Below are 72,089 nucleotides of genomic sequence, written 5' to 3'. Positions count from 1 at the left end.
GAACGTTATCACAGCCCACTCGCTGGTGGAGTGATAAAAAACGGGGGCTGGACCCCATACTGGTGGCCCATCCAATCGAACGCCATTAAGTCGTTATCGTATGCCGTGCACGACGTGTCCGACATATGTACAATAGCGTCCACGGGACGACCTCAAGAATCAAAGTATTCTCCCCAGAAACAGGGTGGGTCTGGACACACGTCTATGAAGACGGCTACCCAATGTTGTCCTGGGTGGAGGCACGCGTCTGTGTTGATGACGCAAGCCCAGGATGTGTTGGTCACTTGGTGAGGGAGGTGGTCTCGAGCGTACACATCCGCCAGCACGGCGCGGGTAAACACGTCCGCCTGTAGCACACGTCGCAATTGCACCGTGTCCATGTTGTTTTGTTTTTCAACTGGCGAAAAGTCACAGAGCACGTTTCGGCTTTTGTCTATTTCTATGATATTGTTGAATTTGGCGTAGCACTCCACATTAATGGTTTCCGTCAGTGGCCTGGCAAACTGCATCTCCAGGCTCAAATCACCTTTCTGGGCCAGGTTCAGTTGGTGATCGTCGTAGAGGTTGGGGGTCAAGTCGAAACTAAACGAACCTGGGGCCAATTTCATAAAGCTGCGTACGCAAAATTAACACCGTAAATTTTGCGTACTGTAAAATGTACACCAGCATCCGTTTTCAGAAAATTCTTACGTATCCATTATGCGTAAATTTTCGTGTAAAACTACAGCACCTTCTACTTAAAGCTTAATAAAGACGAACCATTCGAAGAGAACGTGTTTTTCTTACACACCCTCTGGATGTTTTAAATGACGACGATGTCGTCGCTCGGTACAGACTTGGCAGGCGGTCAATTTTGCAAGTTGTGGACTTCTTAACACCGGCTTTGGAGAGACCTACTAACCGGAACCATGCAGTTCCTGTCGTCCTGCAAGTCCTCACAGCTCTGAGATACTATGCCTCAGGGTCTTTCCAACGTTTAGTGAGCGATCTTCATGGGATAAGTGTTCCAAGCACGTCCAGAATAGTCAGAAGTGTCACTACCGCCATCGTTAATTTAAATACATATCCCCTTTCAATTTCATTCCCCTCAAATCCGAGGGAGATTGCAGAGGCCCAGCAGGCCTTCTACGAGATTGCAAATTTCCCACACGTAGTCAGGTGCATAGATGGCACGCAGATTGCCATAAAGTCCCCAATAAAAGATGAACATGTGTTTGTGTGTCGCAAAAACTACCATTCACTCAACGTGCAGGCCACAACAGATGCGAGACTTCGGTGGGTATTAGGTCATTCGCCGACATCAACACCTTCTACAACTAGGTCAAAATTTCAAGGGGAATAACTTCTAAAGGTTATCCCAGAGCAAACGCCTGCATAAATCACATAGTTATTAGACCATTGAACCTTTTCTTGTACAAAGCAGTATTGAATCATTCGGGAGATATTAGGTTTTTAAATTTAAAACCTTTAATTATTACAGCAAATGTTGTGTGACGTCATACTGTCCCAATTTGATACATTTTTGTGTGCATTTTGTTAAATATTAAGTGGATTGATTACAGAAAGCTGTCAAATACGTGCATGCTGAATTTCAACATATTTAGTGATTTCCTGTATTCTAATTGGTGGATGGTTTTAGGGCTACAATTAACTGTTTCAGACAGTGTCCACATTATTTTGATCAAATTAGTATAGATACATTATGTAGCACCTCATAGTCTTTCAAGTTCTAAAACTAGTTTGGTTCTCGCGTAAGTTTTGCATAGGTTAATAGCATGCATGGGACAACGGTATTCTCTGAATTTGCCTGTTGATATTGGCCGTGGCCCTGCTTGCTTTCTTGTTATTTCCCGCATATTCACCACTGTAGTATCTAGGTATCCAGGGTCAGCACATGACAGTTTCACAATGAAGCAAAGCGGCATTTGGAGGAAGTGCCAGAATGGTGATTTTGATGGTACCATTATCCTTGGGGACAGTGGTTATCCTCTGAAACCATGGTTAATGGTACCCTTCATACAGACACATAATGATGCACAGGTCAAGTACAACAAGAGCCACAAAACTACAAGGTGCACTATTGAGAGGGCTTTAGGAGTAGCTAAGTCGAGATTTAGGTACGAATAACGTCTGCTTTAGTTGTGATGACTTCAATCTGCGTCACAAGTTGCTAGTTCAAAAACTAGTTTGTCAAGGATACTCCATCAAACGCCTTCATTCTAAGTTTCTCAAATTTTACAATGAGTATAACACTCTCGTTGGCAGGTATGGACAGAGCGTTCAGAATCTCTGGCGATTTGCATTGTAATCAACCACATAGACGGCGCTGGTATCCCTATGTACATATCTATCACGTACATGGTATTTAACAACATAGATGGCGCTGGTTGCCCAGTGTAACCGTCATGTGACTTGTATGTCATGTGTAACATCATAGATGGCGCCTCTTGTGGCATGAGATCTTTACATATTAACGGGAGAGACGTAATTGTCCGTTACTTTTGAATCACAATCTGATCGGTTAGGGTCTGTAACGCTCTTCATTTTCAAACTGTATCTAATACCGCTTAACCTGGGGCTAGGGCCGTAAAGGTAGCCATGGTAATTGCATCAGCATGATGCCTTTATGAACAGTTGCAATTAAAGCGCCACTGAGATACTTGTTTAATTGTTATCTGACATGGAACTCATTCAGGGACTACGAATTTGAACTTTGATATGGAATTCATGCCTGGAATATCCATTGTCTGCCTGGCATCATTGAAAACTGATGACCGTTTCTCTCTTGTGTGTTACCGGCATTATTTCTTATTTGTATAATTTCTTACATACCTTTGCCTTCGGGAGTTAGTGTTAAACGTTGTTGTGGAAATGGATCTTGCGATTATCGACTTGGAACGCCCTTTACGGACTACGAATGGTATAGGAATGTCGGATTTGACGCTTATATTTATCATGATTTACACAGATTAAATAAAGCTTCTGCCCATAATACATTTCATACATATATAGATATGGGTCTACACGATGGTCCGTCACCAAAACTAGGTAAATCAAAGAAAAGGACAAACTGAAATAGTGTTCACAAATGTTCATTTATTTATTTTATTGCTGTTTTACACGCTACTCAAGGGTATTACCCCCATTCGACGGCAACCAACGTTATGATGGAAGGAAGCCAGGCTTAGCCCAGGGGAAACCCATGACCATCCGCAGGATGCTGACAGACCTTTGCAAGGACGGCCGGAGAGGAAGCCGCATTCACACATGATATAAATATGTGAATTAAAATAAAAACTCAGTTTCCAAAGGTGAATCCTGATTTAGCAATTCACTTAACCAAAACATCTATATCAGAAGTTCTTATTTTAGAAATAATAACAGATATGTATTGTAGATAGTTTTTACTTCTGCCAGGGCAGGAAATACCATGCCAGATGTAAAAACAACATTTTTAAAACAATCTTGTATCTCTTAGAATTTATCCGGTTTATTAATGTTGCTTTCACATGACACTGTGTGGATGTGAGTAGCCTTCAGTTTAAAAGGACAAAAGAGGACAGACAATCTTTTTCAATTCCAAAGCACACTAAGAATGGGATATCATAATTATTTACTTCCTTTTTCTGCCTATTTTTGCCCGCATAAATCCACGTTTAGGTCAAAATTAGGAATGACAGCACCAAGGTACTGATATGTTTGAAGATTCTGAGTGAACACAGATTAAGCTAGGGAAACTTCACAACAATGAAACTGCCCATATTTGGGCCTAAGGTACCTTTGGTATATCTCATTCCAAGCCCTGTTTTTCTCAGATCTGGTCACATTTTACCAAACGTTGCCTGGTCGCCCTGGGGTCCCAATTAGGCTTCTTTGCCTTCTTTACAACATTCAATGCCATGATGATTGACGTAACAAACGACAGCTGTCAATGTCAATTTCCCATAATTCATAGCAACCAGTTAATCAGCTGATTTATTATCATGTCACAAGGCAATGTAAAGCATGTTCTTGTGCCCCCCCCCCCAAGCATAAAGATAAAAATCTGATATGACATTGCACGACTAATTGAGAACCTTTTCGTTTTCCATCTGAAGTCTTGCGTAACCGGTTTACCCTGAGGAAATAAACATGTGTCAGTTCATAAAATACACGGATACAAGCAGTAACTTACCTCGACGATCTGTTTTACCTAATCCAGTTGTAAATAATACCTTATATTCCTCCATATCTGAGTATTTCTAACTTCTTGGTTATCAGTTTGTGTTGTCAACTCCGGACCGCCATTTTCTTCCCGCCTGACGTCACACCGGAGTATGTTATCTATCAGCTGCACTACAAAAAGTCACTAAACTTCCAGCGCTATCACATTAAACTTCATCAAAACCAGCTGGGCTGTAAACTGAAAGTACGAAAGTAATGATTTGAAATGAATATTCCAATAGGTGACAATGAAATTAAGTCGGCGTACCTCTGGCATATAAGCACCTTGTACAAGCAGCGGCGGGATTTACCCGTCTGCATAAGCACTCACTCATTTCTGATCGTTGTAACACGTCTATCCATAACGACATCCAAAAATGGACCTTCTTTTACGGAAAAAAGTAGGGAGAAATTTACGCTAAATTATACGGAGAGGCCCCTGGTGTGAAGGATGGAGTTCCCCTCGTCGTGAAAGACTTTTTCCGTGTTGATAAAGAAGTTCATGTACGATCTGATGAAATTCCCGGTCTCAAAGTCGGGTGTCAGGGGGCTTGGCAGGAATTTGGCGTTCGCTGACATCCAAGGCGACGAAGTTTGTGTACAAGTGGTGGAAATGGAACGGGTTTTTAGCGTAGCTCCCGTCTAAAGCCGTGATGCTCACGCATCCCACCACTGGACGTGTCGGTAAGCTGCCCAGAAATAAGTTTTGTTCGTTGATGAGGATGTGTCCTTTGGGCACGGAGAAATACTTGTTCAGCACGCGGCGGATAGGCTACTTGGCAGGGGCTTTGGCTTTCCAATGCTCCAGTTAATAACCGGTCGTAAGCTGCAGCCGTTTGTCAAACTCCATGTTGGTCTCATCCGTCCTGTCAAACCTCCCCGGGGTGTCCGTGTACCAGTTTTTCCGATAGCTCGCGCAGCAGGCTTTGACAAGGGCTGCGTCATTTTGACCTCGCTGTACAATTGCACACCAAAACACAGGTAACGCACCTCCGCCGGCTTGCTTGGTGTAATAGTCGATGTAGGATCGTTACATGACGTGGTTGTCTACGACGCTCATTGCAAAGGTCATGCGCGCCGCTTTCGAAAGTGAAGTGTCAGCACCACTTTACCGCGTTCAAATGCAACGGGTTGGCCCGTATCGTCCCTATTATCAATTTACACCCTTGAGAAATGCTTGCGCCGCACGCGGATGTATTCCACGTGTTGGAAGTTCTTGGAGATGTGTTGCCCCTAATTTTCTTTTGCGGAGACCAGCCGCAGCAGCGGCGCCAGCGTGTCTCCCATCACAAACGGTTCGACAATGTCCATACATACGTAAAGCGTGGGTGTGGTGGCATGTAAATCCTCGCCTCCGATATGCATCAGATTGTTTCTGATTATTTCTGAACCGCTGCCGATCATTGAAACCGAGCGTCAAGTCACCGCCGTGAGCCTTGAGTAAAGGGATGTTTGTGTGGATCAACAAGGCGATCGGGCCCTTGGCGAGGTCTTTGGGTAAAGGGTAATCGCTCGGTGTCGCCCCAGAGCAGCCTTTTGCCGTAAAGCGACGAGGACGCTCTCTAAAATCTCCCCCTCGCTCAAACGTCCGAGAGGCTTAGCGGTGGGCTGATTCGTCGTCGGGCTTGGCTGCTGCGCGGCTTGGTTTTGATCTTGAAACGCACGGTACCGTTGAAGGGTGTGATGATACCGCTGTATTTTCTCATCGTCCGAGAGAGTCGTGTCGTGGAGGATCGATGCCATCTGATGGTCGAGCGCGTTGAGGGCTTTAACAGTACTGGGCACTGGGTACGCGGAGACGAGGTACGAGGGTGATGGTCGCGTGAGCATGTCTAAGAGCCGCGGGTCGACCAAGGTCATTTTCTTGGCGTACTGCATTACTTCCCAGGAGGGGCTGCAATGAGACCACCCCGTTGAACAATCGGTCCTTTCTTATGCAGGGGAACACTTTTCTCGACCAAGGTGCGAAGACCCATCCTGTGCCGCTGTAACTTCCCTTCTGAACCCGCGAGAGTGGAATGCTTCCATTTAACACATTTTTGGCACATTCACACAAACCCCGAATAAACCCGGGTCATTGCCGGTCAGCACGGCGCGTCGAATGGAGGGGGTGGTTCCAGCCAGCAGGGACAGCAAGGGGCTGTAACGTTGGAGCCGGCGTGACATTGCGGGTGGCTGACGTGTAAACACCTGATTCGGCAGATCGTGCATACGAAGTTTTATGACTTGGGCAGGTAGGCGTGCTGTTTCCTCGGGGAAGGTGTGGGTGCGAAGTCGCAGATGGTCGCCTCACGCACGTAATGCGTCCGCCCCGGAGCCATCTGTTTAGCGATCGCGGTGATTTGAGTAGTGTGCGTTCAGGCTGATGGTACAATGATCTTTGGATTTGTTGAATAAGTTCTGCACGATGTATACCACGCTGATATTGCGGTGGTGGCTGCCTTTGGTAAAGAGTTTTGTCACGTGTTTATCCGCTTCGGCCATCAAATCGTCCATGACGACTAATATCCGCTCCCCCGGGTCGAATGCTGACGGGCTGGGCACACCTTCAAACCGAACGATGGGTAACGTGGTGTACAACGGCTGCCACTCCCAGTAACACCAGATGACGCGTTGCGGGAGTGGGTAAATGAGAGCTTGTGCGTGTTCCACCAATCGTTTCACAAACACGGACTTTCCACACCCCGTCGGTCCGCTGACGATTTAGGTAAACGGATGCTCCCATCGAGTATCATTGGATGGAGAAGCTGGGCGAGTCAGTCCGTCTGGTCATAGGTATGAGGTACCTCTGGATGAGGTACAGTGCATTAGGTCGCTGTGATCACCGCTGCCGTCATCGCGGGCGAAGAGGGCGAGGTAGACGGACTGTTACTGCTGCTGCTGCTGGTCGCTGCGAGTGGGAAGGGCGAGGTAGACGGACTGCTACTGTCGCTGCTGCTGCTGCGCTGCACCGTGTTGGGTGAAGAATAGACGGGTGTAGAAACGGTGATCGGTACCGAAGTGTTGTTAGGGCACTATGGTCGGTGACGCCGGCGGAGTTGGAGTGAACTGGGAAATCCCGTGATGGCTTGGTCCGTGGACGAGTTCTGCTCGGAGGTAAACGCCGTGGTAGGTAACGGTTGTCGTCGTTCTCTTTGCCAAACGCTCTCATGTCGACCAGGTCCGCCTCCCACTGAATGCCTATACTCCCAACCACAACTCGGTTACGAAGGTAGCGCCGTCGAGCGGGACGGTGCAACCTGTACGTGTCCTGCAGGGCCAGCCAAGCCGACATGCGGGCCCGACTCACTTTGAGTCCATGTTTCCGGGCTGCCTTGAGCAAGGGCTGAACGCCGCTGCAAGCCGCTGGACTGTCGAGGTCGTAGTACAAAGCATGGAGAGCGGTATCTATCCAGTCTGAGACTCTGCCCGCGAGCGTTCTGTCACCGCCGCCGCGGCGGTGGGCGGTGCTGCTGGCGAGCTGGCTGGCGGCCAGTGTGAGGCATAGTCCGGTGTGTTCCCTGTGTCCGTGTATAGTAAGTGAACCTATCCCAGATAGCAGAAATATATTATCCAGTGTTCTTGCATTTGTCAACAAAATTCAGGCGCCAAAACCAACCGCGTGATTACCCATAGGTCAGTTTGGGTGCCAAGGAGCTGAAGGAGCTGCTCAACCCCAACATACTAAGATCGCCTGGTTGCTCATTGGACCGTCACTCATTATCAGGCGCCAAGACCGAGTGGTTACCCATGGTTCCGTTTGGGCGCCAAGGAGCTGAAGGAGCTGTTAATTGGTCCGTAGGCGCGCGCATGCGCCTCGCTCTGAGCGTGGAGTCAACGACACACTCTTACATGCTCCTGCCCAACTGCTCCTTCCAAATACGACATCGATTGCCGCTTCTATACTACTCATATTGATGTAGATCTGTGGCTTAGCTCTTCCATATCGGTACATTGTTTGTGCTTTGCCTTGATTGTTAGCCTCTATCCTAAAATCATAAAATGGATGTTTTATATGTACTACTGATCAATGTAATGGGTCCAGCCGTTCTTTACTAGATGAAAAATTTCCTTTATGCCTGTGCCCCAAAAGTGTGTTTTGATTTGATCTTCGATGATAAAAGTCAACAAATGTTTTCTTGACAAGAATAGGTTAGCCTAAAGGACAAGATTTAGTTAATATTTTAATGATTTTTTGTTCCACTACACGTATCATTCACTTTAATTTATTTGTTACTAATATCACAAATGTATTATTTATGATTCGATAAGAGATGTACACATTGTTTTCTTTTCAAGAAAGGTATACTTTCATGGTCGACTGTTGTCCTCACAATAGAAACACAGCCGTCAACCATAATGTATACACCAGGTCAGTACAGTTCACAGTTTCAAAAACAACATCCATTCCAAACTACCGAACCGAAACATGTACAGCAGAGAGAGTAAAACCAGATCAGCGACGACGGTGTGATAGTTTGCAAACCGGTGAGAAATACAGCCTTTTGTTAATATATCTCAGTCAGTGTTTTATTCTAACAGTTCATGTAAATGCTTAAATAGTAGCAAATTACACTCCCCAATGAACTATGTAAAATATGTCATGGATTAAACGGTAAACTCATGTAAAGAAAAGGAATTTTCAGGGCGAGTAAATTTAATATGCATCCAAATCGAGAATAATGATGGTATTTAAGTTGTTCTGTCTTAGTCACGCTTCGATTACAACTGGGCCAGCATGATGCATATTATATTATGTTATATTTATTTTTTTGCTTTCTTATTTGTTTTTTTGTCTTATTCATTATTTTTTATTATCATTTATTTTTGTTTCATTATTTTATTATTTATTTTTTACTTTTGTTTTTATGTGTTTTTTATGTTTCATTATTTTTTTTTGTTCATTATTTATTTGATTTATTTTTTGTTTTTATATTTTGTTCTTGTTTTTATATTTATTTTTGTTTTATATTTTTTTTGACTTATTTTTTGTGTTATAAATTTTTTTGTTATTTCTTTTCTTGTTTATTATTTATATTTGTGTATTATTTATTTTTTCTTTTATTATTTATTTTGTTATATATTTTTTGATTCATTTTTTTTGTTCTATGATTTATTTTTTACCTTTATTATTTGATTGATGTTCAAAGACATTTTCTGTCAGTGTCAGCATGGCCCTTAGAACAGTGAGATGGGGGATCCAGGATTTGAACCTGAAACTAGTGTGTCCAAGCGAACGAAAGACAAAACAAAACCCTGAAGACAAGTACCAGACAGTAAGCGAAGTATCCAAAGTTTAGGCTGTCATCAGATAAAACAATGGAAAAAATCATGAATAAAATTAACATCAAAATCATTTACAGACACATGAGTGTGTAACTTTAACGGTAGATAGTTAACTATATGGTTACCTGGTAGTGGAGGCAGACAGCCGTTTCTATTGATGCCCTCACATACTGAGACATAAGTGTGTCATATTCGATGCTTCAAAACTATCATAGCAAAATTTAACAAAACCGAGAGTGAATGTAACATTACGTCAGACATTTGCATACGACTCGTAAACCAGGACAGAGCGTTGATAACGGATAATCGCAAAACTCATTTCCAAACTTGCATAAATTAGCAGTTCCAAAGGAATGTGTAAGAAATAATACACTTAAATAGTAAACATAGTTGTTGACATTTTTGGGAGAAGAATGTGGTCATCTGTTATCAAGGTTTCAGATGTAAGAAATAATACACTTAAATAGTAAACATAGTTGTTGACATTTTAGGGAGAAGAATGTGGTCATCTATTATCAAGTTTTCAGATGTAAGAAATAATACACTTAAATAGTAAACATAGTTGCTGACATTTTAGGTAGAAGAATGTGGTCATCTGTTATCAAGGTTTCGTGAGGTGTAACGTGTAGGCCGGGGGGTCGGGAGATCAGGGATCAAACTTTGTGCTTGGTGCGTGTCAGAAACCAACGTATGATAGCGGGTTTTCTCGGCCTCTGCCCGGTTTCCTTCCACCACAATACTAGGTACTGTCGTATATGTGAAATACTGTTGAATACACCAATCAAATAAATAAACAATTACATTCATGGGGATAAGTCCGCCAACACTATGGGTCGTGCAACATTCTGGGTTAATTATTACGTATCGTTTTTAGGATCTGCCTGCAGAGAGTATATAGATTCCCTCGAACCTGAGCCCATGTGACGGGCGGCAACTTACCGTTATATAAGTCCGCCGTTTTCGGATTTACAAATTGCGGTCATTTTACGCCTCTAGCAGATCTAATATATTCTTAGTACTGCTAACGAAATCTTCTTGATATTTTTTGTACAATCTCCGCGTACTTCAGCTCAAGCTAGCTTCCTCTCCGGCCATACGTGGGAAGGTCTCTCAGCTACCTGTGGAGGGTTTTCTCCGGGCTCTGCCCGATTTCTGCGGCATGATCCTTCAGGGGCGGCTACACTTTGACGGCATGGATTCGTCCTGCCGAAAAACACAGACAGTACATATACACACACCTTCTATCTCCTCGTCCCCACGTGACTGAAAACTTACACGACGTAAAACGCCATGCATACATACATTCGCAGATAAATCACATAACTAGTTCAATGTGTGCACGAAATTAGTTCAGTCAGGAAAAGGGATCTCCAACAAACGTCATCGTGAGTATAAGACTGCCCATCCAACCCGAACCACATGAGCTAAGCTTCGAGACCATTAGAGGCAGGTACCATTGTCTGACCTCTTTTCATTAGAGTAGAGGCCCTTCGTTTATAATAGGAGGAAACCAGCAGAATATGAGGGAAAGACGCAGCCATCCGCAAGTTGCTGGAAGACCTTGGCACGTACAACCGAAGAGGAAGCCAGCATGAGCTGGACTTGAACTCACATACAGCGAGCACATTGGTGTTGTTATTGTGCTGCACTACCGGGCCACGGAGCCCAAAGCCCCCACTCTCCTGCGTCACATCAGTATGTTTTCTTGGGCAATGTAACAGACCACTGCATAAGGCGTTCAAGACCAGTCAATCTTTCCTTTTTGTTTTGAATTGTCCACATTGCTTTACGTCAAAATCTCGAAGCTATCACGCCCTGTTTCAGCTCGGACAAAACGTTTGTCAGTTACCTAATAAAGGTCGTTGGTCTTTGCCGCTCACACGGGTTTCCTTCCCTCATAAATATGAGCGTATCACGAGTGAACGATTCATGAGAACAGCTTGACAACACCGATCAGTTAAATAAATTCAACTTGTGGATTGGTCATTGTTATACACCTACCACCCGAATATCTTTGAACATTGTAGCGATTTAGTTGAATATGTTTCATACTGTACATCGGCATTAGCATAGTTCATAGCAACTTTTTCAACGTTAGTATTAGTAACGTTATATTGCACGTCGGCATTAACATTGCTCATATTGTAATTCGGCATTAGCAACGTTCATATTTCACGTCGGCATTAACAACGTTCATATTGCACGTCGGCATTAGGAACGTTCATATTGTACGCCGGCATTAGCAACGTTCATATTTCACGTCGGCATTAACAACGTTTATATTGCACGTCGGCATTAGGAACGTTCATATTGTAATTCGGCATTAACAACGTTCATATTTCACGTCGGCATTAACAACGTTTATATTGCACGTCGGCATTAGGAACGTTCATATTGTACGCCGGCATTAGCACCGTTCATATTGCACGTCCGTATTAACAATGTTCATTTTGTACGTCGGCATTGTAAACGTAACGTTACCATTTCTACGAGGTTTACTAGCTTGAATTTTTGTGTCAAGTTTTCATTTTAGGCGACTAAAGTTTGCTCGATATTTGAACTGATTAATGTTTCTTGTATAAGAAGTAGGGTATGGAATAATTACGTCCTGATATAGATTCACACGTTCTCATCGGCGCCACTCAAAAACAGAACTCATCCACGTCAGCCCATACTCATTCACTAATCTATAAATAAAAGTACCAAACAAAACATCTATAACAGAACTAGTTTATAGAGTGCCGATAACATAACTGGTGTCTTTAATAAGCTACACGTCCCCTGTATATTTATGTAACCAGAACGTCCGCAACGCTCAGCTAGGCAAATTCTCGCTAAAGGTCTCACATTCTCAGATCTGGATAGAAAACCTTTCCGGGCTCACAGGAGTACACTTCACATGCCACAAGTGCGCAGGAGGAGTGCTTCCGGGCCTCACCGGGGTAGACAAACCGTCCATCTTGTGTCCGCGGGCATCCTGAAATATTACTGATTTATTTTATTCTTCTCTCTTTGATCAAGGTCATGGACAGAAAAAATATAGAAGAGACTCGAAAAATCAGAGCTGAGCCATGGAGAGCGGGGTTTGAACATACGCACTGAATGGCCAATGGAAAGTTGTTAAAAGTCATAGTCTAAGACACATGTTGATGTTATGGACGGGCTTACTCGCATGAAAACAATGAGACTTCACCAAAATAGTAAGTTAACTCTACAACAGGGCATTTATAGATAAAAAGTTTTGAACCCGAGAGGGATAGCAAATTGTTAACTGTACGAAGCTGCTATAAGCACAAGGGAAGCAAAATTTTATACATGTGTCCTATCAGGCAATATGAAAGGATCGTTTAGATATTTCACTGAAAAATTCGAAAAAAAAGACACCATCACAAAAAATAATGAATTGGCCCTTTGCATAGGGCTAATTTGTTCACAAAATTTCACCTTAATCCGGCCATATCTATTTCAGAAAAGTTGCTGACAGACACTAGACAAATAAAAGCCGGCAAAAACATGGCTTTTTTGGTTGAGGTAAAATATTTCATTTGAAACTATATCACAATAAATGTTATAACCAATTGCGTTCAAAGATCTAGATTACAACCAAAACCGCATCTAGATTTATACCAGATCGAAAGAGCACGTTGTTGAACATCCCTTCGTTACTCTTTTTATTAAATGTTTTTGAACCAAAGCATGCACACTCTTAATTTTAACGGAAAGCCTGTGCTATATAGCAATTCTATGCTATATTCAAAATAATACCCTGTTAGTCTAATAGAATTCTTATGTTGTTAACAGAATATTTGTGCTGTATTTAACAGAAAGTCTGCTGTAATAACAGAATACGTTCTGAAATCATTCAGGGGCCAGACTTTCTGTTAAATTTAGAGTATTTTTGGCAGTATATTTAAACTGTTTTGCAGCATGAAGACTGTATCAATTAATGTTATAATTGTTAACGAATACAACGAGATAATATACTTTGCTTCTAACGGAACAGAAACCTTCAAGGCATTACGGTGCGACCAAATAAGGCAGAGCCCGGGTAAAAACACGGCCATCCACAGGCTGCTTCCACAGGCTGGACAGGCAGACCTCCCACGTACGATCGGAGAGGAAGCCAACATGAGCTGGAGTCCATTCCACAAAACCATTTCTGAAAATTTTAAATATGACTTTCTCGCTTATTTTTAATTATAGGTTAAAGGTTTGACCAAACTCCTAAATTTTATCATAACACAATAAATTGTATCCCCCGTCGACAACTTTTAAGCTTTTTTAAAGATGGATTTAGTTAACATACTATTTTTTTAAGTGCAGTTTAGAGACTAATACACCATAAATATTGTGTTTAGGAAACATTTAGTGTGGAAATAAAGTCGCTGAGGGTCTCCTTTAAGCATTCTGACGAGGTTTTAAACTTTGAATTAGGTTAGAATTAGCTTTGTGAAATCGACTCCTAAACTTCAATCAGATTAAGCCATTATGAACATAATATTTAAAAATACGACTAAACACCTGTGATTTCAGAAGTTGGTTAGGTGGCCAGGGAAGATTTCATGGCCCGGACACAGGGCTGATAGCTGGCTACTTCACATCCTCCTGTTCGGACGTTGAAGGCGGTGTTCGGACCACATTGCAGCTTCTTTGGGGTCCACAAGAAACACACATAGTATCTCAGACAACTGGTAGGATCTGGTTCCAATCCATACTCAACCGTGCAAGTGTGAACTGCATGAGATAGATTAAAAAGAAAGAAAGGCGATAGACGCAAAACAATTGGGAAAACTGATAATGAATTGACCAGAGAAGAAAAGGAAAAACATGGTCGATGCGTGGACACAACCTGCGACGCATGTTCAGTTCAAATATGCACCACGATCAACAAAGAGAAGAGCACCAACAACGACATTAAAACACTGTCTTACCATATAGTCTATAGCTGCTCGTCGCAGATGAAAAAGACGTAATTCAAACGAATGAAATATACCTTCAGTATACCTTCAGTTCGGATATGAGTCCACTTTCTCAGAACTAAAAGCCCGTTCACACTTAATCCCTGATTACTTAAGTGCTTTCGGAAGCAGTGGAGATGTGGCGCGAAAATTTAAAAGTCCCGAGGACTGTTCTGGAGTCCCGGGAACAGTGGAGGAGCCCACGAAACAATGGAGAAGTGCCGCGAAAAGTTAGGACTCCCGGGAACTGTTTAGGAGTCCCCAGGAACAAAGAAGGAGTTCCCAGGAAAAATGGAGGAGTCCCGGGAACAGTGGAGGAGCCCACGAAACAATGGAGGAGTGCCGCGAAAAGTTAGGACTCCCGGGAACTGTTCAGGGGTCCCCAGGAACAATGAAGGAGTCCTCAGGAAAAAAGGAGGAGTCCCGGGAACAGTGGAGGAGCGTAAGGAACAATGGAGAAGTGCCGCGAAAAGTTAGGACTCCCTGGAACTGTTCAGGGGTCCCTAGGAACAATGAAGGAGTCCTCAGGAAAAATGGAGGAGTCCCGTTAACAGTGGAGGATCCCAAGGAACAATGGAGGAATGCCGCGAAAAGTTAGGACTCCCTGGAACTGTTCAGGGGTCCCTAGGAACAATGAAGGCGTCCCCAGGAAAAATGGAGGAGTCTCGGGAACAGTGAAGGAGTCCTGGGAACAGATGAATCCCAGGAATAGTGGAGGAGTCCGGAGGAAAATAAATTTGGGTTCATAAAAACTGTGATAAAACTGTGTAAGAAATTTAAAGCAGTCTTTTTTATACCATTTGTACAAACTATACAATGAAATTACAACACAGGTTTCGAAAGTAGATAAACGTTTGAAAGATCTGCAAGACATAAGCAACTGGTGTATATGTATGTATGTACATGTCGTAAACGATTGCTGTACAAACTGATTAAATTTAATAAATAAACTTTGGTTTTTGCATACCTGGTCTCTGAGATACTATTACTTCCGTTGAAACACTTGCAAGCAAGACAATCGTGGACAGGAGTTTTGATGAAGGCATGCCGATACTGTAGAAAAGAACAATTATCTTGTGAATGAATGAGTGAATGATTACGGCTTACACGCCACGTCGGCAATATTTCAGCCATATTGTGGCGAAAAAATTATCATATGTACTTTAAATCTTGTAAATAGGAATATTATTTATAGTTGTGGAATCTACTGTTCATAATTTCATGATTATATGATGACGTTTTGTGGGCAAACAGGTGATGTAGTACTCATTCATTACCATGGAACAATAATCAGTCCAGCTGGGATTCGAGTTGCCATTGTACAAGAACAGGTAACATATCCTCTAGATTTTAACAGGAGAACCTATCATGCATCATGATGGTACATGGATATCATATAATATAATTAAAGACGTACAGTATAGAGAGTAAAACCAGAGCAGCGATGACAGTGTGACAGCTGGCAAATGGTCACACGTAACCGGTGAAATACAGCCTCCTGTCAGTTCACCTCAGTCAGGGTTTTATTCCACCCGTTGATGTAAATGTACATATATTAGCAATGTACACGCCCCATAATACTATCCTCGTAATGATGATGCTCTTTAAAGTTGCCGTGACATCGGAATTATAGGTAAAGAAAATCTGCCACAGACCACAGGTAGAACAACACACCTCGCCAGTTACATGACAATTATATGCCCTGCCGCAGCCAGACCAACGAAATCAGGAATGTTTTGAGAAACTACCTATCAGAAGGTGTAAACGTTCTCATGGTTGTCAGCATCTTAAGAAGTATAAAATTGAAAAGAAAAATGTGCCATGAAACATAAAAAAACTCACCAAAGACAGGGACTTGTATTCCAGGAATATTTTCTTGAAGGTTTCCCAAGAGCAGTCTGTTCAATTATGCCGGTGTATGAAAATAAACATAGTACTTCATATACACGTAACTCAGTGGGTATATCACGTGACTTTTTCTGATTGGCCAATATCGAACTTTACTTGGTCAACAGAAAACCATGATATTCTCTGGGATAATGCACCATCCTTGTCAAATGATAAGTAAACAGTGACACGTGTGGAGGAGCAGGTGTACACGACCTGCAGTTCACACGTCAAACAATGACGGTGTTGGGACCTTCTCATTTCTGAATTAATCGCATAATTGTACTCTCTAATGATTTGCGACAAGACGGAATGGTGTTAATTTTTGTCTTTGGAAAAGTATAGAATCAGTGTGCAAATTTTAAAGTTCCTAGAGCAATACGTTTTAAATATAGTTGTGTTTGAATTTTTGACTGAAGACGGTTGATAATTATGGGCTGTTACCGGGTCTTACCGCACACTTGAAATATGGTACTTGTTACTTTCTCGCCTGGCATTCAGCACTGACGGGTCAGAGTAAGCAAGCAGAACTTGTTGGCCTGAGGTCAATATAACTTGAATGGGTGGGGTTATTAAATGGTGTAACCAAGTGAGAAAAAAGAAACTCAATATTCCTGCTACAATTACATATATATTGGCTAAATGAGCAGATCAGGTGTCTAACAAATTCGAAGAAATAGGGTAGGACGACGAAAACAACCTCCTGTACACACTTTCTGTACAAATCACGCCCTTATGCCAAAAACCCTCTGGTATTCAACAGCAGGAGTACAAACTAATCGTGTTGGAGAACTTCTCGTCCCGATATAAATCCGTACCGTACACGACTGTTCATTGTTTTCCTTTACACATCTGCACGTAAATTTCTTTATAAAATGTTTTGAGGACCAACCTGACAGTTGTCCCTGAGCTTGGCCGCCCAAACATCAAACATAGTTCTATTTGCGAGGGACAAGTGATATAAAATGTTTTAAGAAAAAACATTAGAATAAACGCACGTCCCTGTTTAATATTTGTTTATGCTGAAGTGCAGAGAGCGTGCACAAGAGTGACAGGTCAAGGCCGATCCGTTATCATGACAAACACAAAATCGTGCTTACTTCCGCATACGATCCAGTTTCAGGTGATTAAATTAAAAGAGTTCGAAAAAAAAGCTAATCTGACTTACTTCTTCAAAGGCACGGAAAGGTGAGGTTTTTCAAGTTCTCCAACAGAAATGTTTGTTTGACACTACTGACCACACCTACTTTCAGAGCTGTATAAAGATCTAAAGTATGGCGTCGATTGTATGGATGACAGACAACGGAATGCCTCACACTGACAAACTACTGACGAACTTTCCCACAAGACTGCGCAAACGGTCACACAGAGAGGAATAGAGAAATTCCGTATCCAAAGCTAGATTTGAAAATCTAACTCTTGCCCACAGTATCATATCACAGCAGGCATTTTCTGAACATTGTGTCATATATGGGAGCCCTACAGTATGAATTATTTTCAGGAAAGAAGATATTTGTAAGAATTATTCCACACAAAAACACTTCAGTGACTACTTCAGTAACGCTAAAATTCGACAGCTAAGGGGGATAACTAAGTTGAGAAAGTATACCTCTCAATTTACATGATTCCATATATCCAGCGAGAAGTATACCACCTCAATTTACATGATTCCATATATCCAGCGAGAAGTATACCTCTCAATTTACGTGATTCCATATATCCAGCGAGAAGTATACCTCTCTCAATTTACATCATTCCGAATCTCCAACGATGTGTAACAATCACGGAAAGCGTTTCAATTTATAAACGAACGATTACTGTATCTCTTCAATTTAATTGCTTAAAAAGCGGCAAATTACACGCCTCTGGGCACCACGGCACCAATTAATCCACAAATTCACAGAGAATTCATTTAGGCCTGGCTTTGCCTCGCACTGCTTATCAACGACCGCTGTTCGAAAATGGTAAGATAATTCTTAACAAACTGCGTTATAGAATAGGCCTGCATATTTTCAGCGGTTCCTCAGGTGACTCTGCAAGCGTCGTGGGACATTTGTAACGTTTTGCGCGGCTAGAGCAGCATCATGGTACCAAAATCAAGTGTTCAAAATCTATGCGTCGAAACAGACATATACCAGCCGTCAACAAAGATAGACGTTCCAGGTCAATAGTCGAAAGTCCAAAATGACGATCGTCAAAACCGTTAAAAGATGATTAAGGCAAACTGTAAAAGAACTAAGCAAGTATACAAAGTACGAAAATAGGACGGAACCATGCAAAGAGAAGCTGTCAACAGTTTTCAGTGCTGTTGGAAAGACGTAGTGTATGTTGTAGGCGATTGAGTGAGATCAGTATTCTTCTACCATACCTTCAAAAACTTTCACACCAAAAGAAACGGTGAGCGAAGTGTACTCAAATTGGCAATCTATACACAATTGCCGTCCTCGTCAGGCGGTTCCATGGGTTGTGCTGTCAGAACGATTGTTTTCTTAAAAATTTGACAGCTCAAATTTTGGCAGCCTCTCGTTCTCAAACAGTGGACAACTCCCGTCTACTGCGCATTATCTTAGTGATTTGAGCATGGCAAACTAGGCTTTATTTCTTAATTCAGATAGTGCACAGTGTTAGTATATATTTATTTATTTGATTGGTTTTTTTTACGCCGTACTCAAAAATATTTCACTTATACGACGGCGGCCAGTATTATGGCAGGTTGAAACCAGGCAAAGCCCGGGGGAAACCCACGACCATCCACAGGTGGCTGTAGGCCTTCCCACATACGACCGGAGAGAGACTACGCTGCGCTAGCGCGTTAAACAACTGAGCCACGGAGGCCCCCGTGCTAATATATAAGTAGTCGATATTATAATAAAATATGTACCTCAACTGTGTTTTGAATGCAACTTTCATATATATGCAACGCGGCAATCTATTTCAACACGATGAAACACGGCCCTTATCCCTGGGCTAAGCGAAATTAGACACAGTCATGAAGCAGAGTGACGTTCAGTCCATATTTATTTATACAAATAGAATTATAATCATTGTAAAACTTAAGAAAGGCGTTTGATGGAATAACTTTGACACCCAAGATTTTGCAATAATAACTGGTGACGTTGACTGAAACCATCAACACAAGGGATCTAACAAATGTTATAAGGCGAGTTATGTACACGCCATATGCAATACCCCCCGGAAGTTCTTGAATGGTGATGAGATGTAATACAAGGGGTTCCTTCGGATTGAAATTAAAAATTATATCAATGTACATTGCAAAATTACCATACGTTACAAGATTATTTATTGTCACCGATATTTATGCTATCGATGAAATCGACAAGTTTACAAACAATTGTTGTCACGAAATTTTTGTCCCCTTACACACACTCCAGCAGTTTAGGCCATACACACACTCCAGTAGCTTAGACAATAAACACACTCCATCAGCTTAGACAATACACACACTCCAGCACCTTAGACAATAAACACACTCCAGCACCTTAGACAATACACACACTCCAGCACCTTAGACAATAAACACACTCCAGCAGCTTAGACAATAAACACACTCCAGCAGTTTAGACAATACACACACTCCAGCACCTTGGACAATAAACACACTCCAGCACCTTAGACAATACACACACTCCTGCAGCTTAGACAATACACACACTCCACCAGCTCACTCGTGAAATATTTGAAATAACAATTACATTTCCAATGAATTTCAAAAGAGGCATGTGAGTTAAATAAAAAAGAAAAAATACAACTCCTTGGTGAACCAAAACACAGCGGATTTTGCAAATGGCACTTCAATTTGTGGAAAAGCCGTAAATATTTCATTTCAGTCCTGAGTGGGCACTTCAAGATATTGTAACGTCAGACAAAGGTGTACAGATTTACACATGATTTGATTTATTTGACTGGATTTTAACGTCGTATACAGGGATATTTCACCTCTACGACAGTTGCCACGTTCATGACGTGAGACGAAAAGCAAGAAGAGCCGAGGGGAAATTACAGCCTGTGGCCTGGTATCTGGCAAATAACTGCCTGACTTTAAGCAATATGCGTGCATGCAATTGAATTAGTCTGAACTACATTCCATTACGTGCGCGACTTCATCGACCAATCGGCTCTAGCGAGATCCATAGAGAAGAGGCCTGGCATTAATCCTAATAAACAGTGGTTATGAGTATTATGACTGCCGGATTACCTATGCAGATCAATAACACAGCAGAAAGTTGAAGGAGTTTTATGAAACAAATAGTCGTGTTGAAAGACGTTTAGAGGAAATCACTGCTGTGGTAAAATCCGCGAGAGGAGAGATTAGAATGTCAAGGTGAGTAAGTCTCCTCTTTTGTAGCAGAGAACCGTTCAGATAATTTGGGTCAATTCCTTTCAATTGTAAAAAATAATTGCCTTGGACGTGACTTGGATTTCTTCTTGTGGTATATGTAGACAGATTTTTATACCAACAATTTCCCAAAGGTCTCTGGCACAAGATTTACCTCTGGCAATCCGGTTTCGTCCACATATAAAAGTGAACACCATCGTTTAAAACAACAATCAAATCAGAAGAAGGAAACATCATACCAACAGAAAATCCAGTATGTTACACAGTTGGTATGTGTTTACAGGTGCCTTCGTTATACCAGCCGATAAAATCCCGATACGATTGGATAGGTAAGGACGAACTGTGCAACATCTCACAGACTTGGCAAAAGTGGTTCTCTCTCGTGTTTTCCCATGTTTGGCGCCATCTGTGGTACTTTTCGTACAGGGTCGGGTGTTCGTCCAGCAACAAAAGATAATCGGCCAGTTCCTTAGTAGAATGAAAGCCGGAGGTGTGAATGTAGGAATCAGGAGGTAGGAGCTTTGCATATGTGCTAGGGTCCGCACCATCCATGACAACGGGCATCGAATACCAGTCTGTCATTGGCTGGACCACTTTCTCGGTGACGTAGTCACGACAATGGCCGTTCTCTAAAGCCAAGTAAAACTTGTAGCCAGACATAGTGCGCGTGCATTCGGTTGTGTTCCGAACACATTTCAAGGTGCCACATTTCCCGTATGTATCCAGGTGAAGGTATCTTTAAATCATCGACAAAAGCCAGTCGTTTGCTTTGCTTTGATTCGTGTGGCAGTTGCTGTTCATATAGTATCTAAAATGGGGATTTGTCTTAAATGCCGTGATATTCCTGAACAGTTCACTGTAAAACTCATCCGAAAGTCTCCTTAACGTTGGTTTCTGTTTGAAGTTCAAGTATGGTATAACGACGTCGGCGTCTTGCCCGTAGGTGGCTGTCCAGTTGAAGACGCCGTTGTAGTTGCTTATGTTAACACCCGTGTAATAAGGGGGCTCTAAGAGGAAATAGATTCATCTCTGGAAAGGACGTCTCAGCGGCGGTAAATTTTGTCGATGCAGCGGGTCGCCGGGATGGATCAACACAGCATCGCTTTGCAACAACGTATTTCGGTCTTCGATAACCACACAGGACACATTAGGTGAACAACGCACGCTGGCAGGAATGGGATTCCAAAATCCCCGAAAACCTGTCCATACCAGGTTCTCTTCAAGGTTCTGGGAGGTTTTAACAAAACGCTGCTGACTGGTTCACCATAGTCTATGTATTAGTCAGAAGGACGGAATTGGTACTGGTGCATTAACTTTAACTTGTCCTCTTGCTTTTTTCTCCGTCGGAAATACAATTTGTGCACCTCTTCGGATAAATTGGTCGGTCTTCTTGGCGAATGTCGAGTGCCTTGATCAGACAAGAAGTCTTTGGGTTGGGTACCCGAATCCACTGACACCTGTGGCACAGGGATAATCACAACAACGTTTTTCCACGTTACAAAATAAAACCCGATAAGTACCAGCGTGAAGACCAACGAAATGACCTTGGCCTGTTTCCTTCTTAAGTGTGGACATCTGCATGACAATGTCATTCTGAAAAAAAAAAAAAAAAAAAAGAGAAAAAAACCAGGGAAATATTTCATTTTCAATGTCATTTTTAGTTTTCATTTTTTTCTCTTGGTTAAAGTTTGGCCGACAAAATTTATAGCATGAAGAACTGCTTGCCACTGCTTGAAATTCTGTTTCGGATGAACAGAAACCCAGATAATGGCATTGCTTGCCCTATTCTTGAGCTCTATATTAATCCTGATAACCCCATTGCTTAATCCTCTGATTTTGACCGTGGGTTTTCTTCGGGCTGGTCGCCGTCGTACAAGTGAAATATTCTAGAGTACTGCGTAAAACACCAATCAGATTAATAAATAAATAAATAAATAAATAAATAAATAAATAACCTTCTGTTTGATTTATTGTTTATTGTAGAACCGAGCATAAAATGCTTTTTAAACAAAGGATTCCACGGTTGTCTGCTAGGACACATTAGTTATTGGCTTGAAATAGTTCGTTCTCCACTGGGCGAATGCATTCATAATTCCACACGCATATTCATTTTGAATGAAGTGTAGTGTGTGTTAAGTGTCAAGAGGATCTGATTTGACTTCAATAGGCGGAATATGCTAAGAAATATCATCGTAGAATCTAAAGTTCAAAATGAATTGAAGTCGTTCGAAAAAACTTCTAAAAAAATCGAATTAATTTTCACAACAGTTATTACTGCATTTTTATCTGACCTATCAACATGCAGTTTGTGGGGTTGTTTTCCTGTTGGTTTTTTTGGAGGATCTTTTTGGTGTTTTTTTTTTTGCTTATAGTTAATATAGTTTTAATACTATAATAAATAGTTTTAGCACCATCATATTATTAAACGGAATAAATAAAGTGTTGAATATATTCTACTATAGACAGGTTTAACTAACACCGAAACACACAAGATTATTTTGACAGCTTTGTACATGGTGGTACAATGTATATTATGAGCTTTCGGCCGCAGCTGCTGCCATTATCATATTTAGAACATACTGATGAAACCGATTGGTCTGGAACTGAGTTTAATTTAACAAAAAATGTTAATGTATACCGCCTATGAAACTATAGTATAGTTTTTGTGTGAAAATTATGAGCTTTACGTCCTAGCGGTATGACAGGTCACATTAATAATTTAAGTGCATCGTAAAACTAGATAACCTGTTTATATTACGTGCTTATGATTGCGTGCACGACCTCGCTACCCAGATAAAGTGGGCCTATATGCTGAGAGACACCCTTTAAAATTCACTCTTCGAATCAGAATTACTACATGCATGTATACAACAACAGTCATATGATAGTCTTTCTGTCACTTATATTAAGCTCTCTTGTATTCAGTACACTGCGTGTTTGTTATGTGACTTCTGATGTCCATTTTTGACTGACTAGTAAATGACTTATCCGTAGTATTGTCGCGATAAATCTGAACTATTGTTGAAAGCGACGTTAAAACTTTCACTCACTCACTCACTCAGTACACTACGTACTTGTGCCTTTATCCACTAACACGTAAAACCGCCTGACACAAGACGACAGTATATGTCCACTCCCCTGAATGATTCCCCGGCCTCATATGACTGAAAATGTGTTAAGTGCGATGTAAAACCCCAAGCATAAATACAGACATACGTAACACCACAAGCTGTACTCATCCGCACGCCCACGTTAAATAATGGCAACCATTATACTGGGTTTTACTTTGTCATTGCGTATGCAATCAGACGTTAGAAATTGACGGTATATACATGTATAGATACGTGTACTGACTCCTTTCTCACCTGTTAGCGGATATCATTACCCGACCTTAAAGAGTCTGCTTCATTCTCCTGTAAATCTCTGAACATATGTACATGGCCTTGTCCAACAGAGTACTGTCCTTTACGTAATCGTCAAGAGGTGTAACTAAACAGCTAGGTGTAACTAGCTGTACCTGTCATACAATATGAGTGGAATGGGGGGGGGGGTCCCTTTATTTTCATGGTAGAAATGTTGTCCTTAGTCACGTGATCGCTCAATACCGAAATATGACTGTCATTAGTAAATAATGTGGTTTCCAGATCACTTTTCATTTAGGGTCGTCATGGATGCGCAGGCGGTCAGCGGCCAGGGGTGGCCACTATACAGGCGCACTATTAAGCTTACCCCACTGTGTGCTCATATACTCTTATTTTCAGCGCAGGGATCGCTCAGTACCGAAATTTTAGCTCAGTCATGCGCTATTTATTAGGTCTACCTTAGTATTACCAAAAAAAAAAAAAAAAAAAAATGACTTATGACTTGGTAGACAGAGGTTTCTTTTCGGTAAAAAGGCATATATATATGCATATGTATGTGTTGTATCGGCCTATAATCTCTTAAATCTAAAATGTTGTACATAACATTTTTATTTAGGCCATTATAGGTCTACATTTTTGACTTATGATTGACTGTAAAGGCATACAAAGTTCTTGAGTATGGTGTTGAACAACAATGAAATACATAAATGGCTTTTTGTTGTGGTTTTGGGTCGAAGCAATTTAAAATATATTAGGCCTACGTGTAGGGGTCCGGGACAGGTATAGGGCCTGCACAAGCCTATGTATACCGGTAGTCATGATATCAGTAATCACTCTAAATATTTAAGTCTCCAGGCAAAGATAACCTAGCTACAGTTTTCCCAATAATTTGGGGGGTTTCTACATTTCCAGCGTTTAAAGTTCTGTCTAAATGTAACCAATCGACCTCCCCCATATTAATTAGACACTATGTATCACAACAGACCCTACTGGGACAGTCTCAATAGTCAGTCGTAAAATGAAGCAGAACGCTTTCTGGTAGCAACGGGGAAAATGGCGTTCCGAGCAGACGAGCAAGATGAGTTGAAATCCGTGTTTGACGAAGCTGCTAGCTATCTTAAGCACATTGCGAAGAGATTGGATTCAGAACAGCTGCTTTACTTTTATGCCAGGTTCAAACAGGTGATGTATTTTTTAGTCAAACTGTGATCGTTTCGTGATGTACTCTGTTTATATCTTGGATAACGGTAATTGAGCACCATATGGGCAATATGACACAGCACTGTTAACCCCGCGTTTGAAGGTTTGTTGAAGAAAAACCCTAATGTCGTATGGAAATAATATGATTAGACTCTAACTTCGGAATCAGTATCCTTGGGGGAAGCTGTAAAGACTAAGTTCGTATTTTGGCCCACTTTGCACAAACCTTTTGACGTCATTATTTCTCACCCGTCACACGCTCTTTAATGCTTTGATTTGCAAAAATATATAGAGTGAACACACACTTCATCATACTGTGCTCTTTCAGATTGTACTGTCATGGGTGTTCTGTGCACACACTATCAGATTATTTAGCTCCCTGTGTTTCCAGTTTGTTCCTTGTGAAAATCTGAGGATTTGAATTTCCATCAGCCAGCATGTTAGGTCCATACTCCTTATAGTACATGTGCCGCTCTCTACGCTCGCTTGTATCACTGCGCCCAATAGATAAGCTTGACCTTTAAGACCTGTGCAACACACTTGGACTCATTTAGGCTTATCATCACCACTTAGTATCCTTGAATGGGCCTATATGTTCAGCATTCATCAGTAAGTGTCAGGTGATCATTGTAATCATATCAAACGTACTTAGGGCATGCAAGATAAAGAGAATGCATGTGCAACAAGTATTAATGGTACCAAGAGTGGAGACAAGAGATTTTGTACTTTCTGACATCATTTCCTGCCTCCTCACAGTAACAACACTTCACAGTGGTGTTGTTCAAGATTTCTGTACCAAATTTGCTAGTGGTGGCAGCGATGTAAAGCAGGCGTATTGGGAGCAATGCATGCGCTGTAAGGAGTGTGATTGGTCTTGGTTTGTTGTGACGGAATGTGTTTCTTAGGCCCATGAATACGTAAGGGTTAAATGTGCACGTACGTGGGTCAGGTGATTTTGTCACATGCATTACATCTGAAAATTGTCTCCTCTTCTCTCAGCCCTACTCGGAAGCATGAAAGAAATGTTGTAAGATGTCACATGGAAAGCAAGATGTAAACAACAACTTTACAACAGCGTCCTCGGGAACTTTGAGATGTGAACTATTCTAGTGCTCACTGACTCGCACCAGATCATATATAGCATTGCCAGGTTTTCACTAATCAAGTTCAATCAGGGTGCTTTAATGTTATCACTACAATGCCTAGCCCTAAGTGGAAATATTCGGCTCCCCTTCTTAATCATGGGCTTGTATAATATTAATAGCCGCAATGGAAGCAACTTATAAACCATGCACCAATTTGCTTGTCTGATCCTTTCTTAGCGATGTCTGCCAACTAAAGTGAGTGCGAGCTGCGCGTGGCTTTAACTTTCAGCTCAGCAGACAGCCAAAGTTGACATTTTTCGTTGACTACTGTTGACAAAGTTCTCATTTCTGGATGCCACGCATAGGTCAAATTTTTCGTGAAATGTTTAATTGACTGTAAATGTTAGCTTGATATTTAGCCTGTTATTTGCCATATTTCAACTCTTTCTATTTTTATTTAAACCATACTATGGGACACAAAATAGTGCTCAACTAAAGAAGCTGTATTCCTCTGGTTGCCCCTGACATGCCTGAAAACCATCAGTTAACCATTGACTTGCTGCAAACCTGTGTTGATTAGAAGTACAAATTTGGTAATGTTGTGACATTTACATTTGTGTTTTAGGCTCGGGAAGGGCCGTGTGAGGATCTGAAGCCATCTTTCTTTGATTTCCAGGGAAAACAGAAATGGTGAGATTGTTAAACTAGATGTAGATAACGGATTCCTTGCTGCATATTTAGGATTGGTCAGTCTGATCTAAACATACACCACACCGATGGTGTTCATGTCTTCTGCCCTTTATATCTTCAGCAGTTAGGGTGCCTCTTGCCAATTCTGCCACAGCGAGTTCCAGTCTAGTTCATGTTGGTTCCCTCTTTGGTTGTAAGTGATAAGGTTTGAGCAGCCTGCAGATGGCTGTGGGTTTCCCTCCCATCATAATTTTACAGGTTGTTCCTAGTGAAGTAGTGCATTGAATCTGACATACGTTATCATGATAACATCATAAGATAACATGTCAGACGATAGGAATATCACAAGGATTAGAGTGCCAACCAAGGAACTCCCAGTTGCAAAGTTTGTTGTCTTAACTGGGCTCAGGATTAAATGTGGAGTTTAATGCTCACCACATTTCTGAGTGAAGTTAAGGTGAAACTTTCTCGGACATCGAATTGTGTCACATGAAAAAAATTTTCCCATTAAGTATGAACGAGATGAAATTTGACAAACAGCGATGTACGAGTATCTTTCCATGACATCGGAGGAAGATACATGTAGGCCTAGGTGACCTTCCATTGTATGTCGACTGACACCAAATGACTCGAGAAAGTTACACTTATACAAAGGCAGGCAGTGTAATGCAGAGTGGAGGAAATTAGAATCACAGATGACCAGAGTAATAAACCACTGACAGTTGACGAGTAACTGACAAGCTTCTCCTCATGTGACTATGAGATTTTTCCTGCAGCCTGACCTCAGTGTTTTATGTACCTGTAAGCCATATAGGTGAAAGAGAGGAATTACCAACAAACTCCATGTAAGATGACAAAAATGACAGGGCCATATCCAGGGTGTTCAAAAAGGGCGAGTAGCAGGCTGCAGACCACTGTCGACTGCTGTCCTCTAGATGTCTACATTGGATATTCTCACCATTTAAACCAATAGTAATTGTGACATAATTACTTTAAATTCAGCCGACTAGTTTGGAGCTCTGATCTCCTTCTCTAATTCTAAATCAAAACCCTGCATATCCAGAAGAAAAACGTTCAACATGACATTGTGACCAAGCATGAGGAAAATTTATAAAATGCATCAAATTTATCAAATTAAATCAAGTTGATACTGCCTGAGAGCTTCTAAGGCTGTGAATGAAATAAATTGTAAGACCCATTTGTAAACCCTCATGTTTTTGTTCAATTACATGTAATTGAACAACTAGGCCTAATTACATATTAGGCCTAGTACTTGATACATATTAGCTGTCTTTATCTTAAGTATGCATAACATGTTCCCGATTGGTACCTAATGCAGTTGTGGTGAAAAACATATACCTTAAATGACCTAAAATTTCGCCCACAAAATTGCATTTTTAGAGGCAAATAAATGCCATAAATATTATTTTGCGTGCTGAAACTTACATTTTCTAGTAGAATATGATCATCCCATGTTCCAAGCAAACCTCTAAAATCAGTAGAATGCTCAGAATTGGTAAAAATGGGCATGTTAGTCATGGAACAAATTTAAGGTCATTTATGGTGTTACAGTTATGCGGCTGGGCCCAGTTGTTTGAAAGTGTATTAGCTGATACTGGTATTAGGTCATATTTTATATTTAAAATTTTAGCCAAGCTCAGAAGCCAATGAAAGTCAAACTATAACAGCAGCAGTTTTAGTTCATATTTAATACACTGGTACACAATTTTTTTTTAGGCTAAGTACAAAATTGAAGACTTGGCTTAAAGTTAAATCTGGTATTAAGTTTTAAACCCGTTTTGAACAACCGGGCCCTGGACATTAGTTCTGATATAGTGTAATCTTAGCCTAAAGAAGCCCACATTTCTCACACAGCTTAGAAGGTCAAATTTTTCTTGTGCTGGCTGAGATCTAAATCTAGCATGAACATGGTGGAAAGAGGAGTAAGCACCAATTTGATATTGTAAATCCTTGACCAAGGTAAAGCATTGGACTAAGGAGAACATTTGATTTCTGTGTACACTAATGCATGTGTGTTTTTCTTTATTTGCAGGAAAGCCTGGAGAAATCTAGGCCAAATGTCCAGATACCAGGCCATGTCAGAATATGTGACAGCATTAACCAAGCTAGAGCCTGATTGGGAATCAAAGGTTATTTTATTTTCCGTCTGTCTTAATAAAAAAAAAGATTTCAAAATGTACATGTACATGCAGTCTGTATATTCAGTGTGATTATTATCACAACATAATTGATGGCTGCTGAGATATTAACATTTTACCTGTGTCAAGTCTCTTTGTACAGATGTACTTGTGCACATATAATGAAGCGCATATGCTGCTTGAGGATTGGGTGTGGCGAAGGGGTTGGTTTGCTACATGCTGTTTGTGGGAAGAGATCTTGTCGGTCATGAATGTGTTGTCATATTTAATATAGTATGTGTCTTGGTGCCAGGATCAGGGCTGAAGATTTATGCTTCTTTGCTTGGTATGTTGCAAGTGTGGATGGGACTTTTTCTTTTATTTATTTGTTTGATTGGTGTTTTATGATGTACTCAATATGCTTGCCTTCAACCAGTATCCTCTATAATATTTATTTATTTATTCATTTGATTGGTGTTTTTCGCCGTACTCAAGAATATTTCACTTGTACGACGGTGGCCAGCATTATGGTGGGTGGAAACCGGGCAGAGCCCGGTGGAAACCCACGACCATCCGCAGGTTGCTGGCAGACCTTCCCACGTACGGCCAGAGAGGAAGGCAGCATGAGCTGTATTTGAACTCACAGCGATCGCACTGGTGAAAGGCTCCTGGGTCATTACGCTGCGCTAGCGCGCTAACCAACTGAGCCACCGAGGCCCCGTATCCTCTATAAACCCACATGAGAGAGTTTGTCAGTATAGACCACCTTAGATTGGTGGTTTACTCTGTGCACTCATAGTTTCTTGCTACCATAAAACTGGTCACCATATAAGTGAAAAATTCTTGTGTAGAGCATTACACAACAATCAAATAAATTTTCATAAAACAAGCTGACTTAAATAGTCGGTGTGTGCATGTGTTGTAGCTGGATTCTGATGAGCAAGATGACCTGGGTACAGGAGGCACGGGTGTCTCCGTGAGCACCATGTACCACCCAGATGATGACATCACTGACGAAAACAAGACTGTCTTTGATTGGTGCAAGGAATGTAATGTAGAGAAGGTGCAGAGCTTTTTGACCAGTCATGGCCTGGATGTGAATGCCAAAGATGCAGAGGTAGGCGCTTAATTTCTTTCATTAGCCAGATAAAACCAAAAAATTCCTTACTGACCAGTCCAATTTTTCTGATAGGGATGGGTTAACCGTAACAAAGAATTTCTTAAGGATGACATTAAAGGTTACCTATACATCAACACATAAACAATGTTGTCTACACTTTTATTTATGTGGTCTCCTTCAACAATGCTGGATGGTACAAAAAGGGGAGAGAACCCTTTGAACTATTGGTGACAAGTTCAACTCTTTAGGTTTGCCTTCTGACATGTCTGACTATAAATACGAAGGCTGATGGAAAGTTTTAATGTGGGAAAGAAACTTGAGAGTAATTATTTTGAAATACACTTAATTCAATCTTATTGTGGAAAAACATTGATGACTTAGGAAAACCTTTTAGCTGTTTGTAAATTATGAAGAAAGAAAGTAGCACTTACATTTTTCAAATTTGTTTTTTTAAGTTTAAAAAATATAGGCATTAGAAAGTTTTTGTTATTGTATGAGTAATAATATTAGTTCATTTGTAGTACTTATGAATTGTCAATATTTTAGGCATTAATAGTAATGTATTATTTATTTCTGTTTAACTTTATCATTAATTAATAATTAATTACATAGTGTATTTTGTTGTTGTCATTATGTTGTCAAACACTGCATTTTAGTTTGGACCCAGTATTTGGGCTAACATTTGAGATGTTGTAATACATACAACATGTGGCTGAATATGCTACCTATAATACATGGCTTATTAACAAGGAATGGAATAGTAATAATCAATCAAAGTTACCACAGTTTTAAAATTTCTGAAATTTTCATCTCATTTTGTGCTATTTACCTCTTTGGGCACCTTATTATAGGTGTAACAAATTGCCCACATGGATTCTGTGAGGGTATATGACATGTCTCAGTATAAAGGAGTAAGTGCCTCCATACATGTGTTTTGAAGGGCATGGCTTTGCTACACTGGGCTGCTGACCGTGGGTTTGTGGAGATGGTGGAGTTACTGCTGAAGAACAGGGCTGATCCAAACGTACAGGTATTACACAGAGCATACTTGTCCAACACTGACTGTAAGAAGGTTTAAGGTTGCCATTAACTTGTAGTCTGGGCTAAAGCCTTGTTGTTCCATCTGTACTATGATAAGGCTGGTTTTCACAGTTGTGTCCAACTTGGCTGCACACTTAATTACCATATTGGAGACTGAGGTGGTTAATAGAGTCTAGTGTGTGCAGCAACCCAGAAGCCTCTCACCAATGTGATTGTTATGAGTTCAAGCCCAGCTCATGCTGGCTTCCTCTGCAGTCGTGTTTTGGATGCTCTTCCTGCAACCTGAAGATGGTCACAAGTTTCCTCCAGGCACTGCCTGGTTTCCTCCCACCACATTGTTGGTTGCTGTCGTGTAAGTGAAATATTCTTGAATACAGGGTATCCCCTCCGATCAAATAAATAAATAAATAATTACACTGTTGAACAACGTGTTCCCCAGCAGAACCTTTGTCAAATGGATGTACAAAATGGTGTGGAAAATTAATGTATTGAAAATGAGTTACAAGAGTCACAGTTATAAACCGATGTAGTAGAAGAATAAGTATTAGGATAACTTTTTTTCTTTATGGAATAAAGCTTTTTCAAACTTTTATTTTCATATTGTGCAGGTTGTGAAAATTGCAAGACTGGTCCTGTGTGTTTTACACCCGTTTATACATGTTAAATGACACAGTGTGTCAAGACAAATTATTTTTGGTTAACGAAACCAGTATGATAGGTCCTATTACTTTACCTTGCATGCAGAGGATATCGGATGGCAGGATAACTGACATTCCTTTCAGTCAGCATTGCGGTTTTCATTCATGGTCGGGACGCAACCTGTGTCTTTAGCAGAGACGTGTTTACCTGTGGTCTCGTTTTCAGTGCATTTTTGCGTGCATGTTATTTGATCCAAGTTAGTCATATATCTATAATGGTTGAACAGCTAAGAGCATAATGGTAATCATGTTGTCGTTGTTGCAGGACGCTGATGGCCAAACACCCCTTCATTATGGTAAGTGACAAATTCAGTTCTTTTTCAATAGCATGCAGGATGTGCCAGAATCTGTCTGAGAAGTGAAAATTATCCGCACAATTATTTTCACATAAATAGAAATTATGCACCATGTTATGTATTCTTAAACTAAAAAGGAGTCTTTGGTGGCAAAAGTATAGACTTTGTTTCAGAATTATTGCTTTTGGGACAAAAGTACTTTTCGCTGCTTTATACAGTTATAGGGACAAGGGACACAACTCTAAAGGTTTTAGTTAGTTTCTGTACTGAAACATTGGTAATCTCCCCCTACCTCTATCCTATAGCTTATTTGAGTGACATACAAAAATTGGCGAACAGTAACTAGGAAAAAGATGAGACATGACGAATGGCGGCTTTTTTGTATTGTAGACCTGTGCGTTTTTCACGACAGTGTTTAATAGTGCCTACATTGAAATATTACACCGATCGTACACAGAAGTTGTCATCCATAACTTTTTTTTTTTGAGTAACTGATCAAAGAATTAAGGATAAATTCAATTATATGCATTCTCTGAATTTTTGTACAAAGTTTGCATCTCTGGATTTTGGCCAAAGAATTTCTCCTTTTATATTGCATATTTATCAATATGGACAAGTCCATTTTAACTGGCGGGGTGTGTAAACCTACCTGAGTTATTTATAAAGGCAAAACTTCTTAATACCATACACAGTTGATAATTCACTATATGCAAGACAGTTATCTAGTTGAATCCAAGTTGACTGATATATAAGAGATTTGACCAGAAAACACTTGGACTAGCCCATAATAAGTTTTGCTTAAAAACAATTATACCAAATTGAAATTGTCACCTTGAAAATTGTCCTATGTAGCAGTTAGAGATCGTTCCATTCATTTTATCGACTTTGAACCTTTTTTACCAATAACCGATACGTAAATTGCTTCTCTTCCATTAATGAAATAGCATGGTTTAAAACACTAATGTACAAAAACACAATGAAATTCATCACAGTTGATATATTTAAATCTGCATTAAATTTATACCTGACTCTCCGTTACAGCGGTGTCCTGTGGTCACACTCCAGTCGTGGAGAGTCTGTTGCGTCACTGGGCCAGTCTGGAAATCGCAGACTCTGATGGATTGCTGCCGGCTGACATGGACCCCTCCCCAGAGATCAGCGCTCTATTGCAGCAGGCCCTGGGGACATAGTGCTAAGGCTAACCAGACATACATGTACTAGTCGTCAAATGTGGTCGTCAAATACCAATTCAGCCTTGAAGGCTGTATTCTAACTTGTGCTGATGGCATTGTGGGAAACCATATGAAATTAATTAAGTCATTCAAAATTTCATTTACTGTAATTCTTCAACATTTCGCAAATTTGCAAAAAAGTTTATTCAAGCATATTCTGAGGGCATTATTCTTAGCAGACTGATAAAATTCCACATTTTGTGAACCCCTAAAATTGGCCAACCCAACCAACGTTGATTTCTCTCCAAAAACATATTAAAAAGATGCATAAGTGACACTGAAAATTGCTCAGTTAAATGTGAAAAAGTTCAGGAATTAGGTAGTGTTGAAATTCAGACTTCAAAGAAATGGAAATATGTTTGCACAGCTTCACCTGAAATATTTGTTCAGAGTAAAAGTTGGTCATCTGCTAATCAACATAACATATACAGCCACTAATGGTGGACTGATTTTAGTTTTGTGGAAAATGAAGCATAAAAAAGTGAACCTCTTGCAGTGTCTTAAGCTGTCGACAAAGCTGACAAACGTTTTTACCATATTTGTATGTTGTGCTCAATTTTGGTTTCAAGACAGCTGTGTCTTGAAACACCCCTTCCCTCCACACCCTCAGTTCCATGGATCCTAATTGTCGACCCCCTTCAGTCAGTTTTACAGTAGGGTGAGTCGAACATTGAATAAAGTGGTTTCGTTTTTTTGACAGCTTCATTGATAGCCTAGATGAATACACTTCTAGGGTGTGCCCCTGACTATGAAAAGCCAGTTAGAATTGTAATTTATTATCAAAATTAACTTTTTATCAAAATTATTTATGTTATGTATGCATCTTGTGATGTTTTAGCTGTTGTGCCTGTTTGGCATCATTCAATAAATGGTACCGGTAGTGCCAGCTATTTTCAAGATGGTCAGTTTTGAAATGTTGTAAATGTTCACCTTCATGTTCAAGTTCGTGGCATCTGACTTGTATCTGCAGAAATCTGGACAAACATCCTACATCGAGCGATACATTCTAACGATATACATAGTAAATATTTGTTATAGTTACACAACTATGAACGCTATAAAATTTTACACATTTTACTGTGTATTTTCTTGAGATTTCTCTGTTCTTATTTCCAGCATTGTTTTAGTGCTTTTTATTATTGCTCTTAATATTAAATGATGTTTATGCTGCCTAATCAACAGAGCAATTCAGAATTTCCGAAATGATTATTTGTTCCACTCCTTACACTTATAGAATAATAAGTGGTTAGAAGTGTCCAACCTATTAGATACCTTTCCTATTGTAATAACTGTTCTGCAATATCATAACCGGGTACTAAGAAAAAGAAAAACTAAAAACAAAGTGTATGTGACGTTAACACCACTAGAACATTCGCTATGGCAATTAACAGAACATCTGTGTAGATCGCGCTAATTCGATGATTTATCATTCTGAAAATATCATTCTGTGGGGACCGTAAAGAGCAATGAAAATTTATAGATACATAACATTTACACAGAAATGGAGGTGCTGTAAAATTCTCTTAGGCACAGCTGACAGTCGCTTTAGGTGTATACTCATAAGTTTACTATACTGTTCACTTTTTCTTCCTGAAGTGTAAAACTGAAAGAATGACAAATATAAACCAACTTATACATACGTGTGTTTACTTACTGCTTTCTGTTGTACATGTTTAAAATTTTACCATTTGATTACGAAGTGAAGATACGCCCTGACCTTGTTGTCCTTGAGTTACTGACATTATTTACTGATTCCGTAATTTTAACTTTGCCCAACCTGCAAAATATTTATTTTGAGCTTGTATTAATTAAATGCATAACAAAAACTTTACAGTAAGTTTAAAAGAAACCGGTCGTCAAAATGCCCATTCCCCTTCATTTGTGTACCAACAGTATTGATTGTTTTTGTATTTTTCGTTGTGGTTTTTTCACAGTGACTGCCTTGTCTTCAGTCTCCAAATGTAGTCGATAGTTATCTCCCTGGATACCTGTAAAGTGTCCTCATTGTGTTGGACCGAAAAACACTTCTAAACTTCGAAGACTAATCTGTCAAATTGACAGACTGCTCGTACTATATTATCTGAGTGACTACTCAGTAGAATGTGATATTGCTACAGGCCAGTAAGCTACGTATGACTGACTGATTGTCTAGCAGGCTCGTCGTCATATGACTGAAAAATTGTTGAGTACGACGTTAAACCCCAAGCACTCACTCACTCACTCTAGCAGGCTGTTCTGTTGTCCATGACCTAACATTACCGAAGCATGTTATAAAACATAGTCTTCCTGGTATCAGTCAGAAGACCTAATTCTATGAATACCATGTGAAATGAATTAGATACTTTCAGAGTGTATATATTTATGGCAGGATGGCGTAAGACTTGCCAACGAGGTACACAACTGCTCTTCATGTATGCTTTTTTGTGGAAGTAAATAAAGTTGTAAAGTATGTCGTTCAAGTATATTCATGCTCAAGGAAAGAAGGACGTTAAACCCCAAGCACTCGCTCACCCATTCAACGCAGGAACCAGTTTAGTTATGTTTCTAGTCAAGTAATTTCGGAAATATGTTCGTCGCTAGACTATTTATATTTGTAGTATTGAAAACCCTTTGTTTCAGATTGTGTAAACGAACTTTTTGTTCCCGTTCAAAATTTTGTTTTATGTTTAATATATACTATCCACATAAATTTCACTGTCTACTGTATCTTTTCTTAAAACTTTTTTCAGGTTATATGTTTGATATTAACTGGCTTTATTCTTAGACGACGAACCCTTGCTTGTTCATTGAAAGAAAGTGTGGCTCCCGTGGCACGTGATCGGCATGCCACCAACTACGAAGCCAACTCTGACTGGTTTAGGTAGGCTTTATGTCAGGCGAGTTGTCGGGGACATTTACCTGTTACTAGAGCGGTGCATTGTCCCAGGATCTCAAACATTTGGTCGCTGTGAGTCCAGGTCGTGCTGCCTTCCTCTCCGGCCGTACGTGGGAAGGTCTGACAGCAAACTGCGGATGGTCGTGGGTTTCCCTCGGGCTCTACCCGGCTTCCTCCCACCATAACGCTGTCCGCTGTCGTATAAGTGAAATGTTCGTACGGCGTAAAACACTAATCGAATAAATAAACATATCGAGAATATCCCGTCAGTGTTGGCAAGATTCTGATTCGCTGATTCGAGCCCTGGCTGCTCTCACTGCACCTTACAGTCGGGACGTTTATGTATTTATCTATGCTAGCGGATTTTATGTCGTACTTCAGTCATATTTTCAGTCAAATGACAACGAGGAGTAATTAAGTATGTGTACATATACTTTGTCTTCTTGCGGCCGGGCGAGTCCATGAAGCCAGAGATCTGCAGCCACGTTCTTGCTGTAACCCCTCAGTGCTGAGTTTCAAACGATGCTTCTGCAAGTACCATTTTTGAAGTCTTTGGTATGACCCAACCCGGGTATGATCCCGGGACTCCCGATTCAAAAAGTTTGTTATATAGCATCGGTGGTTTACTCCGGCCATCACAGTTTCATCGACACTTGCGTAAACTTGATCGTCGTCATAGATACGGGAATAGTCTTCGATCACTAAGTATAAAAAGACATGACTGAAAACTGCAGAAACCCGTTATATCTTTCGTGGCTGAGTTTGCACTGGTTTCTGAATCCATGAACACCATTTGTCCTTTGCAGCAGAATGTAACTAGTACAAAAGTTAATTTATTCTACTTTTATTCCAGTTAATGTTGCATTTCATTTAATGGACGTTTCCAATTCATCCAGAAATCTTTTCTAATTTCATCAAGGGCTTTTTAATAACGCCAAACCTGTAAACTTCGGAAATATTCTTAAACAACAATGACTGAAAGCATAATAAATAATTTGCAATCTTCAAACGTATGCAAACTTAAACAAAAATTCACACAACAGGATAACTGTTTGAAGACATAATGCTAATGCAGACAAAGAGACCTGAAATCATGTGGTTGGTTGTGTGTGTGGGGGGGGGGGGGGGGGGAGGGGGGGGATACGCTTAGCTCCGCCGTCAAGTGCAATAAAATCATTTTGCAAATTATTTAGATGCTTTAAGCAAAGCGTTTAAGTGATTGAGTATATTTTTTCTTTAAAAATATTTCAGCAGTGTGAACTACCAAAAGTGTTTCATGACCACCCTCAGGCCAAATCACGAGATGTGACCACGTGACCTAAATTCAAGGGTCAAATCCTGTTGACCATTTCGGCATCTAATGTAACACCTATTCTTCGTCTCAGTGTCTCACAACAACATTCAGCCTTCGAGATTTTAACAAATCTTGACAGGGTGCTTTCCTGTGTAATGCATGACCAACTTCAAACAAAACCTATAAACCGGTCACAGGCGACATGATAATCGAGAAAAAAAAACTGAGAAAGACTGATTCAGCGATATAGTACTAATTTAAATCCACTATCATGTGCATGTACACATGTATTCTCGGAACGAAAACACCAAAATCAATATAAACTCGTCTATCGCAGAATGTGTTTCTTTCCAAATGTCCAAATGATTAAAGACAACATTCCGCTTTGACACATAATTCATTTATTGGTTACAAACCTAAAGCTAAAGTGGAGAACGTTTTTTTTTGCTCTTTTTTTCCTCAGAAATTGAATTACAGTATAAGAATGTGAAACACAACGGCTGAACCCGAAGTCTGAGCTGATTCTTGAGGCACGTCTCGCCCGCTGTTTTTCCCGTGAAAAAAAAACATTACAGTATTCTTTAACATCTTGAGGTCCTCCCTGGGCGAAGGGGGTAGCCCGACAGTACGGCGCAATGACCCAGGAGCGTCTCACCAATGCGGTCCCTGTGAGTTCAAGTCCAGCTCATGCTGGCTTCCTTTCCAGCCATACGTGGGAAGGTCTGTCAACAACCTGCGGATGGTCGTGGGATTCGTCGGAACTCTGTCCACATTCCTCGAACCATAATGCTGGCCGCCGTCGTATAAGCGAAATATTTTTGACCGCGGAGTAAAACACCAATCAAATAGATAAATAAATTTAACGCCCTTTCCATGAATATTTCGACTTCAATGATCAAGAGCACCATCGGTCTATCATAGGGTATACAGAATATATCAAGTTTGTACACTCATTACATCATTTCTACTTATGTCACATTTTATCTTGCATAAACAATGGCATGCCCTAAATCATGCAGAACGTTTAAAATTTTCAACCCAATCCATGCAAACCAAATCAAGCCTTTTGTATCCCTCTACGCCTACCTACAATTATGGAAGTTTCCAGCAATAGCAGTATGAAATATAGTATTCAAACTTTTTGTCATTCTATAACATTCACAATTTTTAAGTTTTAATTTATTGGTATAAAATACGACATTTTCAGAAAACACACGTGGCGTGCCGTAGATGGATACATGATGATAGTTAAAATAAATTATTTAGGATAAATGTCTATTTAGTCTATGAAAAATAGACATCTATTTCTTTGGCACATAATTAGACTTGCTGATCGCATGAAATATGCTATACACGTTTGCATATACGTATATAAGGACTATTTCTACATTTTCATTGTTGTGCTATGTATAGCATAAACCAACATACGGTAAAAACTAGGTCAGAATATATCTGAGATCAGGAAAGACTTAAACTCACACACAACAGAGAATTTCAGAACAGTACAAGTTAACACGCTATATGCACAGGTGATTCAGTACATATCCTGCTGGTCATTGCACCATACAGTGTAAGAAACATTATTGCTCCGGTAGTCTGGGAAATTGTGTACAGTGAACTGGAAAAATTATGTACATGCTATCTATAGGACGTGTACATGATTAATATAGAGTATGTATATGTCTAGTATAGGATATATGTATATGCTTACTATAGGATAGAACACCAATCATGTAAAACCATATGTCTAATATATGATTTTATTTATTTATATGATTGGTGTTTTACGCCGTACTCGAGAATATTTCACTTATACGACGGAAGACCTTCCCAAGCCAGCAGGAGTTGGACTGTTTTTCAAAACCAGCCGTTCGACAAACTTTGTAATATATCTGAGATAAGCTTTGAGCGCCATGTTCTTTCTTTGCATTCCACACAATATTACAGAGTATGGTCTTTTTACTTTTTCTCTGTTAGTCATGTCAAACACAAGTGTCTGGCAATCGTCAGTATATTTTTTTTCCAGAAATTATATATATTTTTCTAATTATGACATTAAAATTTAATTTCTTTTGGCACAATACAATCCTGAATCTCAGATTAAAAGTTTTGATTAACAAGTTTAACCAGGTATGTGTTCATCTTAATCAAGACACTAACACAAGTCTCGGTGGCGGAAAAGGCATCCAATTGGCCGTTTTTGACAAACAGCTGATATATTTTTTTGACATAATTCCCCAGTAACCTTATTGCCCAGCAGTCCTTCTCTTCTTTACAAACATTAAGGGGTCCGCAGGTCAAGGTAAAATTTTTATAATTCACATGTAAATTTAGTTCAGTGATGCATGACAAACACCACAAAAACTATGTATCCCACCAATGTTCCACACCGTCAGCGCCAAATGATGTATGGCTAAGCCTCAGAAGCCAGATTTTGTATATCAGACAGCAAATATGTAGCTTGACCATTTTTTCACAAAAAGTGCATAGACAAAAGACAATAAAAATTCATTTTGTACTAAAAGTTTATTGAGTTTTGCTTCCAGTTACATGTAAGCCGTATATAGTTTGTATAACAACCGTGCACCTTATTAAGTCGATGCGTAAGTACGTGGGTAAGGTTCTAAAGAAAACTTTTGTTAAGTTTCTCATTTTTTTGATGATTTTGTCTAATTTTGCCTAGATGAAATCTAGTCTGTTAGTTTGGAAAACTTTTATGTGGAAAAAAAATTTTGCTTACGTTGTTAAACGGCCTTGAGAAAGAGAGTTGCATGCCTGAGGGGCTATTCACCAATGCGTTAAATATTGTTCAGAGATTTGTTTCCTTATTAAATTCCAAGGGACCAACCAGGCACACTGTGCCATCTGAACCGCCTCCGGTGTTTTCCGCCTCTGGAGTATAAGTACAGCGTAAACAAGCTGTGACGGATGTGAGCGCTTTATTGTTGATGACTGAAGAGCAAGAGGAACAGTCCATAGAGTCTTAGTTTTCGTCAGATCTGATCCCCCTACCCTCTACTGGACAATGGAGAGGCAAAATATTTTGCTGAAGCCAGTCTTGGCCTTGTCGTTAGTGCTGGCGTTTACGTCTGGATTTGCCATGGGTAAGTCTCATTTAGTGTATTTAAATTTTCTCATTGATTTATTCATTTATTCATAAGCATGTTTAAATAACAACGTTAAAATCAGTGTAAAATGTCAAAGAAGGATAAAGCGTTACAAGTTTGTTCGATTTGTTTATTTTTATTTTCTTTACTAAATCGTCTTTAGACTGATCTGCCTTTTAAAAGATATATTTTCCGGAATTTCGCCCAATTGAGAGATAGCCAAAGCAACCGCGTCCAATACCTTTCTTTCAGACATGAGCAAGAAATAAAAAAAATAAACAAATAAAGAAAGAAATAATAAGCTTTTGCGATCAGTGGATGTAACTGATGTTGTATTTTGATTGACTCACATCTAATTGTGATTTTTGGTCGTTCATGTTTCGGTTGACGTAGTCGATTGTTTTTAATATCCCAAGGAATGCCGCATGAAAATGAAGACGGAATTTGGGGAAAAAAACATAAAAGTAGCCATCCAAACGTGTTCATTTATTTTTGCTTTAGTTTGTTTTAAACTGAATTCAAGCATCAGAATTTTGAACTGTAAGACAGGCTTTATAGGCTAGAGGTATTCCATCATTAAAAACTCACAGGGGTGTTCAGTGGGGTGGGGGGGGGTTCTTTTGACGACAAAGTATGTTAAATCCAGCTAGAGCTAATGAAGTCCACTGTACAGAGTTCAAACATTGGATACCGTTTAACGCATTTAACTCACTAAAATGTAAGAAAAGTGAATTAAAATTTTTTACGTATAGTTATTAGTTGTTCATCTAAAGAGACTAACTTTCGTGATCTGTCCACAAGAAAATGTTTTTTCTTTAATTAATTATAATGTTGCAATGGCCGTCTTAAAGTCATTTCTACAGCTTTCCTTTGGACTAATTCCAAACGCGGCCTTTTTCAGCTGACTACTGGACCAACTGGTATGACTTTGATAATGGAGGAGGAAGTGGAGATTACGAACGGATTCAAGATCACCCCACTGCAGCGGTAAGCAAATCCTGTATAACCACTGATAAGTTTAACTAATTCACGGTTTGTGTATCTCCGAAAAAACCCGCGTTTCATTGTGACTCAATTTTTCCGAATTTTTATTAGGCCATCATTAGGAGAGATTTTACCATTCCGATGATGGCATAAGTAAAGACGTTAAAGGATACATCAAAAGAAACTTTTCTGGGCTTTTCTTTTTCTGCTTGCCACCCTCGTATAAATGAAATATTCTTGAGCACTGTGAAACACGTCACTGTGCTTTAGCCTAGAAAGTTTAGCATAGAAACTCAGTGTTTTGGGGGGGGGGGGGTTGTAAAAAAAATGTATTTAAAAAATCATCCAAACCATAAACCTAAAAGGGAATATACTGGATTTGAACTCGAGATATCCAGGTATCACGTACAACAGGTCAAGTGCTGAAGACCAGCATAGAAATATTGCGGCTTTAATCTTGTGCTCATAACACCACAAAAAACTTTACATCGCTGCAACTTTGATTCCGTTCCCACGGTAAACTGCGGTAATTAGTTTCATGCAGTCTTGCACGAATCCTCTAAGTTAAGTAGATAAAGCTGAGACGTGAACGATTTTGAAAACTTTTTGTTGCTAATTGCATGAAAACTACACGTCACAGCGAAAAACTATTTGCAGATTCGTAATTATTTTGCGCAGCTTTCAAATCTTAGCCAGAGACTAAATTTACATAAAAAATCGAAAAACGACACATTTTGAAAAAGTTCATTAACACCTGCACGATTTTCATGTCAGTAAATTCATTGGTCTAGGAGGAGTATCATTCTGAAAGGTTTTTTATTAAAATCCAACATGGCTGCCAGTCATGTGACTGAATCACCCCAAAAGTTCCAGGGCACAACTTTATGTCTTATCCTAAGCATACCCAAGTTTCATGAATTTCTAACATACCGTTTTTGCTAAAAACGTGACACAAGTTTTGTAGAGAATAATTTTCCTAACGATTTCATTAGGGTTTGAAAGGCTTGAACCCCTAATAATAACAAACACATTTGATCCCCAGGGAGCATAAGTTAAAAATTATAACGAAGTTTTCAACTGTGGATTATGTAAAACAGTTTTGCCAGACAATTACTTTTTTTTTTTTTACATTTCTGAGGTATAATTTATATATTTTGATAACCCCTCTTTTCATGCATATTTCCGTCAGTGGAAACAAGTTTTCGGAAGTGTCGTTATTGATCAACTTTATTGGAATGCAGGACAGGCTTAGCGCCCCCCGCTCTGCCTCTTCAGTCCACAGAGTTGTTTCGACAGCTATCAAGTACTTAATTTCCAGGCTGATCGCTGGGTCCTTTTTATGTCCCAATAAGAAAGGCCACATTCATAACCATATATTAAGATATTAGAACCAAGCGTACTGTTGAAGTAATTCGGGCCAAACTGGTGTAGTCTGTAGATCGGTGTTGCCTTACCGAGGACGTGGCAGCCTAATACAGTGTGGTCGTTAATCAAAGTTGACAACACTCAGTCCAGCGTATATCCACCACTAGCATCACGAAGAGACCGAGCTGTGATTGCCTACCACTGTTTTCACGCTGCTGTGGTCCCTGGATTATTGCCCTAAAATGTGAAAATCTGGTGGAAAATGAAAACACAACTGATAATGAATACTTACCTACCTACCTTATTGTTTGAGTTAGCATGTTATTTAATACAGAGAGGAAACACTATAAAATTGCTTCGTGCGTTTATACTTTTGTTGAGTAAATTCATGTATTTCAACGAATAATGCTGGTAGTATTGGAACTGAGTTTCCTGTCTGACATATATAGACCAAATCCCGGGACCGCTTTTAGCCCTAACAGCTAGCATCATACAGTAAACATCACGTTTTACGTCAAACGTGGGAATGTTTGCCAGTAGCTTGTCTAAGGTCGGTGGTTTACCCCCAGCACTCATGAGACTGACCACCATCGTATAAGAAAAATACTTTTGCGCATTGCCCTAAGTAACAATCAAATAAATAAATAAATAAACAAAAGTACTTTACAAATCTGCAGTGGAGTCAAGCTCAAGGGACAGCATCATCTTCGTTTGACATTTTCATAGGATTGGCGCCCATGTGGGGGTCGGGTTAAAGAGAGGATCGAAGCTCGGGAGGTGGGGACGACCGACGTAATCTCCACCAAGGATCATCTTACCGTGGGACCGAATTACGGTCTGTACTGCAGTAACGGGGCCATCAGCGGTTACTGTCAAGACTACGCGGTGCAGTACTGCACTGCGGCTGACGGTAAGTACATGAAGATAAACTCCGCTCTACTGTGTTCTGATGTCGCCTTCCACTGTACATGTAATATTAAACGTTAGGAATTAGAACTCTAAGTAAAATCTCTTTTTACTTGTCTATAAATGCACGTCTAAATATAGGGAAGCCGATAGATCACCTTTCACTGCCTGGCTAGATTTATAATTGTCTTTCTGATATACATGTATAAGGTGCGGAGTAGTAAGGTAGTTATTAGTGAGGTGAGCCGCCAAATCACTGCCTCGTCCGGTATTACAGAGGTAGAGTTGACGAGGTAGCGTGGCAGTGAGGAAGCGCAGCAGTGAGGCAGCGAGGCTGCGAAGCAGGGTCGTAAGGAGAGCAAAGCGAGGCAGCGAGATAGCAAAGCAAGGCAGCGAGATAACAAAGCGAGGCAGCGAGACGGCATAGCGAGGCAGCGAGATAACAAAGCGAGGCAGCGAGACGGCATAGCGAGGCAGCGAGATAGCATAGCGAGGCAGCGATATAGCATAGCAATTTGAAATGTCTTAGATGTCGGGTTCCATATTTTGAGCTACAGCAAACAGTACACCTGATTTCTGATTCCGAAATTAACAGAATTATGCTGGAACATTTTTTGAAATTTGCACTTTCTTGTCGTACCTCTCTGGGGCCGAATCTCTACCTTAGTCCTTTTCCCACATGTGACATGCGCATTAGACAGTGCAAACGGTCACGCAGGACGTCATTGACTGCTAATTGTAACTAAGGTCTCGCGGTCAGTGTTAAATTCCTCGAAATAGAAATTTTGTGTTCAGGGTGAGAGCAAATATCTAATTAGAGGGCAATAGATGGAATATTTTTAGAATTAAGATTATTTACCCTGGTTATAATGCTGAACCCACAGTATTCAGGGGATAGATCTTTTTGGATAGGTATAAATATGGATAGACTTTTCCTGTTGTCAGTTTGATAGAGGCATTTAAACCAGCTCTTCACATAAGATCTAATATATCTACACATTTTAACCACACTGATAACAACAGTAAAATCTATGAATGTTGCATCCGAATTTATAATCACGATGAAAAGGTTTCACTTTATCGCACTTCTTTTGCTCCCGGACGTTTGTTAGGTCTGTATTTTGGGGTTTTCCTTCTTTCAGTCTGTAGTGGATGGAAAGATGTCAACAATCCAGGATTTACAGATGACGAAAGAAAAATATTGGTAAGATAAGTCATTCATGGAGTAAATTCTCAAATGCTTGATTATTGTCGTGCCGGATTGTTAGAGCGTTGTAGAAAATAATCAAAAAACTATCATGCGAGAGTTTAATGTATGCTGATATGAAGGATAACCAATGATAATCAGTCATCACGTATTCTCGCTTGATTCCTTTCTGTAATATAACAGACAACAGGGTATAGTGAGAGCCATCAGAACAGCAATGAGAGTGTGATAGTTGGCCGACGGGGGAAATCCCACCTCTTGTCGGCTTATCCCGGTTACTGTCTTATTCTGACTTCGTGTAAATGCTTAAAGAGTAGCGACTTAGACACCCATACACCATAGCTTATGCAGAATTAGGTAAGAAATGAATTGATGTTAATTGCAATTTATTAGACGTCACTGGTCTAAAATTACTCAAACTGCTGTATTTTCATGATATTTATTAAACAACCACACGAAAACAATGCAACGAACCGGGTCCTGTAGGCGTTTATCACTTTCCGACTTCTCAAATCATTTCAAAAGCTTTTATTTTTCCACACTATGCACCTCTTGCACTTCTGACTCTGACAACATTTTTATCTGCACGTGATCTCAATCTCTCCTGAGAACAAACCTTTTCTGTCACTATGGCACGCCTATATCCACACCTCAACTTCGGCTGGACTCTTGTTTTACACGAGAGTCCGACGCCTCTCTTACCAGCCTTGACGGGTTTTTTTTCTACTTCACTTCGTCGTTGTCAAGTAGGACGTGAAACCCCAAGCATACTTCACTTCTTCACCAACTTGTACACCTTTCTGGGTTGACTACAGCACCGCTCTACCCTTATGCTAATATCGTCCATGCTTCAATCCAGGGCCATTGTCAGGGCATCACTTCAGCACCGCTTTGTCCTTATGCTAATGCTTTTCTGCTTCACACCAGCAATATTGCCACATAACTCAAGCACCACTCTGTCCTTATGCTATGCTTTTCTGCTTCACACCAGCACTATTGCCACATAATTCAAGCACCATTCTGTCCTTATGCTAATGCCTATCCTTATGCTAATGCTTTTCTGCTTCACCCCAGCACTATTGTCACATAATTCAAGCACCACTCCGTTCTTATGCTAATGCTTTTCTGCTTCACACCAGCACTATTGTCACATAATTCAACCACCACTCCGTTCTTATGCTAATGCTTTTCTGCTTCACCCCAGCACTAGTGCCACATAACTCAAGCACCACTCTGTCCTTATGTTAATGCTTTTCTGCTTCACACCAGCACTATTGTCACATAATTCAAGCACCACTCCGTTCTTATGCTAATGCTTTTCTGCTTCACACCAGCACTAGTGCCACATAACTCAAGCACCACTCTGTCCTTATGTTAATGCTTTTCTGCTTCACCCCAGCACTGTGGCCACATAGTTCAAGCATCACTCTGTCCTTATGTTAATCCCTTTCTGCTTCACACCAGCACTATTGTCACATAATTCAACCACCACTCCGTTCTTATGCTAATGCTTTTCTGCTTCACACCAGCACTAGTGCCACATAACTCAAGCACCACTCTGTCCTTATGTTAATGCTTTTCTGCTTCACCCCAGCACTAGTGCCACATAACTCAAGCACCACTCTGTCCTTATGCTAATGCTTTTCTGCTTCACACCAGCACTAGTGCCACATAACTCAAGCACCACTCTGTCCTTATGCTAATGCTTTTCTGCTTCCCCCCAGCACTAGTGCCACATAGTTCAAGCATCACTCTGTCCTTATGTTAATGCCTTTCTGCTTCACACCAGCACTATTGTCACATAATTCAACCACCACTCCGTTCTTATGCTAATGCTTTTCTGCTTCACCCCAGCACTAGTGCCACATAACTCAAGCACCACTCTGTCCTTATGCTAATGCTTTTCTGCTTCACACCAGCACTAGTGCCACATAACTCAAGCACCACTCTGTCCTTATGTTAATGCTTTTCTGCTTCACCCCAGCACTAGTGCCACATAACTCAAGCACCACTCTGTCCTTATGCTAATGCTTTTCTGCTTCACACCAGCACTATTGTCACATAATTCAACCACCACTCCGTTCTTATGCTAATGCTTTTCTGCTTCACCCCAGCACTAGTGCCACATAACTCAAGCACCACTCTGTCCTTATGTTAATGCTTTTCTGCTTCACCCCAGCACTAGTGCCACATAACTCAAGCACCACTCTGTCCTTATGCTAATGCTTTTCTGCTTCACACCAGCACTAGTGCCACATAACTCAAGCACCACTCTGTCCTTATGCTAATGCCTTTCTGCTTCACACCAGCACTATTGTCACATAATTCAACCACCACTCCGTTCTTATGCTAATGCTTTTCTGCTTCACACCAGCACTAGTGCCACATAACTCAAGCACCACTCTGTCCTTATGTTAATGCTTTTCTGCTTCACCCCAGCACTAGTGCCACATAACTCAAGCACCACTCTGTCCTTATGCTAATGCTTTTCTGCTTCACCCCAGCACTAGTGCCACATAACTCAAGCACCACTCTGTCCTTATGCTAATGTGTTTCTGCTTCACCCCAGCACTAGTGCCACATAACTCAAGCACCACTCTATCCTTATGCTAATGCTTTTCTGCTTCACACCAGCACTAGTGCCACATAACTCAAGCACCACTCTGTCCTTATGTTAATGCTTTTCTGCTTCACCCCAGCACTAGTGCCACGTAACTCAAGCACCACTCTGTCCTTATGTTAATGCTTTTCTGCTTCACCCCAGCACTAGTGCCACATAACTCAAGCACCACTCTGTCCTTATGCTAATGCTTTTCTGCTTCACCCCAGAACTAGTGCCACATAACTCAAGCACCACTCTGTCCTTATGCTAATGCTTTTCTGCTTCACCCCAGCACTAGTGCCACATAACTCAAGCACCACTCTGTCCTTATGCTAATGCTTTTCTGCTTCACCCCAGCACTAGTGCCACATAACTCAAGCACCACTCTATCCTTATGCTAATGTGTTTCTGCTTCACCCCAGCACTAGTGCCACATAACTCAAGCACCACTCTGTCCTTATGCTAATGCCTTTCTGCTTCACCCCAGCACTAGTGCCACATAACTCAAGCACCACTCTATCCTTATGCTAATGTGTTTCTGCTTCACACCAGCACTGTTGTCACATAATTCAAGCACCACTCCGTTCTTATGCTAATGCGTTTCTGCTTCACACCAGCACTAGTGCCACATAACTCAAGCACCACTCTGTCCTTATGTTAATGCTTTTCTGATTCACCCCAGCACTATTGCCAAACAACTCAAGCACCACTCCGTTCTTACGCGCATGTATTTCCATGCTTCACCTCTGCACCATTGTCACATAGCGTCTACACCTTTCTCGTTTAACCCTAGCACCGCTCTGTCCTTTTATCCTTTTTTGTTTTTTTATGATTCACCTCAGCCTCATTGGCGTTTTACACAACAACGTTTCAGCCTGATCTGACCTTAACTCTCCAACAATTAAGTCCAACAATTGGATACCACTGGTAAACCATATACTGTGTTTCCTTTTGACAGCCGCACTACCATTGCCCTATCATCTTTCTCTATTCGTTATGACCTCACTTTCGTTTCAGCACGGCGTACTTCCGGCCCCGGTCGAGTACATAAAGATCAGGGACCAGAGTATTCCCTTCTTGCAATACACTGTGTATCAACAAATCAAACTCAGTCCAAGGTATGGACTTCTGTGTCTTAACAGTCGCCAGAGTTGCAAAGACTACGAAGTTCGTTACTACTGTGGGGATTACCCCAAGCTTGGGTTCAGGATTGAAGGATAAGCCATAACAAGTCTGATATTGCTAACTAGTCTTTGTCACAATGACAAAGTTTATGTAACGATTTCAAAACTTTATACGTTGTGTAAGGATTGAATTTCTGAGTTCTAGTAGACACGTACAGTGATACATGCACCTTCGGACTATCCTTTTATATATGCATGTAATACGCATGGCGACAATAGTATAATGCTACAAAAGCAATTTCACGTGCACAGTATTTATATGCGTGTGTTTGAGTTTTATTTGCATTTGTTTGTCTGTGTATTTGGGTTTCATTGTTGCATTCCAGCGAGGGGCCTCGGTGGCCGTGGACCGTTTGCCCGTTTTAACGTTCGTTGTGTGCCACCATTATGGTGTGCACATCTGTACGTCCTACGTAGGAAAAAATGTCAGTAACTTGCCAATGCTCGGTGGTTTACACTGACAATCCGGGTTCCTCTCTTAAAACTAACTGCTAGCGCAGCGTTATGACCCAGGAGCCTCAAACTAATGCGGTCGCTGTGAGTTGAAGTCCAGCTCATGCTGGCTCCCTCTCCGGCCGTAAGTGGGAAGGTCTGCCAACAACCTGCGGATGGTTGTGGGTTTCCCCCGAGTTGGTCCCAGGGTTGAAAGTCTTCCAGTACCATGTTATTAGGTACATAACCTCGTCATCTATATCTATAGATCCTGGGCGTTTAATAGGCAGCACGCCGTAATGACCCGGGAGCCTCTTACCAATGCGGCCGTCGTGAGTTCAAGTCCAAGAGCTGCCTTCCACTCCTGAAGTACGCGGGAAAGTCTCCAGCAACCTGCGGATGGTCGTGAGGTTACCCTCGGTCCCGGTTTCCTCCCACCATAATGCTGGCCGCCGTCGTATAAGTGAAATATTCCTGAGTATGGCGCAAAACACCAATCAAATTAATAAATAAATAAATAAAACTAACTGCTCTCGTTTAAGTGAAATTTTCTTGAGTGTGGCGTTAAACAACAATCAAAAAAAAAAAAATCCTAGGGTACTTTCCAGAAACTCCTTGACCAAGAGAAGGGGACCATACGATGGCTGGCAGTGTCCAGTTTTGACCGCGACCTTCGAGGAGGAGGAAGAAGGCGCCGTCCGCGATCCATGCGCTCTCGAGGAGAGCGCGGGTAGCTAAGATTGCGGCCTGCATGGCCGCTGAATATGTTACTGGTAAATATTAAGCAACTGATAAACTTGTACAGTTCGCTTTACAATAATGTCACCACTGGCAAACTTTGTGCAGAAGTTTCCAACAATGCGGAGATCACCGGGAAATGTTTCAACATTTGTTTCAATTAATACTTGATATACATACATCCTCTTTATCTAAAGTATGAGCAAGATAATTCCAACAGACGCCTACAGTTTTATTGATGAATGCTGATTGAAGGTCCTCGCGAGAACATCAGTGGTGAGGTTAAGCGTAAACATGCATCCGTGCGTCGCACAGATATGCAGGATTAGACTTATCTCATGGTGGCAGTGATGTAAATTGAGCACAGAGAGCGGCACATGCGCTGTGATTAGTGTGGAGCAAGCAACAAGCTGCTTTAAATAACATGTATCCTCAAAACTGAGTAACTATGTTTATTTTTCGTATGACTTTTGATACGTTTTTCCTCTCATCGGTGATACATCCAAGAAAGTCAGGTGCTCTAAATCTCGAAATAGCTATACCGTTACAACATAAAGTCGTTGTTCTCACATCACCTCAACAAATTTATTGATTTCATTAACTGTAAATAGCTTCTTGCATCTCACATGGTCTCCTGCTACGCGAATTCCCCGTTACACAGGTCGTCCACACAGCACGATATGCATTGTTTAAGCTGGTTCCCGGGCCGTCGGCAATCCGGAAGGAAACCCGTCAGTTCGTCACAATGCTGGAAAGTAATATAACATTGTATAATGGGATATTCTTGAGTACTGCGTGTAACACAGACCAAATAAATAAATAAATAAATAAATACATTTATTTGATAGGGTTTTTTTCACGCCGTATATTCAAGAATATTTCGGTTCATTCCAGTATTATTGTATTAGGAAACCGAACAGAGCCGGAAAGAAAAACCCAAACCGTTCGTAGTTTGCTGTCAGACCTTCCCCAGTACATGTCCGCCCGAGGAGGACGCCAGTTTGAGGTGAACTGGAACTCACAGCGATCGCCTTGATGAGAGGATCCTCAGTCAGTGTACTGCGTCAACACACTATACAACCACTCAGCCACACTATATAGGATGATCTATACATGCTAACTGAAAACGTTTTATGGGCTACATGAATCTTTAAAAACTGAAGTTGGACTATGCCATAATGAACTAAGTAAAATTATCATTTTAATTTTGACTTAAGCCGTGGTTTGATGTCTACTTGAGAGTTTGCGCTTTTTTACGACGGAGGTGATTTTTAATGGTTGGAGTAAACTCGGAAACGCCCCGGAAGACAACGCTCTTGGTGACAAATTTCTAGCTGATGCAGCGCAAGTTAATTCCTTATGTGCGGTAAAAGCGATGTTGTACTGAGCGATAGACGTTCAGATCGCTGAGTCAGTGAGTGTCTCGCAAACAACCTTTCGTATACAATCATCAACAGAAATTGACGTTACGTGACTATGATGGCAAGATCAAATTTGCAACAAAATGTCCAACGCAAACAACTGAACAACTGAGAAGTAAGAAGTTAGGACGTATTCATCAAAAGAGATACAATCAGCACATTGAAGCCGGAAAGTCGCAAGGAAATAAGGTTTTAAAGTTATAGATTTAATCAGTTAATCGTTAATCAAACAATGTATCTCAGCTGCGATTTGATTGCAGCTGTTCCTATATTCAAAGGGGCGATGTTATTTAACACGAATGTATGCATATGGCTTCTACCCCAAGGTTAAGCGGAATGAGACGCAATTATGAAGCCGAGTGACAGAGATATTGGACACTGTTCATTTTCACTTAAACGAGAATTATACTCGTTGTTAAAGTAGGAAGCCTGCAATGACTGTTTGGTGGAATGTCCTGTATTCGTTGTAAAAACTTGTGAAAAAAAGTCAGTATTAAGCAATAAGAAGACAGGGTCCGATTTCACAAAGCCATTTCGGATTTAAGACAAAATTTAAAATCTTTCTTTCCACAAGCTGGTACTGATTGTTGCAATGTGGATTCATTTGGCTTAAAATAACACCGATTAGGTACACAAAATTTACCGAAAAATAAGCTGTAAGATCGTATTTCAAAGTTTGACTTAAGTCAGAAATGTCTTTGTGGAATCGATCCCTGGTATTTACCTGTTTAGTTGAACATCCAAAATCATGAGTGATTCTACCATTTCTGGGTTCCCGGAAGTAGTAACATTCCTAGAATAATGGACAAGGAAACATATCATTGCTTTTGGTGCTTTTTTAATGACACCAAAAAGGACGCCAATGTGTGTGTGTATGTATGCATTTTATTTTATTTGATTGGTGTTTTCCGCCGTACTCAAGAGTATTTGACTTATACGACGGCGGCCAGCATTATGGTGGGAGGAAACCGGGCAGAGCCCGGAGGAAACTCACGACCATTCACAAGTTGCTATCAGACCTTCCCACGTACGGTCGGGGAGGAAGCCAGCATGAGCTGGACTTGATCTCATAGCATTGTTGGGAGGCTCATGGGTCATTATGCTGCGCTAGGGGGCTAACCCACTGAATCTATAAGTATGCAAAAATATGCACGGATCTGGATGGTTTTCAAAATTGTCTGAGGTTACACAACATGAATCTGTACAAATAACTGTACAAATGACGGATTGGCAGATTAATATCTTTGGATTTCAAGGAAACAGAAAAGTTTCATATTAATTTGTACGTCGGTTGAAATTTGGATTTCTCAAATATTCGAATGTTATAAAACAAACAGCTTTTCAGCAAAATTGCAATTACAGTAAGAAAATGAAGCACAAATTCCCGAGGTTAGCACACAGAACGCTTTGTATCGGATATATGACTTACCTCCCCTCTCGGGCACTGGATGGTGGAATTGCGACACTGACTAGGATCCGTCGCATCCACACAGTCCACACACCGTCGGTCGGCCTTAATGTCACCGTTACAGTAGTCTTTGTCGCAGCACGAAACACACTGATGAGACGCGTCCGTGGTCAAACGACAGTCAGGTAAAGCTCCCGCCAAGTCATTGCAATTCTGAAAGCGAAAGTGAAACTCTTCACCTACATAGTATAGTTTCTTTCTCCACTATTAAAAGTTTAGAGGATGTTCCAACTTGTCTTGATAGTTCTTTATAATACGATTGTGGAAATGTGATTGAGCATGGAATGTAGTTAGCCAGTTCACACAGTGTCAGGATAATCATCAAACCACTACAAAACCGCGCGTGCGCTTTGCATGCTATCCATACGAATCTGGTTAGGGTGCATTTCCAAATTTACTTTTAAATTTCAAAACATTTGACGGCTTAACCGGCTACAACTTATCCGCATACCTTCAACACGAATTAAATGTATACAAAGATTTACATACGTCATAGAACTTTAATGGCAGAAAACTGCACCAACCCAGAATCACGAAACTGTCTTAGATTTAAGTGAGATTTAGTCTAAACTTAAATATTATTTCTGAACTTAGATTTGACACTTACTGCTAATTTTGAATTTTGTTATAAAAGTCTAAATGTATATTATCCCACAATTTTAGCGCAGTAAAAATTTTAAACTCAAGTCTATATTTTTAAGACAGTTTCATGATCCCGCGGACAGGGCTTTCAGTTGAGTGAAAGTCCAAAAATACAAAACAATTCAAACTTAACAAAGAATTTGATAAATCATCATTAAACTGGGACTTGTCCTGTATCACACTATACTAACCACAGGTGGAAAGTTTCAATTAAGGAGCCTTAAAGGTAACGCAAAAGTATCCCTAGAATCGGATAGTTGACAGACGACGTGATAACATACAGTCCCTACGACTACCACTGATAAGATATATTGATATATGTTAATACTAAATCAAATCTCTGCAGTAATCTCTGCCGATACAAGGGTTAGATTGCTATGATTTCTGTCGCAGTGTTTAGTGAAGACTCAAGAGTACTGTTTTAATAAAACACAGAAATTTTTCCAGACACTCGAAGGTATGAGCATATTACCTGGGCTACACTATATCATACATTTCGCTAAAGGACATATTTTACGGACCTAATCGCCAGTCAGTATTTTGTTTGTTTGGTTGTCTGATTGGTGTTTAACATTGCTAATATTCACAAAGATTTCACTTTTATATTCAAGCAGGGCATCGAGGAAATCTTCACGCCTCAAGACAGAACCAGAAAAATCTCTTGGTGTTAACAAGAAATAACATCAAATGAAGTGTTAACCATACATATCAAAGTCTTGTTAAATTGTATTAGCATTACCATGGCACTGGTCGGGTGCATCCGTTTTGGCCCAAGGCCACAGTCCTAAGTAAGCGTGTTGGCCCAAGGCCGCTGGCCGAGGGACAATACGGGCACTCCAAGTCCTATGTCGGGACAATACGGACAAAGGTAGTTTATAACAGTTTTATAGATTGACACACTAACTACCTAGTTAAAGATTTGACTCACATTTAAATAAAATGTTCAGGTTATCTCATTGTTTTCTATATATATTTTTCAATATATCTGTCAAATCCCTGCTTGAGCAGACAACAGAACGTCGGTGTTCCGTGAGACATGGGAGACCGCTTGTCGCAAAGACGCTGTGATATAGCTCTGCTAGTGCACACAGTTAATTCATAACATGTGGATTATGTTAATGTGTTTCTTTTATATTACTGTATCAAGATATACCTTGTCGGAAGAACACCCAAAGTCGTGGACAAGCTTTCCATTGCGGAACTGTTTAAAGTAGTAACACTCCTGAAATGACATGACAACCACACATTATCCATAATCGACTGATATTACAAATTGCCCATTATCAACTGATATTACAAATATGAATTATTCACAATCATTTGATATGACCAGATATAAAATATGCATCATCAACTGATAATACAAAGATCCATTTTCCGCCAACAACTGATATTAGAAATATTCATTATCCACATCAATTGGTATTACAAATATCCATTATCCGCCATCAACTGACGTTACAAATTTACATTATCCATTATCCACTGATATGACAAATATCCATTATCCGCCATCAACTGACGTTACGAATTTACATTATCCATTATCCACTGATATGACAAATATCTATTATCCGCCATCAACTGACATTACAAATTTACATTATCCATTATCAACTGATATGATAAATATACACTATCCACCGTCAGTTGATATAAAAAGTTACATTAAACTGATATGACAAACATACATTATCCGCTGTCAAATGATATTACAAATATGCACTATCCGTCAATAACTTTGATAATCATGTTCAGACAGACACAGACATATATCTCTCAGTAAGAAAGATAGTAACCTTGGAAATGTGGGTTTTCATTACCCGCAAAGAACTTCATCTGCTGGTCTCTTTTTTAATATCTTTATGGTGTGTTATTTAACATACTTCCTTCTCTTAAGTAATACGTCACACAATGTCTCAGCCAATCAAAAGGGCTGCTTAAGCAGGCTGCCACAGACACGCAGAAAGGTAAACCCAAAGCTTATGGGCACGATCTTGAAAAACGAACTTTTGAAATCTGACACTCAACTCTTTCTCTTCAATCAACTTAAGAAATTGTGAGCAAAAATTTAAATTATTTGATTGGTGTTTTATGCCGCACTCCAGAATATTTCTAATATAAGACGACTGACACAATTATAGTGGGAGGAAATCGAACAGAGCCCGGGGGAAACCTACGACCACCCGCAGGTTGCTGTAGGCCCTCCCACGTACGGCCGGAGAGGAAGCCAGTATGAGCTGGACTCGAACTCAAAGCTACCGCATTGATGGGAGGCCCGTGGGTCATTGCGCTGGCGTGCTACATACCCCTGCAACGGAGGCTTCCTAAATATAAGTTATAGATCAGACAAAGTTGTACTAATATTCGTGGGTTCATGAGTAGAGTCATTCACAGTTATTCTTCCGGTTACAAATCAGTTATTTCCCCAGAAGCCTACATCACTTAACCCAACCACCCAGCCGCCTGACAACCCAAATCACAGGTGTGAGCGATATCCTACCTCTCCACTGGGACACGTGGTATAATTCCGACAGTCCCGGGGATCACCCACCCCGATACAGCTCAAACATTGCCGACCAGCAATATCTACAGATAAACAAGCCGAAAGTTGTGGACAGATTGTTTTAAAACTAAACTTAATCAAATTGTTTTCTGAGTCAGATGTTTTTTGTGGTAGAGTGAGTTCTCATAGTGTAAACCCCAAGCACTCACTCATAGTGTAAGCTCAGAGTGAGTTCTCATAGTGTAAACCCCAAGCACTCACTCATAGTGTAAACCCCAAGCACTCACTCATGGTGTAAACTCAGAGTGAGTTCTCATAGTGTAAACACCAAGCACTCACTCATAGTGTGAACCCCTATCACTCACTCACAGTGTAAACCAGGTGAATTTAAGCTGGAAAGAACATTATTTGTGAAGAGCATCCTCTTTCAAGATTAACAAAAACATACCCCATCAAAAACCTGAACACGAAAACCAAAGGTGATGAAAGTTGATAAAACCTGATGAAGCATGATGACATATGATGAAAAATTATGAAAACTGAAAAAGACAAACCTGATAATATGCAATAGTGACGCTCAGAGGAAAACTTAATCTCAAGGTTAAAAATGTCAGTACCAAAAGCATATATGCGAAGAAGTGGTAAACTCGTAGAAAAAAGCTTGATTTGTCGTATTAAGAAGTCTACAGTTAAATTTTTTTTTCGAAATTAAATGTAGACAAAGCAAGGTAAATTTCAGCGACTGCGTTGAAAACGTATTTGAATAAAGCTAACCAAGTAGGCGTAACTGAGTTTTGATAATAAAAAAACACCTAGTTATAAAATAGGAGCAGTTTTGACTACACCCTGTTCATGTATATGTTTATTTATCTTATTCCACAGGCACTCAAAAACATTTCATACATGAGACAACAATCAGTTTTATAGGCGAAGGAAACCTTGCCAAAACGTGATATGCAGATTTCTGAGACTTATCAAGATGTAAACCGTGTTGGTCGAACACCATTTAAAAGTCATTTCCACTGAAATCCATACGTGTGCTGTTGGCTGATGTCGACACCAAGTCTCCTATAGCATTGAGGTATGGTCTGGAGGATTAGATCCCTTTCTGAATCTAAAATTTAACTAATAAATTGTCTGTGGCATTCTTAGTAAAATCATTATCCCTAAGATCAGGAAATTCTGCTTGTATCATTGTACATACCCGGAGTTGTAGCTGGTGTCGTACTCATCGGAGGAGTTGCAGCTGTGGCACGAAAAGAAAAGGAAAATATATAGCAAGGTCCGATTCCCATAAATCCATTTCCGCCTTACGCCAAGACTTAAAACGTCGTCACTATTCTTAACATTTCGTATTAAAAGTTGAAATTTAGACACACATGTTTCAATTTCTATGACTCAATAGTAAGCTCAAATTTGGAGGGATGACTCAGGAATAGGTCCCTGTGTATAAAAGAATACTTTCCTGGTTGCACATTTACTGTGAAGCAAGACATGACGAATCTACTTCCTGACATCCAGTAACGGGGGCTGATTCCGCAAAGCTAGCTTTGATTTACGTTAAAATATGAGATTGATTTAGAGTTTATTTTTGTACCCTGAAAATTATAATTTTAATCACCTCATCAGTGTTATCTTAAGATAAGTGGGTCAAAATTTCAACTTCCGTAACTACGTATTAATAACTGTGACAACGTTTTAAATTTTGATTTCGGTCAAAAATGTATCTGTGGAAATGGCCCACAGACCTTAAATAAAGTAAGTATGATGTATGAAGTACGAGACAGTGTTTAGAGCATTTGATCTTACCATTTCCTGACTTCCTGTCAATATCACTAAGCGTCGTAGTAAAGGAACTAACTTGCTCATACAGAACGGTCGTGATGCCGCTGATTAAGGACGGCGAACAGTACATAAATAAGTATTCCAACAACAGAACTTTACCTCTTCTCACTTGAAATCGAAGTTAGAAAACATGTACTGCAAAAAGGGATGTACAATACTTTACGTTTTAAATAAACATGAAAACTAACAGATAAAGTTACAACTATATAACATCGAATTTGTTTTGCAATTCAAAGTTCACTACGGAAGCGTATGAATGAGAGGGATAACAGAAGTATAGAAATCGAGGGAAGCAAACCATTGCGTCACATGCATTGACATGTATATGGCAGTTCGATTAAAAATGACGAGAAATAATTGTAGAATAATTGTCAGTGAAGATTTCGACTTCTAAAGTGAACTCACGTGAACTATTATTGATAACCGTATGTTGCCGTTCGCTGAACAACTATGAGAAATACGGGCCTAACTGTTCAAGTTATTGAGGATCCTGAATCCAAGGCGAACTCACTGAAACTGTTATGGACAACCGTATGTTGCCGTTCGCTGAACAACTATGAGAAATACGGGCCTAACTGTTCAAGTTATTGAGGATCCCGAATCCAAGGCGAACTCACTGGAACTGTTATGGACAACCTTATGTTGCCGTTCGTTGAACAACTATGAGAAATACGGGCCTAATTGCTCAAGTTATTGAGGATTCCGAATCCAAGGCGAACTCACTGGAACTGTTATGGACAACCGTATACGGCAGTTTGCTGAGAAATTATGGGAAATAATTGTTCAAGTTACCGAAGAATCCGACAATGGAGCTGAACTCATGCAATGGAACTGTCCACAAAGGTTTGCCAATCAGATTCGGGCGAATCAGTACTCAGTAGTTACCAGCCCACTGAACATTAAAATGAAACATTTTTCCGCGTTTAGCCTGTTTCATGCAAATGTTCCCACCAGAATACAACATGGCGCGTTCGTTTATAAATAGGCACGTCAGCTCGGCTGTTCCCTTTATTGTATGTTCCAGTCAACATACAATTTTACTTTGGCGTACCTACATTGGGAATGATATTAACACGGTACAGTTAGTCCCTCTGTTTATGTACTTTGGACTGTACTGAATCTTAAATCCAATCACACCAGAGCTATGCTTATCTAAAAACTGGAATTCATCGCGAGTTTCTGATCGTGGTCAATAGCGGCAGATTTACCCCAACTGAAACCCACGAAATTCTTTGCACTCAAACCTAAAGAGTGACAAGAGTACGCACACGATTCATTGGAATCGTGGGCGATGTTCGTGCGTAGCTCGTACCAAATAGCGCGACTGGAACTGGAATGGTTTCAATAGTTTAAAAATACAAGTTATAACCAATGAAAAATTACCACTTCTGTGGTCAGCCAGTTTGTTCTTTAAATGGGTTTGTTATTTGCTTTGTTATTTTTTGTCGCTTTTAATACTGTCCAGTATCAGTATCATACCTGTAAAATTACAGGGACCGGAGTTACAGAATGGGCCATCACAGCAGGAGATGCAGGACTCGCTGTAACCAGACACAGGCGGGGTACGGCTGGCTGATGGGTCGCAGTGCTGATGAAACAGGTACAAACAGTCAAGAGACAGCAATTTTTTTTCTAGATTTATTCGCTTGGGGTGTAAGGGTGCGACAATATATAACATTAGTTCAACAATACCACGATGATGTCTGTACTCGTAGCACTCGGATCCTGCAGTAAATTACCAATTCCTTCGTAAACACTATTCCTCTGTTCGCTTATTTGATTGGCGACTGGATTTTGTTTCACCGATTTACGACCGGAACTGTGATTTGGATACTTTGTTTATTGTTTAAGCGGTTAGTAAGTCAGCGCGGCGCCTCCCACCAATGATATCCAGCTCATGCTGGCTTCCTCTCCAGTCGTACGGACGAACGCCTGCTAGCAGCTTACGGATGGTCGTGGGTTTCCCCTGGGTTCTGCCCGGTTTCTTCCCACCATAATGCTGGCTGCCGTCGCATAACTGAAATTTCCTTGGGTACAGCGTAAAACTCCAACCAAAAAAATAACTATTGTTTCAGCCGTTTTTCAAAATATTTGAACTTTGCAATGATTAACATGGAATAATGTGTATAAGAACGCAGAAATAAGAATAAAATAAACTTACACCCCGTGCAATACAACCATAGTCGTAGAGTTCTTTGTTGCCACTGTGGATTCCTGCTCTAGAATAACATGCCTGTAACAACAACATGAACAACAACAGCTGGAACAATGCAAACCATTTAAAGATACGATGCTTGTTGCAGCTTTCCTACGCGATAATCGCCCTCAGGAAAGGTCAAGAATCGGTTACTGTGTCTACTATAACTGTGTTTGTCATTGTCACTTCCCAGGTCTTCATTGTGTAATGTAGATACTTGCACGAATTGATGACACTCTACTACGTGACAGCACCCGATAATTAACTGTAGCCGATTCCATCAACACTCAAAGAGTTTCAAAATAATTGGAGCTGAGATTCCATCATCACAGAAAGTATATGATACTCCTTCCAATTCACGCTTCCGTCACATTTGTAATGTTATTTTTTTTATTATTTGATTGGTGTTTTACGCCGTACTCAAGAATATTTCACTTATACGACGGCGGCCAGCATTATGGTGGGTGGAAACCGGGCACAGCCCGGGGGAAACCCACGACCATCCACAGGCTGCTGGCTGACCTTCCCACTTACAGCCGGAGAGGAAGCCAGCATGAGCTGGATTTGAACTCACAGCGACCGCATTGGTGAGAGGCTCCTGGTTAATTACGCTGCCCTAGCGCCCTAACCATTTGTAATGCAATTACACGCCACTGTTTCAACTACATTTCGGTAGCACATTCTACGATAAAAAAATAGGTTTCCATAACATTTTCGAAACTGCTTTGATTTCACCTGTTACGTGTGACCACGTACATGATATAGGCATGTGTCAGTTACGTGTATCACATTGTGGTCTCTGCTCGAGATGTATTCTCCATGCTATAGTCTTATATTACTAAACATGTAAATTCCCATGCCTTCTTCAGAAGATTTTCTAAACCATAAAGTCAAAAAATTAATCTCTTAATTTTAACAGGTGATGATAGAATGTATTCTGTTGTTATCACATAATATTCTGTCATAATATTAATCTGAGAGAATCTTTAAGTGGAATAAATAGAATGTGGGTGTTACGTTTAACAGAATAACCTGCTGCAATGGCAGAATATTTTCTGTTATTTTTTTTGTCTATTTTGTTATGAGTGTTTTATTTGTCACAAGTGTCGAACGTTACATTTGTATTTCGCGGGCTATTCGGCGTATAAAGGCAATAATTGTAGAACAGTTCACAAAAAATGGGTTGAGCAGACCTACCTCTCCGAGAAGACAGACCATGCTGGCAGAGCACTGATGGGTGTGAGCGTTTACGTGACACGCGTGACAAGTAAGAACCGGATCTGTGGATAAAAACGATTGATAGATTGATCAGGTGATTGGTAAAACGCCAATGCATTTTGGCCTGTCTAGTGCTTGTAGTGACCAGAGTGATCGGGGGAAATCACAGTGGCCTGGGGAAATCACAGTGACCGAAGGAAACCGGAGGAAACCGCAGTGGCCTGGGGAAATCACAGTGACCGAAGGAAACCGGAGTGGTCGGGGGAAACCGCAGTGGCCTGGGGAAATCAGAGTAACCGAAGGAAACCGGAGTGGTCGGGGGAAATCACAGTGGCCTGGGGAAATCAGAGTGACCGAAGGAAACCGGAGTGGTCGGGGGAAATCACAGTGGCCTGGGGAAATCAGAGTGACCGAAGGAAACCGGAGTGGTCGGGGGAAATCACAGTGGCCTGGGGAAATCAGAGTGACCGAAGGAAACCGGAGTGGTCGGGGGAAACCGCAGTGTTATGTTTTTGCATTAGTAGTCGATTTTATATGAAAGCATAGTATATGTTGCATCTGAAATACAGTATTCTCACCAGATATGTACTGCTTGTTACAGCGGTCGTGGGCACAACACAGTTCGTACGCATGCGTGGTGTTGTGACAACGCTGCAAATAAAAAATAAACAAAACAAATACGTACATTGTGGGAAAATACATTTTAAAAAATGTGACAAGGAATCATTAATGATGGAAAAGCCATGTTTTACGCTGCTGACAAACAACAAAAGCAAATGCCAAAATAGTTCAGCGAAAACAGCGAGAAATGGAAGTTTAAGACAAATTAACGACGCTGGGAGTCGATCTCCCTGACGAATTCTCACCTCTCTGTTGATGCAACCCATGTTGTACTTTTGGGCGCCATTTGTCAGAGATCTTTTAACATAACACGTCTGTGTAAGAGAGAAACAATGGCTTATCAGCTGGAAAGAAGTCGCTCTCAATACATAATAATCTATGGAATAACCTGTTAAATTTAGCATGATATTCTGCTTTCTGATCGATGCTGAAATAGATTCTGTTACTGTAACGTGATATTATGTTATGGACAAAACGTAATATTATGTTTATGCATTAACCTGTTACACAAGTATTCTTCTGGAATTTACAGAGCAAGTTTGTTACATGTACTATGACCTTTTGTAACAATGGCAATCTAGTCTGTCATTTTAACAGATTAACGTTTACAGAGACGGTAGCAGAATGCCAGTGTGGCGAAACTCCTCTATGCTATACTAGTGGGAACATTCATTGGCAGATTGATACATTACCCAGAATTCATTTGTTAAAGAAACAGCAATTCGTGAAAAATACAAACTTATTCATTCCAGGAGAAACGTATTTCTGCCCAGCATACTCTGTATTGTTCGTAAAATTAGTGTGGAAATAAATCATTGCCTGTATAGAATTCACAGACTACAGAGACAATCTATTTTGCCATCAGAGATATACATTTGAAATTTTGAACTTTCCCTCCTTTGACTTACTTACATCGTGGTGAGCCGCACACTCCTCCACATTCTGACAGGCCCGTGGGTCGTGGATACCCCTGCAGGAGTAGCAGGAAAATCCGCCAGCTACAATATAGTCAGTCGGTCAGTCAGACAGACAGACAGAGAATGAAGCAAATCAAACCCAGAATCTTTGCAGGATTTCACAACTTGTTTGTTTGGCGAGGATTTGATGTTCCATATATTTCGTGTAATTCAGCCAAATATCACGTATCTGGCCTGTTTGTAGCAAATACAATTCGAGGCATTTCGGCCAAACACCTGCTTTTCAGACATCATGAAATATACATCTCAAGTGGAATGAACGATTACGGCTTAACGCCACTTCGGGAATATTGCAAACCATATAGTGGCGACTCTCAAGAACAAGGTGCTACGCCATATAGTAGGGGTTTCTAAGATCAAGTCCAAATTTTTCATTGACTGAAACATGGGAAAAATGGGTTAAATACAATAGTAAATAAGCACGAAATCAGCAGAGCGTTGTAGTGGCATCTTACGAGACATCTTCCTCTGCCACCCTTAACAGAACTCCAACAGAGAAATTAATTTTGTGAATATCATCATCCCCTGATTATACTTTTATAGCACATAACTTTTTTGCAACTTTATCAAAATGGCCAATATCCATATAAACTAGACTCAGTGCATTTTTCATTTTATTTATCAAATTCGCCAAATCTAAATCAAGTTTACCCACAAAATGTTTTCGATTAGCATTGAATATTTTCTTACGAGTCCCACAGAACTAACATTAGGCACCTAATTCAAAATAACCAAATATGCTTTGCATTTAGAATTGTAAATTTTCTTACGTGTTGACATCGTTGTTATCTCTTCGGTTGACGTTGTTGGAATTGAGGTATAAGATGCTGACGTTGATGACATTGTGCTCGCTGAGGTAGTCCATGACGTAGTTTCTGTGTGATAAGAGGTTGTAGAGGTCCAAGACGTTGATGGTGTTGAAGGAAGTAGCGTTTGTTTCGAGGTTGTAGGGTTAGAGCTTGTACCCGTAGTCACCCAAGACCACGTAGATGTTGTAGGGACTGACGTCTGTGTCGAGGGCATAGGGTTGGCAGTTGTACTCGTTGCGGCCCAAGACCACGTAGGAGTTGTACGAAGTGGCGTTGGCGTAGACGTTGTAGGGTTAGAAGTTGTTGCCCAATACGTTGTTGTATGCTTTGGCGTATTTGTACTCGTTGCGGCCCAAGACCATGTAGGAGTTGTACGAAGTGGTGTTGGCGTAGACGTTGTAGGGTTAGAAGTTGTTGCCCAATACGTTGTTGTATGCTTTGGCGTATTTGTAGAAGTTGGCCTTGACGCTGTTGTTGACTGTACTGGTACTTTCGTTGGCATGGTTGTTGTACTTACGGATTCTGTTCTGTCGGTCACTGGCACAGTAATGTGTGACGTACTATATATAATCTCTGAGGCAGTCATCGGTGGCAGGGAGGTGGCTGTGAAGATAAAGACTAAAATTATTTAGTTTTAAAAAATATAAAATTACTTATTTTATATTTTTTATTTATGATTTACACCGTACTCAAGGATATTTCACTTAGAGGATGGTGGTTAGTATTATGGTGGGAGGAAACCAGGTAGAGCCAGGGGGAAACCCACGACCATCTGCAGGCTGATGGCAGACTTTCCCACTTACAGCCGGAAACTAAACCAGCACGAGGTGGACTTGAACTTACAGTGACAGCATTGGTGAAAGGCTCATGAGTCATTGCGCCGTGCTGACATGCTAACCCCTTCGGTCAAGGAGGAAAGATCAAAATACATCGTATATAAACAGTATTTTTTTATGTCAGCCGTCATACACTCAAAACACAAATCAAATCAAATAAATAAAACATGACAGTCATAGTATATAAAAAGATTCCGGAATATCTGAACTGAATAACTGAAAGCCGAAGGCGGCAATAAGGAATAACCATAGTTAGCCTAGGGCGTCAATTTGAATTTGAATAATTCAAGTAAAGTTATCCAGCAAATTCACAAGCTCAATAATTCTGGATTAAATTTGAACTCGAAAGAGCCAGATTATTTTCCCATAAACCATATGCGTCATGAGATCAAAGAATCAGCACTTATATGCGTAAGATTAAATCATGCAGCTAATCCTTGTACCAATTAAAACTTGTGATAAATTTGTTAAAAATGTCATATTCAGATATACGTCACAAAAGGTCAAAACCATACTGTACAGGAATGAGAACAAGTAAGAGTTTGCAATTCAACAAGCTTGGTCAGGTGTCATGGGGGCAGGACTGAGAGGGCTCAACAATGGGTGTTATACTAACACCCAGAAAGAAACGGTTTTCACGCATGGCTGATACAAACATTTTTGTAGCAGGAATTTAATTTGAAACAACCCTGACACAGGTGTACAAAAATGTCGGTTTTATCTGCATAAACCCAAGCTTTTTACAAGTGTCAAAGGTTTAGATATCAGATATCTAGCAATATATATACATATGGCAGCAGCCTGCGGATGGTCGTGGGTTTCCCCCGGGCACTGCTAAGTTTCCTCATCCGGACCGTCCGCCTTTAAGTGAATTATTCTTGAGTACGGCGTAAACACCGATAAAATAAATAAATTAATAAATATATACGTTTAAAATAATAAACAAGTTAGATTTGCAACTAGCTGGTTACATGCAGGTGTCAGGTGTAGGTTTCAGATGTCAGTGACGTAGATCAAATCACAGGTGTAGTAAGGTGTAATACTGACGCAAGGCCGAAGCACAAATATCCTTGTTGCAGAAGTTACATTTGCAACATCTTGTTACAGTTATCAAATTTTCAGATGTAAATGACATAAATCAAATGACAGGTGGAGTAAGGTGTAATACTTACATAAGGCTGAAGTACAAATACCCTTGTTACAGAAGTTAGATTTACAACAAGCTTGACACAAGTGTTCCAGTCTCTTGCCTCGCTGACCAATCAAATCTCGTGTCCTTGGGGAACCCAGCAGAGCGCAGGTCTGGCCAATCACAATTCAGAACCCAATTCTTAGAATTCTGGGGTCATTATAATTCATAAGAACGGTTTAAATAATGGCGGTAAAGTTTCGACGTTTTTTTCTTCAGGATTAAATTCACAGGCTAAATTGACAGGACGAACATTGTCAAACATGTCATCAGTCAACGACTGTTAGGAACTAAACTTGTGTTGACGATGGTTATCAGGCCCGGCGTGTTCAGGGCTCGCAAATTTAGGGACAGTGCTGTCGGGCCAAACTTCAACATGTAAAATAAAGGAAATATTAAGTAAATGGGACTGTGGTCAGATAAAGTTTTTCAAGATATGTTGAAGAACAATCGTTTTCCACACAGGCCTATACTTGGAGACTAATATTTGGAAACACGCTCATCGGTAGGATGTAGAATGAAACCATTGGTTTCGGCAAAAACTTAGTAAGTAAATACCTTTCTTTTCATTAATCCTAGTTACGGCATACTAAATATGACTGAATTCAGTGGAACGCTACAGATTTTACATGGCGTAGTATGGGTTGTCTTTCTTGCATGTGCCATGCTTTTCAAATAGAGTTGTAAATGTGGTTATTACATTAAAGGGAAATCGGTCTTTAGTATGTTTATCATATGTCCATGCCATACTCACAGCGTCAGCTTTACATCCCATGTTAAAGCGTAGTCTCAGCATATCTGTGATCACGTACTCTGTGTAACATTGCTAAAATCAAAATGGGAAATATTTATTTATTTATTTGATTGGTGTTTTACGCCGAACTCAAGAATATTTCACTTATACGACGCCGGCCAGCATTACGGTGGGATATACGAGCACCAACAAGCACATCACACCAGTGACGTCTAATAGATTGCATTTCTTTTACCCAATTCTGCTTAAGCTCTTGTGCTAGGGGTGCCTAATTTGGCTACTCATGAACAGTTAGAACAAAACCATAAGGTGAATTGACAAGAGGCCTTATTTCGTGCAACCATTTGTCAACTATCACACTGGCTTAGAGACAAGGCCCGCTAATATTTAAACCTCGAATAGTCCGCCAAGACCATTCTGCTATGGCCCGAGGCCAGTATGTCGTTCTTTTTGGCCCGAGGCCAGTATGTCGTTCTTTTTGGCCCGAGGCCAGTAATGTCGTTCTTTTTGGCCCGAGGCTAATATATCGTTCTTTTTGGCCCGAGATTAATATATCGTTCTTTTTGGCCCAAGGCTACTATATCTTTCTTTTTGGCCCAAGACTAGTGTATTTTCGTGTTGCCTGTCCGAGACATTATGATGAAGACAGTGGTTATTCCACACTCTATTCCACATAAATAACATTACACGTTACTTTGAAAAAGTAAATTTTGTTTTTCACACGTAAAAAAACGCGTTCACATCTAGGGTCAGCTGCTTGTCAACTTGGACTAATAAAATAGCGGGGAAACTTTGGACTAACTGGTGTTTATATTCATTATGAAATACAAAATTCAGTTTATAAGGAATGCGATTTAAATTGTCGGCGTGGAAATGATCGCATAGAATGGTGGGTGTGTGTGGCATTGTTAAGGATGGATTGGTGAGTGTGGAATTATGGTTTCATAAAGCTTACCGTATCTACTGGACAGGTTGTCAAAATTCCGCAAGTGCGCGGATCGGCGACATCCTTACAATTAAAGCACTGCAGCCCTGGCGGCTCCACTGAAATATAGCCGTCGTGAATATGGCGTCATAAAACGGTTTTGATAGATTTGAAACACAAGATCAACGGCTACTTCGTGAACTTTTTGGTCACTGTTTAAATAGGATGCTTATACTAAAATCAAACCCAAATGGATTCATTTGCCAGTTTTGACAACTATAGTAGCCGTCAAATGAAATTAATTAATAATTTATTTGCATCCGCTTACGCCGTACAGTCGCACCTGAGTTCGGTTCCCTTATTCGACTGCAGCCTTTATACTAACAAATGCTCAATTGAGGGAGGCACCATTTGCCGATTTTCTTCTTATCTTTGTAAATTTAACAAACGGCCACAACAATTCGAATCCTTTTGCGAAGTTCCCGCACCTTCCTCCACACCACACACGTCCAGATTACAGTAGTCCTCTGCGCAGCACTGTGCACATCGGTCACTTCCGCCTCCAGAGGACAGAGCCTGTCGCTCACAGATCTACACAAAAAAAGACAGATAGCGATATCGGTATCATGTAGCTCGTTCCAAGCATGAAACTGCACACGTCGATTTCACTTCTCTATTTAAAAGTTTTTTCAGCTGGAATATCGTTAGAAGAGTGTTTGTCGGATTACATAGGATTCCTGTGTATTTAGGACTGGCTAGAGTTGTAATGACAGGTGAAAACTTTCCTCTTGACGAAATAGGTGTCTTTGCATGGCTCTCTGGGCTAAAAAATAAACACAAACAACAACCCCACACTAAAATACATTTATTTATCTATTTATTTATTTGATTAGTGCTTTACGTGGTTCTCAAGAACATTTCACTTACACGACGGCGGTTAGCGTTATGGTTCGAAGAAATCGGACAGAGGGGAAACCCACGACCATCTGTGGGTTGCCAGCTGACCTCACTTACAGCCGGGGAGGAAGCCAGCATGATCGGGACTTGACCTCACAGTGATCGCATTGGTGAGAGGCTCCAAGGTGTTACCCTAGCACGCTAACAACTAGGCCATAGAGACCCCTCACTACAATATAGACCCAAAGCCTATCACTTCCGCTTAGCCAACGACGTTGTCCTGGTACACATGGGTTGCCATCATGGATTTCACATGTAAATTGTTCAGTTCCTTAGATGAAAAATAACTTTTCCAGCGTAACTGACGTTCTACACGCTTTCCATTAGAGTACAAATCCACTTGTTCAGGCAATAAGGTATTAAAAGTTACTACGATCAAAAATGATTAGAAAACCTCACCGAAATGGCAACCAAATAAGCACGTGCTATCTCTGTATCATTGGCAGGAGACGTTTCTTGCAGTCGTAAAAAAATGCCTCAAACAGACGTAGGAATTATGGTCATTTATATTCCTAAAACCCTCTTTGTATACCAGCAGTGTATGAGTGGGATGACGACAATCACTTTACGGAAAATGGCTCATTTTAAAACTAGATTTAAAAAATGAGCAAATGCTTTTCTAGCAACACGCATTTTTACATACTAATTATACGTAAGTTGTTGATCAAACCTGAAGGTAAAAGTGGGCGTTAAGAAATAACAATCGATACAAGTCTCATTGACATACCGCTTTATCCCTGCATCCCACGTTGTAAGTAATACGTCCATCGGGTGCTGCAACTTCGTCCGCATAGCAAAGCTGTCAACCAATAAAGGGAGATCACACTAAAATTAATCCACATTTTTGATGTGACTGACCATAAATATTTGTACCATAATAGGTTCTATTACCATGGCTTTATTTGGAGTTTGGGGGGAAATGGGGTATTGCACTGTAGGAAAATTAGAAAGTACAAGGAACTCAAGAAATTGTCCGAGAATCGCATCCCTCGGCAATATCTCGCCTAAACACAAATACCTCCGAGATGAATAGTACTTTTGACTCAATTTTTCATGTTATTTCCTAAAACTTTATGAATTAACCATATTCTTTTAGAGCCGCTGCAAGTGTGTCTTTTGTTCCTATCAAATATCAGTTCATATACAAAGCAAGCTTCTGCTAATCCTGTTGGGGTTCGTTGTATAGGTCATACTGGTACCATGACAGAGTGGTGTCCCTTGCCTGTGGTCTTGCGTTCAGCGTTCCAGTAAGCCCTCATCATGAAACATATCATCATTGGCACTAAAACCTTACATGTAGAACAGTGTTATTGAATCTGTTACCTTGCACCACCTTGATATAGCCTACAAAGGCCACGAACGTCCACGAAGGCTATGTTTACGGGCGTTTATTTGTCTGTCTATCTGCCTGTCTGTGTTTATGTTTGTCAGCAAATTACAGACAAAAATATTCACAAATTCGGATAAAAGCTATTAAATTTGGTTTGAGGTCGGATCCAGGCCCACTAATACCTGATACAATTGTCACCAATGCCATATGGTACGCAATAGGATAGTTTTCTTTAACCTTGTAAAAGTACCCAGTAGACCATTGTCCCTGTGATGAAACTCGTCATGCGATTGTACACATTTACCTGTGGCAGAGGTTTGCGCTCTCGGAGTGCCTTCTGTGTTATATTTCTTTTAACTTATCGCCTATATTCGGCTATCTCTAAAATCACTCCTACGCGTGACCAAAACTGCCTTTCGTCAGTGAGAGCTAACACCAAACATTCTACACAATAGTATGTTGAAATTCCACACAGAAAAACGCAGCTAGCATACTTTTTTATAAATCCGAATTTTAAAGTCCATAAGAATTTTTTCGACACCATGAACCCTTTACCTCAGAAGACGTCATAATTATTCAAAAACAAGTGGCATTCTGGACAAGGAGCGTGGAGAATAAATCGTTTCACAATAATTGAAACCCATGCGGTTAGGACAAATTCCACGCAGTAACAAAGCCTAATCTTCGGATAGACTGCATTGCTTTTTACATCAGAATTTCCTAGCATGCAGCACCGCAGCAATACTGCCGTGAGATCAAATAGATACAACGCATAAAATAAATTTCTTCTGTGCTAAAACTTTGAAACAGTTTCAAATATGGCAATGTCAAAGCTAGAGTTCAAGATAAAGTCGATCACAGTTTACTTAATATGTTTCTCTCCGTCACAACATACTTGTAACCACCCTTCATCCAGCATTCCACTTGTTTTTGGATTACTGTGGAGTCACACGAGACAATGAGTCATTGGTGTCGAAATAAAGTTTACAAATTTATGAATTATGAGTAAGAAAAGTATTCTAACTGCATTGTGCTTGCAATAATATGGACGTCCAACATATAAGTGTGTAGAGCTTGTTGTGTTACGTGTCATGGAGTCATTTTTCATAGTGAGTATGAGTGATTTTACACAGATAAATCTAGGCGATAGTTAAAACAGACAATAGTTAGGTCTGCTTTAAATGTATAGCACTAACCAGTTGAGAACAATGAATAAAAAACAATGGCCTTTCACCATTATATTACTAAATCTCTTCCTTGATTCATGTCGCAAAACATGACGCCCCTGTTCTGGTGTCAGCGGTGGGAAGGTCTGATAGAGGATCTGATTGGCATACCTGCTGAGGACCGCATTTCACCACCAGCTGACAAGCAGAAGGGGAAGACACACCCGAACACAGGTAACAGGAGAAAGGGCGCACAATATCTGAAATATAACGTGGAAATATTAACTTGAAGAAACAAAGATAGCACGAGACTTAAGATGACTACTAGTTATGGCTTAGTAATTCCACAAATGTGGTCATGTAGTGATTACTGAGTTTCCATTAGTCAAAAACGGATGGAGAGATGTTCAATTTACACAAAAGGGAAAACAGCGTAACAAAGACGTTCGTTGCAGTTGCAAAGACTAGGGTCATATTTGCGAGTTGATTTCCTCGTGCATTTTGACGTGGTATTTTTTTCCTGTCACGTGCTTTTACTAATTTTTCATTGGTTGAAAATCAAGGGGGAGATGTTCAGTTTGCATACAAAGAAAAACAAGAGCGTAAATAAGTTAGATGCTTATCATTCTAGTTTCTACATCGTATCGCTTTCATCAAGAGATTTCGAAATTTTGAAAAGATTTAATTTGCTTGTTGTGAAATGCTCGAAATTCCCTCACACAGCATGTCGGGTCCGTATCCAGTTGCCTATACCACTACTCAATACGAGTTGATGTGGTAGAACACAGTTTTTAAACGTCTTTTAAGACAGGTGAACATGGTCAAGGTTGAATGCGCGTGTCCGTGTTTGCTTTTGTCACGTCGACTACATCTGAAAAGGTCTCCTGCATACTTGGCAAGCCTCATTCCGAGAAGCATGAATGAACTGACGTAAGTAGTGACGAAGAAAGTCACACGTAAAAATGACCCTAGTCTTTACAATACTCACGTTGTTTATTCTAG

At 40.4% G+C, this 72,089-nt stretch overlaps 2 protein-coding genes and 1 long non-coding RNA gene across 3 annotated transcripts; 2 read left to right on the top strand and 1 right to left on the bottom strand.

Moving 5' to 3' along the window:
- Positions 1–12,212: 12,212 nt before the first annotated feature.
- On the bottom strand, positions 12,213–16,334 carry LOC135481099 (uncharacterized). The gene is made up of 4 exons (XR_010445970.1): positions 16,269–16,334; positions 15,394–15,479; positions 13,990–14,202; positions 12,213–12,445 (listed from the first exon to the last, which is right to left on the bottom strand). It is a non-coding gene; the product is annotated as an uncharacterized LOC135481099 (long non-coding RNA).
- Positions 16,335–25,084: 8,750 nt separating this feature from the next.
- LOC135480305 (acyl-CoA-binding domain-containing protein 6-like) lies at positions 25,085–36,215 on the top strand. The gene is made up of 7 exons (XM_064760116.1): positions 25,085–25,214; positions 26,943–27,007; positions 29,061–29,157; positions 30,071–30,262; positions 31,206–31,295; positions 32,270–32,300; positions 33,342–36,215. Exons 1-7 carry the CDS (start codon positions 25,086–25,088, stop codon positions 33,488–33,490), a joined length of 753 nt encoding a protein of 250 aa, XP_064616186.1. The 5' UTR covers position 25,085; the 3' UTR covers positions 33,491–36,215.
- A 4,511-nt stretch (positions 36,216–40,726) lies between these two features.
- On the top strand, positions 40,727–49,093 carry LOC135480448 (uncharacterized). Its single transcript, XM_064760283.1, has 5 exons — positions 40,727–40,805; positions 41,710–41,795; positions 43,884–44,067; positions 45,206–45,267; positions 48,890–49,093. Exons 1-5 carry the CDS (start codon positions 40,727–40,729, stop codon positions 49,091–49,093), a joined length of 615 nt encoding a protein of 204 aa, XP_064616353.1.
- Positions 49,094–72,089: the final 22,996 nt, after the last annotated feature.

This window comes from Liolophura sinensis, chromosome 13 (assembly GCF_032854445.1).
Source record: "Liolophura sinensis isolate JHLJ2023 chromosome 13, CUHK_Ljap_v2, whole genome shotgun sequence".
NCBI lineage: Eukaryota > Metazoa > Mollusca > Polyplacophora > Chitonida > Chitonidae > Liolophura > Liolophura sinensis.
Note: the sequence above shows the minus strand (reverse complement) of the source record. Positions and strands in the feature narration are given on the sequence as shown.

Coding starts and splice junctions, on each gene's coding strand:
- LOC135480305 (XM_064760116.1), top strand. CDS start 25,086: ATGGCGTTCCGAGCAGACGAGCAAGATGAGTTGAAATCCGTGTTTGAC. Junction 27,008..29,060: donor TTCCAGGGAAAACAGAAATG/GTGAGATTGTTA, acceptor CTTTATTTGCAG/GAAAGCCTGGAGAAATCTAG. Junction 31,296..32,269: donor GGGCTGATCCAAACGTACAG/GTATTACACAGA, acceptor TCGTTGTTGCAG/GACGCTGATGGCCAAACACC.
- LOC135480448 (XM_064760283.1), top strand. CDS start 40,727: ATGGAGAGGCAAAATATTTTGCTGAAGCCAGTCTTGGCCTTGTCGTTA. Junction 40,806..41,709: donor TACGTCTGGATTTGCCATGG/GTAAGTCTCATT, acceptor GGCCTTTTTCAG/CTGACTACTGGACCAACTGG. Junction 45,268..48,889: donor ATGACGAAAGAAAAATATTG/GTAAGATAAGTC, acceptor CTTTCGTTTCAG/CACGGCGTACTTCCGGCCCC.